This window comes from Pipistrellus kuhlii, unplaced genomic scaffold (assembly GCF_014108245.1).
Source record: "Pipistrellus kuhlii isolate mPipKuh1 unplaced genomic scaffold, mPipKuh1.p scaffold_m20_p_21, whole genome shotgun sequence".
Taxonomy (NCBI): domain Eukaryota; kingdom Metazoa; phylum Chordata; class Mammalia; order Chiroptera; family Vespertilionidae; genus Pipistrellus; species Pipistrellus kuhlii.
In genome coordinates, this window is record NW_023425520.1 from 11,646,385 (window position 1) to 11,707,332 (window position 60,948).

Consider the following 60,948-nt stretch of genomic DNA (forward strand, 5'->3'; position numbering starts at 1 on the left):
TTCCTCTTTTTCAGGCTTATCAGAATCTGAGATCTTTATCTGTAGGAAAAATGTGGCTTTTTAAATTTCAACCGCTGAGGCCTGGGAATAGGGTACTGGACCTGCTCCCTCCTCCCTTTGCCTTTTCTATAAGATTTGAGGAATGGTTATGTATTGTTGAAGGATATAGAAAGAAGGTTTGAAAGTTAATTTGAAATTATAAAGGTTTTTGTAAAGGTTGTACATGTGATGAGAAAGGAGAACAGAGAAAGAGAGAAAAAGCCAGTAGCAGATAGGAAAGAATTAGTATGCTTATTGTAGGAAGCTGGGACACTGAAAGAGAGAATGTCCTGGCAGGTTAGCTGGAGAAAAGGACTGACAGGACCGGGGCTCCTTCCCGTTAAGCCCCCAGGGAAGCCTTCCAAGTGAGAGGCAACCTGTTAGTTTCCTGGTGGACACTGGGGCAGCCTATTCAGTCTTAACAGAGCCGATGGGACCCGTACATCAGTCCAGGGAGCCACCGGACAAACTGCCTGTTTTCCTTGGACATCAAGAAGGACTGTGGACCTCGGAAGGAACAAGTACTGGGGAACACAGCTGCTGAACTGGACCAAAGTGGAACAATGGGCCTTTGAGGAGCTAAAGAAGCCTCTCAGCTCAGCACCTGCCCTAGTCTTGCCAGATGTCACGAAGCCCTTCCACCTCTAGGTGAGTGAGGTAAGAGGCATTGCCAAAGGGGTTCTCACTCAAACTCTAGGTCCCTGGAAGAGACCTGTTGCCTAAGTGACTAGACCCTGTGGCAGCAGGGTGGCCAGAGTGCCTCCGGGCAGTGGCCACCACAGCACTGCTGGTGAAGGAGGCAGATAAGCAGACTCTGGGCCAGGAGCTAGCCCTGACTACGGCCCAGACACTGGCCATCAACCCTGCCAGCCTGCTTCTAGATGATGATCCAGAGGAACCCATTCGTGACTGCACAGAGGTAACAGACCTGATACAAGGTACCGGTACAGTTCACAGATGGGAGCAGTTACATTCAGGATGGGATCTGATATGCAGGGGCAGCAGTAGTCACCCTGGACTACACTATTTGGGCACAGTTCCTGAACTTTTTACCTTAATCCAGGCCTTTTGATGGGGACACTGTGCCATCCACAGGGAAAGAGGGTTACCAACTGCAGCTGGACAAGTCTTAGTAACCCTACTGGACCCCCCTCCTACACAGAGCAAGAGGAGGAATTGGCAGAATAGAAGCAAGTCATCAAAGGACCAGATGGTTGGTTGGTCCCAGAGGCTCTAGGTCGGACATTAGTTGCCCAGTTACACCAGGTTACCCACATAGGCATCACCAAGACTTCTGAACTTCTGTGAGGCAGACACTACCAAGCTTAGATAAGGTACTAGAAGAGAGCATTGGTAGGTGGATTTCACAGAGATTAAGCCACCAGCATCATGGTACAAGTACATGCTAAGTTTTTGTAGATACCTCAGATTAGATTGAAGTATACCTCACTAGGACAGAAACTGCCCCTTTAATAGTCAAGAGATTACTCCAGGAGATTATTCGGGCTGCCAGTAGTCATAGGATCAGATAACAGCCCAGCCTTTGTAGCCAAGGTATCTCAAAGTATAGCTCAAGCCTTAGGACAGGCATGAACAGAACTAATTAAATTTGTCCTAAAAACCAGTGAAAATTGGACCAACCCCTTGCCCTTCACCCTCTTACTGGGACGGATTTCCCTCTTTGGGATCATGTATGGTAAACTTCCCTCCATCCTTCCCAGGGTCAGGGAGAAACTGAAAGCTGGAATTCATAACCATTCCCTTGCTGAAGTCCTTATAGGCTCTGCGGTATATCCAAAGATGCACTGCCAGTGCTCACCGTGGACCCTGTATACCCCTTCCAGCCTGGGACTCAGTGTGAGTAAAGAAATTCACTGCCCAAGGACTCACCCCAACCTGAAAGGGATGCTACACTATTATCCTGAGCATGCCCACGGCTGTTGAAGTAGATGGCACCCAGACCTGGCTACACCACTCCCAGCTCCTGCACCAGAAAATGGCCTGGGTCCTGGCAATCAGTGGCCTCACCTGTGAGATCCCTAGCCTGGGCTCCATGCAGGCTAGGAGGAGACTTGATGCAGGAGGGGAACGGGACTTCAGTGAGGACAGTACTGATAGGAACTGTGGTACTAAGGGTCTTGGTAACTGTAAGAACGTTTTTTAAACAAAACAGAGAATACCCTTAAAGAAAGTGGGCTGAGTCAATGACTTGACTCATGTACATAAGACAAGGGGGAAATGAAAGGGCAGGGTGGGGCTAACTCCTGATCCTCCATTTTGTAATTGGACCCTAGCCCTCACCCAACCAATCAGCCAAAGCAGTGACATCACCGCCCTTATAAAACCCCTTGATCTGTTGAAGCTCGCTCTCTTCTGCCACACCACTGTGGGTGTAAGTGGGACAGAGCCCATGCTAGCACGGAATACAGGTTTTCTGCCATTGCATCGGACTCGGCTCCCTGGTGGTCTTTGGGGATCGCGAAATCTGGGCATAACAGTTGCCTCCCGGATGCACCCCAACCCAACCTGGACCAGGGATGGAGCCTGCAACCGAGGTACATGACCTTGACCAGAATCAAACCCAGGAACCTTCAGTCCATGGACTGATGCTCTGTCTACTTTGCCAAATGGGCTAGGGCACATTAAATTATTTTTAAATAACCAATCATTCTATCAGTGCATTTTCAAATAACAGGAAACCCTGCCGAAACCGGTTTGGCTCAGTGGATACAGCATCGGAACTGCGGACTGAAGGGTTCTGGGTTCGATTCCGGTCAAGGGCACGTACCTTGGTTGCAGCACATCCCCAGTAGGGGGCGTGCAGGAGGCAGCTGTTCAATGATTCTCATCGATGTTTCTAGCTCTCTCTCTCCCTTCCTCTCTGTAAAAAATCAATAAAATATATTAAAAAATAAAATAAAATAACAGAAAACCCAACCTTAAGGTTGGATGGGATCTAATATGGCAGGATAGTAAGAAGCTAGAGAAATTCCCGGCAAGTGGGGTGGAGAAACAGACAAGAACATTAAACAAGGCCAGTTTGAACAGCTTGTGAATCACAAGACCTTATCTTCCCCAACCAGGCAGCCCCCAAAGTTACATCTGATTCTTTTGGGGTCCGCTCAGGTAGTGCCAAGTACTCCCACGTGTGGAGGCAGGAAATTGCCTCTGGAATGTTCCACCACCCCAGGCCTCCAACGGACTCCAGTCTCCTCCCATCCCCCACTCCGAAAGGGAAATCAGTTCCTTTGTTGCCACTTATTTCACATATTTATTTCTTTTATTTATAGCTTATGGTCAATGCCAATCAACTCCATAAAGTGAAATATCGTTAAAAAATTAAAGCATTATTATGCCAAAAGCATAAAAGCAAGTTCAGAGGCACACACAGCAGCAGGAGACCCAGCAGGTGCTTCAGAGAGCAGCGTGCTTGCTTTTCTCTTCACGGCCACGGCGGACACGAGAATGCCTCGTCCACCACTGTGTGTACATGTGAACCAAATTCGTCTCTAAAATGTGTTTTCGCATCTGATTCCTAAAGGTTAAAGCAGGTATCTTCAGGAAGAATTTAAAAGAATTATTACAAACCTAATCCTGCTGGTGCCCCCCCGCCTTCCTCCGGCCCGGCAGCGTCACGGCAGCTCTGCTGTGGAGGCTCTGGGCCCGGCCTTCACCTCGGCTCGCTCCTCCCGCTCCACGGGCAGCTCTGCTGGCTCCAGACGGCGTTCGGGCTGTGGCGGCACCTGCTTCCAAAGTCCTGGCCTGGAACCCCGTCCCACAGGGGCCACGGCTCAGGAACCCCCCTGTAGAGATGGGACTTGGGGGGCTCCTCCTCCAGCCAGCGGACTCCTGCATACCGGCTGCCACAATCCACATCAGGCCGAGGAACTTTCACTGTCTTTGTCTTTCCGAGCAACAGTTCGGAGATTTTGTAGATAAAGGCCCAGAAACATGTCATTGTATCTGTTACTGCCGGCCTCCCTGGAGGGTGTCCTTGGAGAAGAGCTGGTCAGCAAGAGACCTGGGAGACCCTGAGACCGGGAAACAGAGGAGCAGCAGGTGAGCTGAGCAGCATACAGGGGAGTGGTGAGAGGGGTGGGGGTGGGGGCCGAAAGAGGGAGAGGGAGAGAGTAAAGGGTTGGCTGGAGTCCTCATGGGCCTGGAGCTAGTTTCAGAAGGATGAACACACACGAGTGGGGACCCAGCTCTCGTCTGTCTTCCAACCTGGGAGCTCAAGCCTCATTGGAAGGCCAGGTACTTACCTGCTTTTTAAACTTTTTAACTTGTCACTGTCTTGCTGAACAAGGTGCTTTCAGCAGGTCTAAGAAACAAGAGAAGGAACCAATAGCATTAAAACTAAGCGAGGCCAATGCAAGGAAATGGAGTTTCAGTGGAATCCTAATTCCACTGAAATTAGGATTTTTCCCTAGGATTGGTCCCTCTGTGGGCATTTCTGGGAGGGAACCTGAGATCCAGTAAAAAAGGAGCCAATACTTCAGGCTTCTGCTCTGCGATGAAGAGGTGGAAGCATCACTCTCATCCTTAAGACAAGGAAACAACGGGGTAAACTAAAAACAATGACTCTTCTTAGAGCCATCAGAGATTTGGGGTTGCAGGGCAAACTGTTGCCTTGAAAACCAGAGACAGGCGCTGGCTGGTTTGGCTCAGTGGCTAGAGCATCAGCCTGAGAACTGAGGAGTCCAAAGTTCAATTCCAATCAATGGCACATGCTGGAGTTGCAGGCTCAATCCCCAGTAGTGGGTGTGAGGAGGCAGCCAATCAGTGATTCTCTATCATCATTGATGTTTCTAACTCCCTCTCCCTTTCTCTCTGAAATCAATAAAAATATTTTTAAAAGAAAAGAAAAAGAAAAAGAAAAAGAAAAAGAAAGAAAAAAGAAAAAGGAAAACTGGAGACAGAGGTGGATAGAGAATCAGTTTACAGGAGCAGAAGCCCAGAGGAGACACCTGCTGGTGGAGCCAGTACCTGCGGGAACACAAGCTAGAATTGACCAACTGATGGAGACAGAGTACGGACGAACTTGCAAGTTCAAAACTCCAGTGGGACCATTTAATGGATCCCCATGCTTTCTTGGGTTTTACCTACAAGATGAGGTTTTGCCGTGCAGATTGGAAGAAACCCCCTCTGCTCCCAGTGGGGGAGAGGGAAAAGCAACCCTTTGAAATACAGGCACTTTGCTCTTCCTCTGGAACAAAAGCCAGCACTCAGCGGAAGCTGCTGCATCTGACCCGGAAAGAGCAGATAGGCCACTCCAGCCCCTCAGCCTTTCTGTCATATACAGGGGGTGGGGGCACTGAGAAACACTTGTGAAGGCCAGGAAAAAAGTGCAGGGAAACAAAAGCAGAATACTCAAGAACTGCAGGACAAATACAAAAGGTATAACATCTAATGAAGAGAGAATATGCTAATTGACCCTCACACCATCGCAAAGATAGCACCGCCCACAGCCACAGATGGCGGTGTCCAGTCCCCTCAGTCCCGCACGGCAAGGCTGGGCCCACCCCACAAGCCTGCCTCTAACTCCCCCAGTTCCCTCAGTCCCCCAGCAGCCCAGGCCGGCCCAAGGTGCAGGCAAGCCTCGGATGGCAGCTGCCCAGCTGCCCAGGGCCGCCCGAGGCTCAGGTAACCAGGGCCGGATGAGGCTTGCGCTGCCGGCAGTGGCAGCCGCAGAGGTGTGATGGGGCGTCATCTTCCCCCGATCGCCAGGTTGCCTCCCGCCCCTAAGGGCTCCCAGACTGTGAGAGGGGGCAGGCTGGGCTGAGGCACCCTCCCTCCAATGCATAAATTGTCATGCACCTGGCCTCTAGTATGCATATAAGAACACCAAAAGAAGTATTATGCTAAGTTAAATAAGTCAGACAGAGAAAGACAAATACCTTTGATTTCACTTGCATGTGGATTCTAAAGAAAAAATAAATGAACAAACAAAACTGAAAAAAACCCTCATAGATGCTGAGAACATTTTGATGGTTGTCAGAGGGGAGAGGAATTGGGGGCATGGGTGAAAAAGGTGAAGGGGTTAAGATGTGCAAATAAAAATTGTCTCAGGGGTGTAAAGTACAGCATGAGAATATGGTGAATAATATAACAACTATTTATGGTCCTAGGTTGATATAGACTTATTGGGGAACCACTTCATAGTTATATAAGTGTCTAATCACAATGTTGTACACCTGAAACTAACATAATACTGTATGTCAACTGTAATTGAAAAATAAAAAAGTTATTCAAAAAAAATACCAAAAGGAGGAGAAAAAGAAAAGGGAACAAAATAAATATTTGAAGTAATAATGGCTAAAATTTTAGCCACATTAATAACAGCAAATTACAAGTCCAGGAAGCTCAGAGAACATCACATAAGATAAAAAACTAAAAATCACCCTAACCGGTTTGGCTCAGTGGATAGAGCATTGGCCTGTGGAGTGAAGGGTCCCAGGTTCAATTCCAATCAAGGGCATCTTCCTTGGTTGTATGCACATCCCCAGTGAGGGGTGTGCAGGAAGCAGCTGATTGGTGTTTCTCTCTCATTGATCTTTCTGGCTCTCTATCCTTCTCCCTTTCTCTCAGTGAGGAAAAATCAATTATTTATATATATATATATTTAAAAACCTAAAAATTGCCAAAACCGGTTTGGCTCAGTGGATAGAGCATCAGCCTGTGGACTGAAAGGTCCCAGGTTCGATTCTGGTCAAGGGCATGTACCTTGGTTGCGGGTACATCCCCGGTGGGGGGTGTGCAAGAGGCAGTTGATCAATGATTCTCTCTCATTGATGTTTCTACCTCTCTATCCCTCTCCCTTACTCTCTGTAAAAAATCAAATATATATATATATATATATATATATATATATATATATATATATATATATATAAAATATATTTTTTTAATGTATCTGCCTAACCTTTTGGCTCAGTGGATAGAGCGTAGGCCTGCAGACTGAAAAGTCCCAAGTTTAATTTCAGTCAAGGGCATGTACCTTGGCTATGGGCACATCCCCATTAGGGGCTGTGCAGGAGGCAGCTGATCAATGTTTCTTTCTCATCAATGTTTCTACCTCTCTAGCCTTCTCCCTTCCTCTCTGTAAAAAAAAATCAACAAAATGCATTAAATTTTTAAAATATATATATGTGTGTGTGTGTGTGTGTGTGCATATGTGTGTGTGTGTATATATATATATATATATATATATATATATATATATATATATATATCTCTTTTAAAAATAAAATAAAATCCACACCTGATTTTATCATATTCAAATTGCAGAAAACCAAAGATAAAAAGAAAAATCTTGAAAAATCAGAGGGAAAACATCTTACCTATAGAGGAATAAAGATAAAAATTACATCAGAGTTCCTGTCATAAATCGTGCAAGCAAGAATTGAGTGAGGTGAAATATTTACTGTAGAAAGACAAAACCACTGACCAAGAATTCTTTATCCACAACAAATAATCCTAAAATTTATGTGGAACCACAAAAGACCCAGAATATCCAAAGCAATCTTCAAAAAGAACAAATTTATAGGTGTCACACTCCTTGGTATTAAACTACATTGCAAAGCTATAGTAATTAAAGCAGTATGGCACAGGCACAAAACAGACACATAGATCAATGGAATGGAATAGAGAGCCCAGAAATAATCACTTGCATGGCCAATTAATCTATGAGAAGGAAGGCAAGAATATAAATGGAGAAATGAGAGTCTCTTCAACAAGTGGTACTAGAAAAACTGGACAGTTAAGTGAAAAGGGTGAAAGTGAACTATTCTCTTACAACATATACAAAAATAAATTTAAAACGGATTAAATACATAAATGTAAGACATGAAACCATAGTCTTAAATAAAACATAGAAAGTAAACTCTTCGACATCACTCTTAACGATACTTTTTTTATATCTCCTTGGGCAAAGGCAGCAAAAGCAAAATTAAATAAATGGAAATATATCAAACTAAAAATCCTCTTCACAGTAAACCACTAACAAAATGAAAAGACAATTTATTGAACAGAAGGAGACAATTGCAAATGATATAACCCATAAGGTACTAATATCCAACATAAGGAACTCCTACAACTCAGTAACAAAAATAAACAATTCGATAAAAAGAAGGGCAGAAGAATGAAGAGACATTTCTCTAAAGAGGACACACAGATGGCCAACACACATCTAGAAAGATGTTCAAGCCTTAGCTGGTGTTGCTCAGTGGATAGAGTATCGGTGGCAGACTGAAGAGTCCCAGGTTCAATTCTTGTCAAGGATACATGCCTAGGTTGCGGGCTCAATCCCCAGTGAGGGGAATGCAGGAGGCAGCCTATCAATGATTCTCATCATTGATGTTTCTATCTCTTTCTCTGAAATCAATAAAAATATATTTTAAAAGCACAATGAGATATCACTTCACACCTATCAGAATGGCTATTATCAAAAAGTCAACAAATAACATGACTTTACAAGAAGTGGAGAGAAGGAAACCCCCATGCACTGTTGGTGGAACTGCAACTTGGTGCAGCCATTATGGAAATCCCTGTGAAGATTCTTCAAAAAATTAAGAATAGAACAACCCGATGACCCAGCAATTCCATTTCTGGGGGACTGTGTGAAGGCAGCAGGTGTTACCCACAGGGCAACAGGAAACCATGGAAAATGAGTCAAACTCACAATTCAAATCAGGTTATCACTTTTAAGTATTTGTTCAGGATGCAGAAGTTAGAAAATCAACTATCTGGATATAGAGTGTGCAGGGAGACAGGTCATTCCTCAGGTCTCGGCAAAAGGGATGGTGTCACGGCCTTGGAGGGTGGCAAGATTAACTGTCACGAGGTACTGCCAACGTAACCTGAACACACTGAGCCATATCCCACCTCCCACTGCAGCCTGCTCCCCCATCGCAAGTCACGGCAACTCCAATTTTCCTGCCCTCGGAACACAGCCTTTGTGCCATCCCTAATTCCTCCTCCTCACATCCCAACCTAGACTGTCGGCAAATTCTGTCAGCGTTACCTTCCAAATAAGCCCAGAACTGGGCCACTTAAACTCCACGATCAGCTGCCCTCAGGCCTCCCTGCCTCAGGCCAAATCCACTGGACGAGCTTCCCACAGGACCTGGGAGCGTGCTCAGCCCGCTGCCCGCCCTGCCTGCGGCCTCCAGGGCAGAGCGGGCACCACCACTTCCTTCCAAAACCAGCCTGGCCTGCGAGCCGCTGGGTCTGAGGAAAGTGAACGTGTCGCTCAGTGTCAGTGGAGTTTGTAGTGGTCTCACCCCGGCTAATCCTTGGTTACCTTCCACCTCCCGGGGATGTCATGTGGACCCTCCGAGTGAACCCCTCGCATTCATCTCCCACTGGAACCCTCTCTCTGGGAACCCCGTTCTGCTCACTCACATGTATTTGCAGACTCAGCGCCTCTTCCAGACGCTGGCACTGGATGAGGCTCCTGGAGAGGGCACCACAGGAGGCCCGAAGCTGTCAGCCAGCGAGTCACCAAGACAACAGCCCCTCGGCACCGCCTCCACCACCTCACCCAGACGTTAGGGGGGATTTGCGCTTGGTGGGCTGCAAGGGAGCCCTAATCAGAACCCACTAAGATAAAGGCTGCTTCCAAGGAAGCAGGGACAGACTGCCAGGCTGGGGAGACAGCTGGAGCCCATCACAGCGCACAGCTGAGGGAGGACAGATGAAGCCAGGGGAGACCCCCACAGGAGGCAGCACTGGAGCCGGTCTCCACCCTGTGGAACAGGCTTCAGGACTTGTCAGAAAGGCACGCCGTGAGCCCTTCCGATGCAGGTGTCCGAAGCGGAGCCCCAGATCCGGAAGGGCCCGGGGGTGCCAGCGCAGGTGGGCCTGTTTGGCAAGCCTGGAGAATCACCCTGGCGGGTGGGGTAGGGGAGCAATCAGATGATGGTCATTACCTGGGAAGGCCTGGAGCCCCAGGACACCACCCAGCATTGGGGTGCCTGGGCGCTGGGGTGGGGGTGCGAGGAGTGTAGATGGGACAACCAGGTGAGACCAGAGGGCAGCCTGCGTGACAGAGGTCCCAAAGCGAGTGTAAAGGGGACGCTGTCCTAGATTTCTCGGGGTGAAGGGTCTGTGACCCTGACCCCTGACCCCTTCTCTAGAGCAGATTCGTTCTTCCTGCATGTCCTTCCTGGGGCCTGACTGTCAGGGGCCAGTTCTCATCAGCCCTCCCCTCCACCAGCTCTGACCTCCCAGTTCAGTCCGGCCTTAGCCTGAGTCCGCCAGCTGCCGCTCTTTGAGCCACAAGAAGGCAGAAGACCTTTGGGCGTCGGAGCTAAGGGCTTGGCTGTTTCTTTTTCTAACCTGCCCGGAGAGCTCCCGGACAAGGAACAGGATCTCTGAGGAGCACCACGGCCAGGTGAGGTCAGGAACTTGCCGGAGTCAAACTCCAGGACGGACGGACTCCCGTCCATGGGTGATTTTTCTGAGAAAAACAGTTGGGGAAGATGCTCAGCAGCTGGAAGTGAGAGAAAGGTTGAAGACCCAAGGTCAGCGTGGACAGGGATGGCGAGGAGGCCTGTGCTGCTGCAGAAAGACAGGCCGGTTCTGGGGGACAGGAGACGGGAGAGCATCCCGGGGCAGTGGCAGGAGGCAGACAGGGAGTGCAGGGAGCTGGGAGGGCTGCAGGCTGCGCACCAGAAGCTGCTTGGGGCGAGGGGGATGGCGCTAGGGAGAGGTCAGAGGACGGGAGAATTTGGTTTTGCACCTTCCTTAGCTTTTACTAAAATTAAAGGGCCATGAATGGGGCTCTTCCCTCAGGAGTTGGTACCTTTCCTTTCTCCACGTGCCCCACCCCTGCACCCCAAGGTGGCAGAAAGCTGTTGGAGGCAACTGCTGTCATCACTGGACTCACCTGCTCCGCTGTCTTCCCAGAGGCTTCTGGGAAAGTGACTTCCTGAGCCCACGCCTGATGCACTACATCAGAACCTCTGGAGGTAAACCCCCAAATATTCTCCATCAAAAAGCAACTGGGGGAGAAACCAAGATGGCGGCAAAGGTAAACAACTAATCTGCCTCCTCGCACAACAATTTCAAAACTACAATTAAAAGACAAAACTATCACCCAGAACCCAGGAAAGCTGGCTGAGAGAGAAAGGAGCACAAGTGCTGAAAAGCTGAAAAGCCTAGGTTCGGATGCGCATGAACCCGGCTGGTGGCAGGCGACTGGGCTCCCGATCACTTCGAAATCCAGTGTCTGGGTCACATGGGGGGCCCAGACGCCTACGGGGAGAAGCTGGTCTGTCAGCCATCAGGTCAGAAAGCAAGGGTGACTCTTTTGCAGCAACCATTGTATACTGCACTGGAGCGCGGGGATGCGGGGACGCGGGGACTTGGAAACCCGGAAAGGCAGAGACGGCTCACGGCAGCCATTGCTGTTTGTCATGCCCCAGCCTAGTGACCCCACCTCGCCCTGAGACCCCGCCCCGCACATTCTACAAACCCGCCCTGGCTCCACACAGCTGCTTTTGCATATAAATGGCATGTATTGTGGCAGCTTAACAAATAGACTGCAGCTCCAGCTCCAAAACTGCCAAATCCAAGCAAAGAGGAGAAAACTATAGTTCTTACGGTAGCTCCTGCAGGGTGGCCTCAGACAGTAGCTGAACTGCACCCCATTGGAGATCCAGAAACTAGTGTATCTAGTGGTCAGTGTGAGACGACACCAGATTTCAACTACTCTCATAAGGGACACGTTCAAGAGACAGACTCAGTGAGCACCAAAGCCCTACGGGAACAAATCCTCCCCCATAAACGTGTCTCCAGCACAGCAATTATTCCATTATAGACACAGCGGATCCTCACAGCCAATTGACCTGGAGGTCAATTCCTCCCAGTGACACCAACAACAGTCAAGACTTAACTACAACAAGGCTGTACACACAGTCCACAAAGGGGTGCACCAAGAGTGTCCACATCAGGTAACTGGGAGGCTGACCCGTTGAACCATATAGGACACCCAGCAAACAAAGCTACTCTACCAACTCAGGGAAACAGTGAAAAAGCCAAGACAAAGAAACAGATCTCAAATAAAAGAAATGGAGAACAAAAGACTGGATATAGAGTTCAAAACCACGGTTATAAGGCATAAAATGGGAAGATATTGATACTTCTCAGGGGAAAAGGGGTGTCTGTGTGGGGGGTACGAGAAGAGACTGGACAAAAATCATATACCTATGGATGAGGCCAGGGGGGAGGGGCGAAGGGGGGTAAGGGTAGAGGATGGAGTGGGGGCCGGGTGGAGGGGAGCTATAGGAGGGAAAAAAGGAGAAACAATTGTAATAATCTGAACAATAAAGATTTATTAAATTTTTTTAAAAAGCAACTGGGCCCTAGCCAGTTTGGCTCAGTGAATAGTGTCCGCCTGCAGACTGAAGGTTCCCAGGTTTGATTTCCAGTCAGGACACATGCCCAACTTGTGGCTCATCCCCAGTAGGGGGCGTGCAGGAGGCAGCCGATCAATGATTATCTCTCTCTCATCACTGATGGGTGGCTTATATGTGTGGTCAATCTGAAGGTACCCATGGTCATGGCCCAGATGGACGCTCTGGACCCTTCTCCAGCTTCTTTTTTTTTAATTATTGATTTTTTATTTATTTTTTTTACAGAGGAGGGGAGAGAGATAAAGCGTTAGAAACATCGATGAGAGGCAGATTTGAGGGGTGGGTAGAGGTCATCCCAAGCAATGGTTTAAAATGTTGGCTGCCTATCAGAACATGTGGTGTCTCTCTAAGAGTTGCCGTAGTCCGTAGACCAATGGAAGTGAAAGCCTTCAGCTGGGATGCTTGCAGGTGGCTAAGGCAGTCAGGAGATTTGGCATCAAAGCAGGGACCTAGCCCACTTCACCACACACTCCTCAGAATAATTGGTAAAAACACAAATACATAGAAAATAAAAAGAAAAGCCACTATATTCACATATACTAATGGAAAATTAACAGTTTTAAAATGAATGTATTTTATTAGGGGAGCCAATTTTCTATGTCAAAAATGACCTAACAACAGTAATTTCAACCAGATATTATGCTGTACTTATTGCACAGTAAATAAGATATACCAGTGGGCCTAATAAATGATATCATTTCAAATAAGTGATAAACAATATTTCAAGATGTGACAGCAGCTGCAATGCAATCTCAATGTAACGTGACAGCTAGCCTTTCTTTTGGTGACAAGTCATAGTACATAGTGATTTGTTGCCTCCATTCATAACTTCCAGGGAGCAAACCCTCAGGCCCCACCCCAGATGGGCTGTATCTCCCTCTTCGGTAAGTAGAATGTTTTTCAGTCTGTGAGAATTTGACCAGTGGAAGGTTATCTCATGTTAAAAGGCCCATAAATAGCCCTGCTGCTGTGGCAGTAGGACAGAGCAGAAAACCCAGAAATGGATCCAAGCCATTATACTCAGTTAGTATTTGACAAAGGAGGCAAGAACAAAAAATGGAGAAGAGGCAGTGTCTTCAATAAATGGTGTTGGGCTGAAATCGGTTTGGCTCAGTGGATAGAGCGTCTGTCTGCGAACTGAAGGATCCCAGGTTCGATTCCCTTGGTTGCGGGCACATCCCCAGGAGGGGGTGGGCAGGAGGCAACTGATCGATGTTTCTAACTCTCTATCCCTCTCCCTTCCTCTGTGTGTGTGTGTGTGTGTGTGTGTGTGTGTGTGTGTGTGTGTGTGTGTGTATATATCTAAAACCGGTTTGGCTCAGTGGATAGAGTGTCGGCCTGCAGACTGAAAGGACCCGGGTTCAATTCCAGACAAGGGCATGTACATTGGTTGTGGGCACATCCCTGGTGGGGGGTGTGCAGGAGGCAGCTGAACGATGTTTCTAACTCTCTATCCCTCTCTTTTCCTCTCTGTAAAAAATCAATAAAATATATTTTAAAAAATAAAATAAAAAATGGGCAGAAGACTTAGACACTTCTCTGAAGAGGACATACAAATGGCCAAAAGACATATGAAAAAATGCTCAACCTTACTAATCATAAGAGAAACGAACATTAAAGCAACAATTAGGTACTACTTCACACCTACCAGAATGGCTACCATCAATAAATCAGCAAACAAGTACTGGCAAGGATGTGGAGAAAAGAAACCCTAGTATACTACTAGTGGGAATGGATGGAAAACAGAAAGGAATTTTCTCAAAAAATTAAAAATGGTACTGCCATTTGACCCACTGATCCCACTTCTAGGACTATATCTTAGAAGCCTGAAACACCAATCAGAAAGAACATATGCACCCTATGTTCACAGCAGCCCAATTTACAATAGCTAAGATCTGGAAACAGCCCAAGTGCCCATCAGTAGATGAGTGGATAAAGAAGCTGTGGTAAGACTGTCAAAAAACAGTGGAAAGGCTGGGGAGGTGGGGGGAGGTAAGAGATCAACCAAAGGACTTGTATGCATGCATATAAGCATAACCAATGGACGCAAGATACTGAGGGGTGAAGGCATGTATGGGAGTGGGTGGGGATGGACACATGTGTAATACCTTAATCAATTTTTAAAAAGGGAAAAAAAGATGCTGTGGTACATTTATACCATGGAATACTATTCAGTAAAAAAGAAGGATCTCTTACCCTTTGATGCAGCATGGAGGGACCTAGAGACTATCCTGCTAAGTGAAATAAGCCAGTTGTAGAAGGTCAAATACCATATGCTATCACTTATATGTGGAATCTAATGAAAATAATCTGACAAAAAGAACCTGATCCAGAAGCATGAAATAGACTGACTATTCTCAGACGGAAAGGGGAGGAGTGAGAAGAGGTTAACCAAAGAATTTATATGCATATCTGCAAAACGCATGGACACAGACAACAGTGCAGTGAAGGCCTGGGGACGGGATGGGAGTGGGGAAGTGAAGTCAGTGGTGGGGAGAAGGGAGACATCTATTATATTTTTAACAACTAAGAGCCCAATCGGTGTTGCTCAGTGGTTGAGCATTGACATATGAACCAGGTCACAGTTTGATTCTGGTCAGGGCACGTGCCTGGGTTGTGGACTAGATTCCCAGTCAGGGCTGTCCAGGAGGCAGCCGATCAATGATTCTCTCTCATCATTGATGTTTCTATCTCCCTCCTTTTCCCTTTCTCTCTGAAATCAATAAAAAACATATATTTTATAAAAACAATACAGAAATAGATAAAAAAAACTACAATGTGGTATCACCTTACACCTACCACAACAGTAAATCAACAAACAAGTGCTGGCAAGAAAATGGAAAAAAGGAAACTGCTGGTGGGAATGCAGACTGGTGCAGCCACTGTGTAAAACAGTACGCGTGTCCTCAAAAAAAAAATAATAATAATAATGGGACTGGCACTTCTAGGAATATATCCGAAGAAACCCCAAATACCAATCAGAAAGAATATATGCCCCCCTATGTTCATAGCAGTGCCATTTACAATAGCTAAGGTCTGGAAACAGCCCGAGTGCCCATGAGCAGATGAGTGGATAAAAAAGCTGTAGTACATTTATACAATGGAATATTATGCAGCTGTAAAAAAGACAAATCTCTTACCCTTTGTGGCAGTATGGATGAGCCGGGAAAGTATTATGGTAAGTGAAATAAGCCAGTCAGAGAAAGTCCAGTACCATATGATCTCATTTATATGTGGGATCTAATGAACAAAGTAAACTGACAAACAAAATAGGACCAGAGATTATGGATACATGGAACAGACTGACAGCATCAGAAGGGAGGAGTATGAGGTACTGGAAAAGATTAATCAAAGAACTTATATTCATACCAGAGGCCCAATGCACTGGGGGGAGAGGGGAGAGTGGAGAGGGGTCCCTCAGCCCAGCCTGCACCCGCTCTGTCTGGGAGCCCTAGGAGGATGTCCAACTGCCATGGAAGAGAGGCTCCCATCACCACCGCTGCTGTGCTGACCAATTGTGAACCCAGCTTCTGGCCGAGTGACGCTCCTGCGTTGAGTGTCTGCCCCCTGGTGGTCAGTGCACATCATAGTGACCGAATGTCCTGCTGTTCAGTTGATTTGCATATTAGCCTTTTATTATTTAGGCTATACATAGTCCATGGACACGAACAACAGTGTGGGGTAGGCCTGGGGGGAGGCGGGTCAGAGAGGGAATATCTGTGATATTATCAACAATTAAAAAACAAAACAGCTGAAACTGGTTTGGCTCAGTGGACAGAGCGTCGGCCTGTGGACTGAAGGGTCCCAGGTTCGATTATGGTCAGGGGCATGTACCTTTGTTGCAGGCACATTTCCAGTAGGGGATGTGCAGGAGGCAACTGGTCAATATTTCTCTCTCATTGATGTTTCTAACTCTCTATCCCTCTCCCTTCCTCTCTGTAAAAAAATCAATAAAATATATATATTTTTTAATGCGGGAAATAAGCCATCCTAAATGTAATGAGAAGGGAGTGATGCAGAGTTTGATTGATGTTATCATGCTTTCATAATGAATCCAATATGTAATTAATTCACATAGACCTAAAAAAAAATACTATACAAACATCTAAACATTTGGATAATAGGAATGATCTGACAATTTATAGATAATAAAGTGCTACGGAGTCATAAAAAAAAATCCCCTCCTTTACATTCTTACTGCCAGCACCTTGTCGGAGTGTAAGTAAAGGAGGTTATGGACATAATCATAGGTACCACTATAGATTTATGTGCCAGGCACTAGAATAGGAATAAATTATCCTATTTTATCCTCATGGCCACCATAGATGGATGGATTACTCCATCGTATTACATTTCTTCATCTTCTCTCCTTTTTCTTGACATTTTCTCATTCCTCCTTTTATGTCTCCCTTCCTCTCCAGGTCCTTTTGTCAGTTTCTCCTCCTTCCTCTCCTTTCTGATCCCCACCCTCTGCCTCTATGAGAGTTACTGCTATGGTAGCCATGCCCTGAAAGCTAGGTGAGGTGGTTTATTGGAAACTGAAAGCCATTAATTAATCATGTCTTTCACCAGCTGTGATGAGAATAATAGTAAAACTGCAGAGAGGAGAGAGCCCCAGGCAGGGCATAATGGAGTGCAAGGGAAAGGCAAATAATGTATCTAACATTCCAGCCTCCCGCAGAAACCCCCTCCCCCTCAGCAATCTGGGGGTCTAACATTTCCCTCCTCAAGGATTTTTGGCACTAAATTCTTTTAGAGAAAAAGGGGCATTGGGTCTCCTCTATAGCTGCTTCCTGCTGAAAGAGGGCAGCATTTTCCTTCAGACCAAAATTTCTTGCTCTTATCTGAGGGAAGATGAGGCCTGGGCACAAAAAGAGTTAATGATGGTGTCTAGGGTCTAGGGGTGGTATTTCCTGGGTACAAGTAGGGCTTGTTATCTGGTGGAGACAAAGTGTTTTATTACTGGGACAAAAGCTACAACAATAAGAATGGCGAGGTGGGGGGGGAGAATTGGCCAAATTGAGAAATAGCTAAAACTGATTTGGCTCAGTGGATAGAGACCTGCAGATTGAAGGGTCCCGGGTTCCATTCCGGTCAGGGGCATGTACCTTGGTTGTGGGCACATCCCCAGTGGGGGGGGGGTGCAGGAGGCGGCTGATCGACGTTTCTCTCCCATTGATTCCTTTCCATTCCTCTGTAAAATATATATATATTTTAAAATCTCAATATTATTCATCTGCTTTATGCTTTACTAGAGGCCCGATGCATAAAATTCGTGTAAGAGTAGACCTTCATTCCCCCAGGTGCAGGCACCCGCTGCCCTCTGGCACTCGGGAGCAGGCTTCCCTTGCAGCCCTGGCCTCGTCTAGGACATCCGGACTAATGAGCATATTATGCTTTTATTATTATAGATATCAAAATGAGGTTTATTCCCTTTATTTGTACTTGGCTGTAATTGGCAAATGGTACTAATTGGATTTCTGCTATCTCTGTGAATAGGGTGGTTTAAGCTATTTACCCTCTGGGTAGGGAGAAAAAATTCAAATCATTTACTCTTAAGTGTCCTTGGTTTAGAAAAGATAGAATTTATTAGATGGCTGCAAACTGCTGTTTAACTATTTGTCTCAGTTTCCCCATTCCGTTTGTCCTGGCTTACTGGCCTGTATCATTTGTATCATTTCCTAGTAGTATTTTTTACAACCTTCTATAACTTCCACTGTGGAAGACAGTATTGAGTCTCTTCAAAAATTAAAAATGGAACTCCGATTTGACCCAGTCATTCCCCTTCTAGGAATATATCCCAAGAAACTAGAAACACCAATCAGAAAGGATCTATGCACCCCTATGTTCATAGCAGCACAATTTATAATAGCTAAGATCTGATAACAGCCTAAATGCCCATCAACAGAGAATGGATTTAAAAACTGTGGTAGCCGAAACCGGTTTGGCTCAGTGAACAGAGCGTCAGCCTGTGGACTAAAGGGCCCCAGGTTCAATTCCGGTCAAGGGCATGTACCTTGGTTGCGAGCACATCCCCAGCAGGGAGTGTGCAGGAGGCAGCTCATCAGTGTTTCTCTCTCATCAATGTTTCTGGCTCTCTATCCCTTGCTCTTCCTCTTTGTAAACATTCAATAAAATTTAAAAAATTGTGGTACATCTACACAATGGAATACTACACTGCTATAAAAAAAGAAGGAACTCTTACCATTTGCAACAGCATGGGTGGACCTGGAGAGCATTATGCTAAGCGAAATAAGCCAGTTGGAGAAAGATAAATAGCACATGTGTGGAATATAATGAATAAAATAAACCAAAATAGAACCAGAGGAAAAAATATTTTAGAATATAATAGAAGTAATCCTGTTATTTGTAGGTTTTTAGTATTTCCTACAACTTTTGTGATATTATGTTAGTACAGTTTTGGTAATGTTATTATATTTAAAATCATTTTTCTTGAAATATTAATGTTTAGCTCATGTAAAAATATAATAAGATAAAATAAAGGGAAAATATATGTATATATTTCCATGCCTCATGCCTTTTAGTATCAAAATAATACAATTTCTTTCCAGTTTAATTAGAATTCTTAATTCTTAGAAACCTTAATTTTTATTTAAACATACTCAGTTTCAAGAAACACACCTTTGCCCTAGCTCAATGGTCGGCAAACTTATTAGTCAACAGAGCCAAATATCAATAGGACAATGATTGAAATTTCTTTTGAGAGCCAAATTTTTTAAAATTAAACTTCTTCTAAAATCACTTCTTCAAAATAGACTCACCCAGGCCATGGTATTATGTGGAAGAGCCACACTCAAAGGGCTGCATGTGGCTCGTGAACCGCAGTTTGCCGACTACAGCCCTAGCTGGTTTGGCTCACTGGATAGAACCAGTTGGCCGGTGCACTGAAGAGTCTTGGGTTTGATTCCAGTCAAGGGCACATACCTTGGTTGCAGAGTTCTCCCTTGTGGGAACCCTTAACACGACCCGCGTGATTAGGGCCCACTCAGGGTCCTGTTTCTGGAGGAGGCCACACACTAAAATGAAGAGAGAGACTAGAAAAGAGTTAATTTGGGACAAATGGAGGGCCAGGCAGGAGTCAACCTCTAGGGGGAAGACTCTGTAGGCTCTGGCCTTGCTATCCCTTTTATTGAGGCTGCTATGGGATACACCCATTACCCTTAAGCAGCTTTGGGAAACACCCATAGCCCTTAGGCAGGTTATAAGTGGATTATCATATCAGTAAGGATTTACATGATTACAAGATGGGGAAGTTGCCTCAGTTACTATTGTCTCAATTAGATAGGGAGTGGTTGGCTCTGACCTTTCAGAGCTTCAAAGGTTGACCAGCCTCTTTCTATTAGTGAGACAATGATTGGTTTCCGGCACTCCCTGGCTCTGGGCTGACCCAGGAGGCAGGATGTGTGTTTCTCTCACATTGATGTTTCTGTCTTTCCCTTTATATCCTACTCTATCTAAAAGTCAGTGGAAAAAATATCCTCAGGTGAAGATTAAAAACAGAAAGAAAAGAAAAAAACATCTTCGAAGAAACCAAGATGGCGGCATAGGTAAACACTGAAACTGCAGCCTCGCACAACAATTTCAAAAATACAGCTAAAAGACAAAATGGACATCATCCAGAACCACAGGAAAGCTGGATAACTGGAAATTCTACAACTAGAAGGAAAGAGAAAACCACAAGGAAAATCAGAGGAGCTGTAAAAGCCTGAGGTAGGGAGGCACAGGGGCACAAATGCAGAGAGGATGGATCCAGAGAGGAGGGGGCAGCTGAGTTTATGGCTGGTGTTCTCTAGAGGGAAGAAGATAAAAGCTCCGGACTGCACTGAACCCCAGTTCTGGACGAGACCCTGGAAACCCAGGCTCATATGGAGGAAATATGAGCTGAAAGGCGGAAACTCAAGAGAGCAGCAAAAAGCAGAGCTCCAGAGGCGTGCATGTGAATGCGCACAAAGGACGGACTGTTAACTGTGCCGCTGGATTGCCCTAGCAGGAAGGAGACAAAAGCTCTGGACTGCACTGAACCCCAGTTCCAGGAGAGAATCTGTGAATCCAGATTCACTGGGGAAGAGACTACACTGATTGGCAGCAGGCAAAACTCAAGGGCACCTTTCTCTCAAAGATGTTGCAGTGATAGGGCGGGGCTGCAGGAACCCAAGGCGGTAGGCTCCACCCTGAAACTCCACCCCATGCAAGCTGAGCACAGAAGCATGCAATTTTGCAAGTCTAGTCAAATAAAGCTGTTTCCTGGCATAGACACAGCTGATCCTCACAGCCAATTGGCCTGGAGGTCAATTCCTCCCACTGATACCAACAACAATCAAGACTTAACTACAACAAGGTTGTAGACACACTCCACAAAGGGGTGCACCAAGAGTGTCCACCTCAGGTAACTGGGAGGCCAACACACTGGTCCATATAGGACACCTAACAAACAAAGCTACCCTACCAACTCAAGGAAGAAGCAAAAATGTGAAGACAAAAAAAAAAAAACAGATCACAAACGAAAGAAATGGAGGAAAACAAATGACTGGAGATAGAGTTCAAAACCACAGTTATAAGGTTTTTCAAGAATTTCCAAAAAAGGTTGATAAATTTAATGAGATCCTCGAGAATATGAGAGAAACCCTCAAGGATATGAAAAAGGACCAACTAGAAATTAAACATACACTGACTAAAATAAAAAATATTATTCAGAGACCCAACAGCAAAATAGAGGAACACAAGAATCAAGTCAAAGATTTGAAATACAAAGAAGCAAAATCACTCAACTGGAAAAGCTAAAAGAAAAAAGAATCCAAAAATTTGAAGATAGTGTAAGGAGCCTCTGGGACAACTTCAAGCATACAAATATCAGAATTATAGGGGTGCCAGAAGAAGAGAGAGAGCAAGATACTGATATTTGAAGAAATAATGACTGAAAACTTCCCCCACCTGGTGAAAGAAATAGACTTACAAGTCCAGGAAGCGCACAGAACCCCAAACAAAAGGAATCCAAAGAGGACCACACAAAGACACATCATAATGAAAATGCCACGAGCAAAAGACAAAGAGAGAATATTAAAAACAGCAAGAGAAAAACGGTTAATTACCTACAAGGGAGCACCCATACGATTATTAGCAGATTTCTCAACAGAAACTATGCAGGCCAGATGGGAGTGGCAAGAAATATTCAAAGTGATGAATAGAGGAGGCGGATTTGAGGGGGAGGAGGGGGATTTGAGGGCGAGGAGAGGAATTTGAGGGGGAGGAGGGGGATGTGAGGGGGAGGAGGGGGATTTGAGGGGGAGGAGAGGATGTGAGGAGGAGGAGGGGATGTGAGGGGGAGGAGGGAGATTTGAGGGGGAGGAGAGGGATGTGAGAGGGAGGAGAGGGATGTGAGGGAGAGGAGGGGATGTGAGGGGGAGGAGGGGGATGCGAGGGGAAGGAGGGGGATGTGAGGGGGAGGAGGGGGATTTGAAGGGGAGGAGGGGGATTTGAGGGAGAAGAGGGGATGTGAGGGGGAGATGGGGGATTTGAAGGGGAGGAGGGGATGTGAGGGGGAGAAGGGGATGTGAGGGGGAGGAAGGGATGTGAGGGGGAGGAGGGGGATTTGAGGGGGAGGAGGGGATGCGAGGGGGAGGAGGGGGAGATGGGGGATTTGAGTGGGAGAAGGGGATTTGAGGGGGAGGAGGGGATGTGAGAGGGAGGAGGGGATGTGAGATGGGGATGTGAGGGGGAGATGGGGGATTTGAGGGGGAGGAGGGGATGTGAGGGGGAGGAGGGGGATGTGAGGGGGAGGAGGGGATTTGAGGTGGGTGAGGAGGTGGATGTGAGGGGGAGGAGGGGGATTTGAAGGGGAGGAGGGGGATTTGAGGGGGAGGAGGGGATGTGAGGGGGAGGAGGGGATGTGAGGGGGAGGAGGGGATGTGAGGGGGGAGAGGGGATGTGAGGGGGAGAGGGGGGATTGAGGGGGAGAGGGGGATGGAGGGGGCGGAGGGGATGTGAGGGGAGGGGGGGATTTGAGGTGGGCGGAGTGGATTTGGGTGGGGAGGAGGGGGATGTGAGGGGGAGGAGGGGGATTTGAGGGAGAAGAGGGGATGTGAGAGGAGGAAGAGGGGATGTTGAGGGGGAGGAGCTGGGGATTGCGGGGAGGGGGAGTGAGGTGGAGGGGGATGCTGAGGGGGCGGAGCGTGGAAGAGAAAGAGGGGACTGTGCGGGGGGAATGGGGGGATTTGAAGGGAAGGAGGGGGATTTGAGGGAGAAGAGGGGATGTGAGGGGGGAGATGGGGGATTGAGGGGGAGAGGGTGAGAGGGGAATGAGGGGAGAGGGAAGATGATGGGGGGATTATTTGAGGGGGAGAAGGGGATTTGAGGGGGGGAGGGGATGTGAGAGGGAGGAGTGGATGTGAGGGGGAGGAGTGGGAAGAGGGGATGTGAGGGGGAGATGGGGGATTTGAGGGGAAGGAGGGGATTTGAGGGGGAGGAGGGGATGTGAGGGGGAGGAGGGGATGTGAGGGGGAAGAGGGGATGTGAGGGGGAGGAGGGGATGTGAGGGGGAGGAGGGGATGTGAGGGGGAGGAGTGGGAAGAGGGGATGTGAGGGGGAGATGGGGGATGTGAGGGGGAGGAGGGGATTTGAGGGGGAGGAGGGGATGTGAGGGGGAGATGGGGGATTTGAGGGGGAGGAGGGGATGTGAGAGGGAGGAGGGGATGTGAGGGGGAGGAGGGGATGTGAGGGGGAGGAGTGGGAAGAGGGGATGTGAGGGGGAGATGGGGGATTTGAGTGGGAGGAGGGGATGTGAGGGGGAGGAGGGGGATTTGAGGGGGAGAAGGGGATGTGAGGGGGGGGAGGGGATGTGAGGGGGAGGAGGGGATGTGAGGGGGAGGAGGGGATGTGAGGGGGAGGAGGTGGGTTAGGCTTAGTTGAGTTAGGTTCCTGCAGGGGACTAAGTAGGACCCAGTCAGGGTCAGGTAGCGGTGCAGTAAGAGGGGCACGGCCGGGCTCTTGGCAGGGGTCTGTCCTGAGATGCCCCCCCTTTGTGCAGAGCCCGGAGCTCCTGACCGGCTGCAGCAGGCCGAGCTCGCCCGGGCGCAGCCTTGCTGGGCAGAGGTGTTTGGTCCCGGATAGGGGGCTGCTCTGAGCGGGGCCCACAGCCCGGGGCCTCGGGAGCCACCTGCGGGGGTCCAGGGGGAGGGTGGGCGCCCCCTGCCAGAGGCCTCTGATGGAGGGGTCCTCTCTGGCCTCCAATGCACTCACTTTGGGGCCAGGGGCCAGACTGGAGACCTCTCCGCCTCCCCTGGGGGCGGTCTCCGGGAGGAGGCATCTCGGAAGCAGGTCCTCCGAAGTGTCACCGCTGCAGGTCCCGGTCTGTGAACAATCGCGCCGGCTCCTCTGAGGGAGACGGAGAACCACGCCGGTCCCTTCCCCTGAGAAAGGGGCACGCGAGCCCACACCGGGGGCCGAGGGAGGGAGCCCAGCCACGCACCACGGAAATACGGCGCACACGGGTGGTTACGTGCTCAGTGTAGAACAATCCTTTTTATGAAGTTTAAATCATGGACTTCAGAAAAATACTGTATGAACATGCAATATATGTAAGTCAAATAAAATAATATAAAGGGGGGGGGGAAACAAAAACAAAGGGATGAATAGCAAGAACCTACAACCAAGAGTACTCTACCCAGCCAAGCTGACATTCAGAACTGAAGGTCAGCTAAAGAGCTTCACAGACAAGAAAAAGCTAAAGCAATTCATCAACACCAAACTAATATTATATGAAATGCTGAAAGGTATTCTCTAATAAGAGAAAGAAGAAGAAAAAGATAAAGATATAAATTATGAACAACAAATACATATCTATCAACAAGTGAATCTAAAAATCAAGTAAATTAAAAATCTGATGAACAGAATAAACTGGTGAATATAATACAATAGAATCAGGGGCATAGAAAGGGAGTGGACTGGCAACTCTCAGGGGGAAAAGGGTGTGGGAGTACGGGAAAAGACTGGACAAAAATCTTACACCTATGGATGAGGACAATGGGGGGAGGTAAAGAAAGAGAGTGAGATGGGAACCAGGTATAGGGGAGCTATGGGGAGGGGGGAGGAACAACTGTAATAATCTGAACAATAAAAAATAATTAAATTTAGTCAAAACCGGTTTGGCTCAGTGGATAGAGCATTGGCCTATGGACTGGAGGGTCCCGGGTTCGATTCCGGTCAAGGGTATGTACCTTGGTTGCGGGCACATCCCTGGTGGGGGGTGTGCAGGAGGCAGCTGATCGATGTTTCTCTCTCATCAATGTTTCTAACTCTCTCTCTCTTCCTCTCTAAAAAAATCAATAAAATATATTTTAAAAAAATAATAATAATTAAATTTAAAAAGAAAAGAAAAACACACCTTCAACAAACCAGAGACATTATATCCACAGTTCCAAATCCGTTGTAATCCGTTTTATAGCTTTTTTGTATTCAGAGACCAAAGTAGGTAAACTCAAGATTTGTCTAATGTTCAGTGCTTTAACAGCTGATATGAGATAACTTGATAAGCTCACAAGGCTAAGGTTTTTGTTTTTATTCCCCTTTCTAAAATTTTTTTATTTTATTGATTTTTTTACAGAGAGGAAGAGAGAGGTATAGAGAGTTAGATACATTGATGAGAGAGAATCATTGATCAGCTGCCTCCTGCACACCCCCCACCAGGGATGTGGCCGCAACCAAGGTACATGCCCTTGACTGGAATCGAACCCGGGACCTTTCAGTCTGCAGGCTGACGCTCTATCCACTGAGCCAAACCGGTTTTGGCTTTATTCCCCTTTCAATATCAGAATTATAGGGGTGCCAGAAGAAGAGATTGCACTTGAAAAATAAAAATAAAAGTAATAACTTGCATTTGAAAATATATCCTAGATAAGAGTTTTTTACCAGATATTTACATTTCAAAGGTTCAAGGACTTTAGCTTCATAAAGTCAATTATCTATAAGCATTTGAGCTGAACAGGGGAAAGGTGAAAGGATTTGGTGGCTTGAATTGTTCCTGGAGCCACACCTCCGGTCTTGTAAAGACTATTTGTAAACAAGGACAGTGGTTTTTCATACCTTGAGGACTGGCAGATGTTGTCAAAGGGCTAACAAATTCATTCACCCATTTTTGAAAGATTTCTTTCCATTTGGGTGTTTGAAGTTTTCTTTCAAACTCTGTAGCAATTACAGAGAGATCTAATTTATAGGTAGCACATAGCTGAGGGTCATTTCTGAGAGTGATAATCGCTTGCATCTATGGAAAAGACACATTAACCTGAGAGTTCATTCTCCATTCACTTTCCTGGGAATGGGAAAATGGGTTTAGCTGCAGGCGGGACAGTATTAAACTAAATGGTGCCTGCCATTAACCAGCCAAATCTCTCCATTGCCCAATTTGTATTGGGGCCAGGCCATGTTGCAGAAGATGAGTCTCTTTTTCTTAAGGGATTCAGAGTCAAATTTCTCCCAGTTGGTGAGAATGCATTCCAAAAGGGTATCTAGTAAGACAGTGTAGAGGTGATGTGGCTAACAGCTATGAGACTGATCTGTGAACCCTATAATAAAGACTGAGGAGGGGACAAATTTGAGGGCAGGATAAGTGTCCCCAATTTCAATTAAAAAGGTGATTGGTTGTCCTAACTGGTTTGGCTCAGTGGATAGGGTGTCGGCCTGCAGACTGAAGGGTTCAGGGTTCAATTCCAGTTAAGGGCGCATGCCCAGCTGCAGACCCGATCCCTAGTGGGGGGCATGCAGGAGGCAGCTGATCAGTGATTCTCTCTCATCACTGATCTCTCCATCTCCCTTCCTCTCTAAAAATCAATTAACAATAAAAAATAAAATAAAGCCACAATTGTTACCTGAGGCTCTGTCATGGTGTAAGTGGGGGACCCTGCCAGGGCCTGGGCAGCTCCAGTCTTCCTTGGCCAGTTCCAAGTGGTCTGGGATCTCCAAACTGGATCCAGGGTGTGTCCTTGCTGGACTGGCTGAGGACCTGGAGGGGCCAGACTACAGTCTAATTGCCGGTTTGTAAATATTTCTCTCTTTTCCCCATCCAGCGTGACTAGAGAGAGGTCCAGCTCCTGAGTAGGAGAGGATGGGGATTGATAAAATGAAAGAAAGAGGCAGATACAGAGATAGAAGGAAAAAGCTAGGGCTGGGTGGGATCACTGTCCTCCGACATGGACAGGGACAGGAGCAGTGACTCGGAGCCCAGCAGCGTGTTTATTTTTTACAGCCAGAAAACCGGGAACTTTTACCAACAGTCAAGACAAAGGAGATTATGTGCATTCTTGGGTGGGCCCCAGTCCTATTCATTCCTGGTGCTTGGCTGGATTTAAATAACAAGACCCACCCCCTGGCACCTGGGCTGAAGGTCAAGCTGAGAACACTCCTGCCTTTTGGCAATAATTTTAAAAATGCTCATGTGGAACTGCGAAATGGGACAACAAAATAGATCACAAACGAAAGAAATGGAGGACAAAAAGCGTCTGGATATAGAGTTCAAATCTACGCTTATAAGGTTTTTCAAGAATTTCCTAGAAAAGATGGATAAGGCCTATGAGGATATGAAAAGAGATCAATTAGAATTAATAAGGAGTCATCGAGAAATGATAAGGGATCAACAAGAAATAAAGAATACATTGTCTGAAATAAAAAATATTTTACAGAGTCCTAAAAACAGAAGGGAAGATCACAAGAATCAAGTCAAAGATTTGGAACATAAAGAGCCAGAAGACACTCCTCCACAGAAGCTAGAAGGCAAGAGAATCCAGAAAATTGAAGATAATGTAAGAAACCTCTGGGACAACTTCAAGCGAACCAACATCAGAATTATGAAGGTCCCAGAAGATGAGAGAGAGCAAAATATCGAAAACATACTGAAAGAAATAGTGACAGAAAACTTCCCCCACCTGGTGAAAGAATTAGACTTACAAGTCCAGGAAGCGCACAGAACTCCAAACAAAAGGAATCCAAAGAGGACCACACCGAGACACATCATTATTAAAATTCCAAGAGCAAAAGACAAAGAGAGAATATTAAAAGAAGCAAGAGCAAAGAAGGTAGTTACCTATAAAGGAGCACCTATACGATTGTCAGCTGACTTCTCAACAGAAACCATGCAGGCCAGAAGGGAATGGCAAGAAATATTCAAGGTGATGAATAGCAAGAACCTACAGCCAAAAATAATCTACCCAGCAAAGCTATCACTCAGAATCGAAGGCCAGATAAAGAGCTTCACTAATAAAAAAAGCTAAAGGAGTTCATCACCGCCAAACCAGAATTATATGAATTGCTGAAGGGGGTTCTTTCAGAAGAGAAAGTAAACAAAGATAAAAATTATGAACAACAAATACGTAACTATCAACAAGTGAATCTAAAAACCAAGGAAATTAAAAAAATCTGATGAACAATATTAACTGTTGAATATAATAGAATCAGAGGTATGGAAGGGGAGTGAACTGACGATTCTTGGGGAAAAGGGGAGAGGGTGGCGTGGGAAGAGACTGAACATAAACTGTGCACCTATGGATGAGGACAATGGGGAGAGGGGAAAGGGCAGAGGGTGGGGTGGAAACCTGGTGGAGGAGAGCAATGGTGGGGGGGGGGGAAAAGGAACATTTGTAATAATATGAACAATAAAAACTTACAAAAAAAGAAAAGAAAAGAAAAGAAATTTCTAATTAAAAAAAAAAAATGCTCATGTGAGCCCAAAACTGTTTGGCTCAGTGGATAGAGTGTCTGCCTGGGGACTGAAGGGTCCTGGGTTCGATTCCAGCATGTTGTGGGCACATCCCCAGTGGGGGATGTGCAAGAGACAGCTGATCGATGATTCTCTCTCATTGATGTTTTTAGCTCTCTATCCCTCTCTCTTCCTCTGTAAAGAATCAATAAAACATATATATTTTTTAAAATATATTTTATTGATTTTTTACAGAGGGGAAGAGAGAGGGATAGAGAGCCAGAAACATTGATGAGAGAGAAACATCGATCAGCTGCCTCCTGCACACCCCCCACTGGGGATGTGCCTGCAACCAAGGTACATACCCTTGACCGGAATCGAACCCAGGACCTTTCAGTCCGCAGACCGACGCTCTACCACTAAGCCAAACCGGTTTTGGCTATTTTTTTTTTAATCAATCTTTATTGTTCATATTATTACAAAGGTTCCTCATTTCTTCCCCCCTCCACCAGGTTCCCACCCCATCCTTCGCCCCCTCCCCATCCCCCATTGTCCTCATCCATAGGTGCACAGTTATGTTCAGTCTCTTTCTCCCTCCCTTACCCCGATAGTAAATCCCTTTTCAGATAGTAAATCAGTTACTTAGCATTTTCTCATATCAATAATACCTCCACATGCCCAAAGATACACTTCACACAAAAGACATTTCCAAATAGGTCAACCAGCCTCATCCAGGCCCCACCCAAGGCACTCACAGATCAACACCCCAGCGCTATACTAACTCAACACATTCAGATCTAAGTCTTCATCACTTGATTCAGCAGATCCTCAAGTTCCCGCAAAAGTTTCCAGCCATGTCTGAGAGGCAGCCATGGGGCAGGGGCAGGCGAGGAGCGAGCTGTTCCGGGCCTGGCTGCTCCGGGCCTGGCCTCTGTTGCTCTGGTTCGTTCCACAACCAGCTGCTCCGGGTCTGGCCACTACAGCTCCCGACCTAGTTGCTCTGGACTTGGCTGCTGCTGCTCTGGGCCTGGCCGCACCCAACTCGGCTGCTCTGGGCCTGGCCGCTCCCAGCCTGGCAGCTGCTGCTCTGGGCCTGGCGGTTTTATTTTTTAAAAAATCAATAAAAAATATTTAAAAAAATAAAAATAAATAAATAAATAAAGCCCATGTGCCTTCCCAGGCCCTCTCTACACCAGTGGCCTTTCCTTCCACACCTTGGGCCCAGGGGGATCTGGGGATTGGGCAGGACTTGGCCCAGGGTCTTGTTGTAAGCAGTGGGAACGGCACAGGTGTCTGACCAAACCTTGGTACTTGAATTCTGGTAAGAAAATAATTCAGAGTGAAGACCCAAACTCGCTAAAGAAAGTATAGTTGAGCAAGCAAAGAGAAAAGACTTTGAAGAGAAACTGAGCTGCCTGGGGAGTGGGCTAGGACTCCTTTAAACCCTCTGAGGGGGGTAGCTGCTTTCCTCTTCACGCTGACTTTTTTTGTTCTTGCACGGAAGGTAGATGGTAGATGTCCAGCCCCCCACCCACCACCACCACAACTGTTCTCACTACGAGTGGGGGTCTCCCACGTGACTAACCACATGCCCGAGGAGAAAAGCCAGGAGAATCCAGCCTGCATGGCCAGAGGGGCCAGGCCTTGGGTATGTCCAGTATCTGCTCCACCAGTTCTTTCTCATCACTGGTGTCAGGGGTTCCAGCCTGCTGGCCTGTGCCTGGCCCATCGTCCTGCTCCGCTCAACACTCCCTTGCTGCATGTGAAGCAGAACCCCTGCCTTACCCTGGGCTGGAGGACTGGCACTTTGCTTGGGGTTCGTGGGGCCAGGAGCTGATAGGCCTCCATCTGGGCCGCAGCCTTGGCCTGACCTCTTTTGTTTTGGGATTTGGGTTTCCTTGTCTCTATTATTAAAGACCTTAAAGGCCAGGCTAATGAGGTCTTTTTGAGGGGTTTGTGGCCCTGTGTGTGTTGTTTGAAGTTTGCGGCGTGTGGGGGGCTGACAGGGGTATAAAATGGGTGTTCAGAACAAGGGTTCCTCTGGAGAGGTGGGGTCTGCTTCCTGCCAATTGTTGACAGTTTGGCTTAAATAAACACACAAAAATCTTTACAGGTTTGAATGCTCCTTATTCTCAGTGTCACCTCTGGATGTCATGAAAGATTTCTTTATTGTCAAAGCTACCTGGCCACCCGCACGCAGTCACAGCACCTGGCAGCGAACTGAGACGCTCACCCCTGAAAGTAAAGGTCACTGTTGGGCTTTCTCCACCTTCCCCCTGTGCCCATATGTCCCAGGCTCTCCCCCTCGTGATGGTCCAGGAAGCCACCTCACCCAGCTTTCAGTGGACTGCCTACACCCGGCCTCCTGCCCCCTGGTTACTTTGACCTTCACAGGAGAGAGATTGCCCCACCCCCTACTCTGGCCCATTGGCAGCATTTTGGGGCTCAGCCCATCTGGTTTCCACTTGACCTAATGAAATTATATATATTTACTGCTTTTGACCTCATGCGATCCTCCTTTGGCAACCCTCACATTTGGTGCTGAAACCTGGGAAGGTTCCACAGAGAAAGGGAGCCATCGCCCCACCTTGGATTACTGAGTCTGTTACTAGGAGAGCAGTAGGCAGCGGCAGCTCATCCTGGTTTTACTTCCCAATTCTACTCAAGTGACCTGATCACCAGCCTCAATCAGGCCTCCCTCCCTGATGGGCCCTCCTGAGCCAGACAAGGAGGATGCCGGGTGGAGAACCTCTCCCTCCCATTGCTGGCCCTGCACTCAACACTGGCTCATGTCACCTCCAGTAACAATTGGATCAGCTGTCAGGGTTTCTTTTCTTTCTTTCTTTTTTCCCCCAAAGGAATCTGAATTTTATTTATTTATTTATTTTTATTTTTTAGTTAATCCTCACTTGGGAATATTTTTCTGTTGATTTTTAGGGAGAGTGGGAGAAAGAGGAAAAGACACAGAGAAACATTGATGTGAGAGAAACATTGATTGGTTGCTTCCTGCATCAGCCCTGACCAGGGGAGGAGCCTGCAACCAAGGTACGTGCCCTTGACCGAAATCAAATCCGGGACCCTTTGATCCGCAGGCCGGCACTCTATCCACTGAGCCAAACTGGCTAGGGCAGGGTTTCTGATTTGCCGTTTTCCGTCTCAGACGCAGACCTCTCCGGTCTGGCCTCACCCTGGGACCAGGTCCCACAGTCTTCCGCATCATGGGGACACCCACCTCTCAGATCTGCCTGTCTTCCTCTCTCCTGAGCCTGGCCGATGGTGGGGGCGCCCTCTCTCTAATTCAGCTTTCTGGGTATCCCTTTGTTGTTTACCTCCTCTTCCTAAGTAACATCATAGGGAATTCTTTTTCTGCTCCCGCACCCAAAAACAAACAAACAAAAACACACACACACACACACACACAAAACACACATACTCACACACACACTCCTTTGAGATGTCTCCCCCATAATCTAAATATACTCGACCTTTCCATGGAGGTTGGACCAAAGCACCTTACTTTCTACTGTAATACTGTCTGGCCACAGTGTGATTTAGACAACGACTTACTAAACTCACTTATCAGGTCTAGCAGTTGTGCCTTCTAGAGGTAGGAAAAGGAAATTACTCTGACATTTCAGAGGTATGCTATCCTAGATGCATAAGAACAGTGGTTAGGGCTTACTTCCTTCGCTGAGGAAGCTACAGGCCAGGGACGTGATTACCCACCATGGCCTACCCAGTTAGGAATTTGTGATCAGACCATCCTGTGTGGTTGGTTGCTTTTGGTCACTAAGCTTGCCATGTAGACCCCTGAGCTCGTCAGGTTGACTGCATTAGCCCCCTTTTCATTCACACCGTTCTGTTTGCTTTATGGTTGACTTGAGTGAAAAACAAAACGTTTTGTGTAATTTCTGAAGAATTGTGATGAAGAAAACTGCTGACAACCGAATTTTGCAGGTACTACAATGACAGCATGACTCCCAGCTGACTGCTCGTTGGTGGTATTTTGTGTGTGTGTTGTGTATTTGTTTGGGTGTTTGTTTATTTTTGAGAAATGAAATAGCTGAATCATTTGCTGGTGGGCTCAGTAGCCCATGGAGGGCAGACCCCAGAGCTATTTCTGTGACAGACCACCCAGCCAAACAGCATACTCAGGAGAAAAAAAATGTTTCAAAACTAACTGTGAGGTTTCTCTCTTTCTTCTTTTTCCTGCCTTTATTCAAGAAAATCAGCCAGTTCGTTGGTCTCTGTCACACTCGTGGGCAATCTCAACAAGTGAGTCTCCTTCATACAGTCCCTCATTTGATTTATTTTTAGGATTTTCTTTTCTTTTTAAAATATATTTTATTGATTTCAGAGAGGAAGGGAGAGGGAGAGAGAGAGAAACATCAATGATGAGAGGGATACTTGGATTGGTTGCCTCCTGCATGTGCCCCATCAGGGACGGGAATGGAGCCTCTTGACCAGAATTAAACCGGGGTCCTTCAGTCCGCAGGCCAATGCTCTATCCACTGAGCACAGCCCTTTGTTTTATTTTTTTCCTTTTTTTATTTTTTATTTTTATTTTTATTTTTGTGTAGCCCTTCGTTTTAAATGGTTGCTGTAATTACTTAGACTTGCTGTCTCTGGGTAAATGTCAAAGGCTCTTTTAAAGTCATCTGGGTTTTCTTAGAAGGTGCTGTGGACAGCTACCCAAGAGTATGTTTATAGGAGTTTCTTCAGTTTAATTTTATCCTCCACCCCCACCCCCACCCCCACCCCCGTTTCACTTCCTAAAGGCTACCCTGCACCACCTCCTTGGCCTGTGGCTCTTGGCTTGAAATTCCACACTGAAGCGTTTTCCTGAGACGTTATCAACACTGAAAAGAGAACCAAATTAACCTTGGCCCAGAGGTCTAAGGAGCCCGGCTAAGGCTTCAGGCTCTTTGGGGTGTGGGCTGGAGTGCCGCCAAGCTTTTGCAGCATCTTCTATCCTAAGCAGTTTCTTTCTATGGGTCACAAAAGAGGAGTTATACGAAATTGACCTCCAGCGGGAAGCCCAGCCCTTATTCGTTAGAGCCCGGGGGAGGCGAGCGACTGCCGCGGCCGGGCTGGGTGCGGTCCGCTGCGCAGGGGCGGGTGCTCCTGACCAGGAGAGGTGGCTCCGGTCTTCAGCCGGGCAGGGGGCGGAAGCGGGAAATGCGTGGTATGATGCCGATCTCTCTGGAAGGCCGTCCATCTCTGTAACTAGGTGGATATGATGACGTGATGTCCTGGATTGTCCCTGGGGTTCCAAATATAATGCAGTACTGTTGGGAGCTGCCCTGAAAACAGGGGACTTTTTCCTCGGAGCTGCCCTGAAAGCAGGGGTCTCTTGGTGGACACAGCTCTGGTAGGACAAAGTCATAGCTCTCATAAGAACGTGCTGTTCAGCTTGTTTTGCATCTTGTTAATGTAAAAATACTACTGACCTTTGTAAAGAATAACATATACTGTTTCACCTGCTGCTTGCGTATAGATTAGGAAACAATTCTCTGCTTACGTGCAGAAACAAAGATGTGGTGCTGGGTAAACACTTAGCCTAAAGTATCTTGTACCCTGCTTTTGCTGTATAAAAACGAGCTAAGAAATAAACTCGGGACGGCTGACTTCAGTCTCAGTCCTCCCGACCCCATCTTTTCTTGTCTTTCTTTTTTCTCATCCTCACCCCCTCAATCAGGCACTGTTCATTGCAGGCAGGTGCCGGCACAGTACAAGAAATTTCAAATGGCGAGGAGAAAAACATAGCGTCAGCAACGCCTGTTTCCGCCCGGTTTCGAACCGGGGACCTTTCGCGTGTTAGGCGAACGTGATAACCACTACACTACGGAAACTTGGAGGAAGGGGGCTACAAGCTTCCCTACTGACTGTCACAAAAGCCTACTCCGGACGCGGTGTTCCTGCAATTTGACAAGGACCGGCCCACAATGGACTGAATCCCAAGCAGCAGGTCCTGCACTCACCCCCTCATGGCTACGCTAGATCCAGGCGGCTCCGCCACTCTTCCGCACGCTTTCCTTCCGGGGACCCAGCTCTCCCGCAACTCGGCGATTCCCACCGCCTGTGTGGAACCCAAACTGGCCGGATAACAAGAAATGTTGTTTTGTAAAAAGCACAAAAAAAGTGGGCTCGTCCGGGATTTGAACCCGGGACCTCTCGCACCCAAAGCGAGAATCATACCCCTAGACCAACGAGCCAGCTGCTGCTCGTGTTTGCAGTTCAGGCCTTAGTCTGATTCTCTGTGGCGTCGTTGCATGACCAGGAAACTGGTTTTCACTTCTGGTACATTAAAACCCCTCGGATTTCGGAGTGTCTCTCACTCACCCCACCCCTTTCAGCCGTCTCCGCGGCCACGGTTAACTCTCAGCGGCACCCGCTCGCGCAGTGCAAACGCCGCGTCCCGCTCGGCCCCTCTGAGATGTCCTGGAATCCGAATTGCTATAGCCACTCAGGCAGCAGAAAAGGGCATCCTTTCGCTTTGGGGGGACTGGAGCTCCCTCCCAAGGAAGCCCAAGGAAGGCGCAGGTCTGGAGGCCCAGGGGCGGGACGCAGAGGCCGAGAGCAGGAGGTCTCCTGGAGAGAACCGGGCGCCGGGCTCGGAGGGGGTGCGGGGGCCATCACAAGGGCAGTCTCTTCATGTGGGCTCCCTGGTATCGTTTTATGGGAAAAATAAATAAATAAATAAACAAACAAACAAACCAACAAACCACATAGTTAGTTGCAACGTGTTCAGGAAATATGAGGGAGTGTAAGGCAGAAAGGAGATGGCCGGGAACCTTGCTCCCCAAGGCTGGCACCAGCGCGCGCACCCGGCTGGAGCCGCCACCTTCCCCGGAGACCAGAGCTGTGCGGGGCCCTCATCCTCCTCGCGGCCCCGCTCTGCGCAGAGGACTAACTGCACTGCTTGTTCAGAGTAATAGTGACTCTGACTCCCTGCTGTAAATCTCACAAAATTAACGCCAAGCTGGCCCAGATGTTTATTTCTGCGCCACCAGCGGCCCGTTACAAAAGTGTGGGAGACGCCGGGTGGGACCGGCTCCGAGGGAAAAGGCTGATCTTTCCCGTTTGCCGCGGCGGGCGCTCCGGGCGGCGCTGCGAGGCCCGCGGCGCCGGCGCCGCCCGGGGGAGAGCCGGTGGGCTCCTCCGCTCCGGTCCTACCCTCCGCGGTGGAAGCATTGGCTTCTCTTCTCTGTGGAATTAGTTAAATTAGAGCGCAAACCAACGTCCACATCCGTCACACCGTACCCAAAGTCTATAAATTTCAGTCTTTTTTTTTCTTTTAACCATTCAGGTTTTTCCTTTTTAAAAAAATCCCTGCACAATTAATATATACTGACCTCTGACTTTGTTATATATATATATGTATGTATATTTTATTGTTGTTGTTTTTACAGAGAGGAAAAGAGGGACAGAGAGCTGGAAACAGCTGGAAACATCAACCCGCTGCCTCCTGCACACCCCCGAGCGGGGATGTCCCGAAACTAAGGCACATGCCCCTTAGGGGAACCGAGCCCGGGACCCCTAAGTCCGCAGGCCACGCTCTATCGGCTGAGCCAAAGCGGTTAACGAGCTCAAAGTACAAAGGAGCCTAAATCCCCGAGAGCCAAGAAGGGGCGCTGCTGCCCGGGGCCGCGTCAGGCCGCCGGGGTCTCCGCGCCCGCCCCCGCCTGTGCGGCCCGCCCCCGGGAGGCTGCAGAGGCCACAGCCCGCGCCCCGCCCCGCCCCGCCGCCCGAAACGGAAGCTGGGCCCAGCCCGGGGGGCCCAGCCCGGGGGGCCCAGCCCGGGGGGCCCAGCCCGGGGGGGGGCTCAGCGGGGGCGGGCGAGTGAGGCCACCGATCAGTATTTCTCTCTCACTCTGTCTCTATCTCTCTCAATCAACAAAAATACAACTAATATATGCTGACCTTCTGCACACTTGTTGATTCACTATCCTCAGGTGAGGATTTTTAAAAAGGAAGAAAGCAGATCCTGGCGGGTGCGGCAGAGGAGAGGGCTCCCGGGACGGGGGGAGAGGCCGGGGAAGGCCGTAAGGAGCAGGCGGGAGCGTGGAGGGGCGCCCCTCCCGCAGACTCCGGCCCCGGGACTGGCTGGCCCCCACGTGCCTGCCGCCCCGCGAGGCCGCGTCACTCGAGAAGCCGTGCTGCCGGGGCCAACGCGAGTTCTGCCCCAATTCTCCGTCGCCTCCCAACTAGCACAGGAGGATCCGGGCGCCGACAGGCGGTCTCCAGCGACGAAGAGGAGAGACTGAGAGCCCCGCTCCGTCCCCCGCCCCGGGACGGAAGGACTCGCTTCGAACTCGCCGGGGGGGGCGCCGGGTGTGTGTCCACGAGGCCGCCGCCCAGTGCGGCTGGGGGAGGCCGTGGCGGCACCTGGAGACGGAGCAGCCGCCCAGGAGGGCGGGATTGGCGGTGCCTGCGCTCCTTGATGCGTTTCTACCTGTCGGCTATAAAAAGGAGGAGAAATCCAGATAGGCCCCAGCGAGATTTGAACTCGCGACCCCTGGTTTACAAGACCAGTGCTCTAACCCCTGAGCTATAGGGCCCAGTGCGTAGCTGTTCTCTGCCTGCGACTGGTTGATGCCGCAGCCTCCTCCGCGCAGCCGCAGACAGTTCACACAGGCGACGGGAGGACGCCGGACGCGGAGCCGCAGACAATTCACCCGGAGAGGCCGAGCGGCGGGAGGGGCGGCCCGCGTCCCAGGGCCGAGGCCCCGCTGGGCCGCGCGGCGTCGGCGGGCGTTGGCGCCGAGGGCGGCCCGGGAGCGCCGCCGCCGCGGGGGCCCGAGGCCCCAGGCCTTCACGCTCCTGGGGGTCAGCGCCGAGGACCCGGGAGGGCAGGGTTGTGAGGCTCATTGTGAGCGAGGACCGGCGCTAGTCAGGGCGGGAGGAAGAAGTTAGGGAAGGATGTTAACAGGTCTGTCCTGGGGGGAATCGAGGTCCAGGGGGCTGGAGGGCAGCACGAGCGGGAGCAGGGGCGGGGGGCGGGGTGGGGGGAGAGCGGGAAGGAATCAGGCCGATAGTGATGGAGAAATCAGAATGTCTGAGTGTGAGGAAGTGGTGGGCCATGGACTGGGCCGGGCCCGGGGTCCCGAGCCCCTACGCACCTTTAGGCAAATTAGGAAGAGACAACCCTTAGGGCCCCCTTCGGACTCTTGGGGAGCAGGTTCTGTCAGAGCCCCCAAAGGGCACACGGAGTTGAGGGCAGGGGAGGGTGAGAGCCCAGGGGAGGGACAGAAAGTGGCGGCTGTAGGTAGATGGTTGCCTGGTTGTCCAACCTGCCCTATGGTCGGTCCCTGCAAGGCCAAATGACTTAGATCTCTGGATGGCCAGGCCAAAAGCAGCCCCTAGGTGACGTCCAGTCCGTGAGGAGCTGTATGAGTCTGATGGCAAGGAACTGGGACTAATACAGTTGGGGTCTGAAGAGCCAAAGTTAGACCAGTCACTGCTCTCAGAGGCTCAAAAATCTGAGATCTTATGAAGCCCAAAGGATGGAAGAGAAAAATGCACGTCCTCTCGCACCAGCAGACAATCTCTCTCACCCTCCACGTGCAGTTATGTTTAACTATTAACATCACTTCGGATGTATAGAGATCTATGCAGTTATCCTAACACTCTACAGACACATGAACACAAAAGCTGAGAATACGCAGACACCCACCCTTGCAGTCCCCAGACTTGGCCCTACAGGGCCTCCACCAGTCACCCTATCTTCTGTGACCTGCAACATGGGTTGCTAGATGACATAAGGGGTAAGTGTGGTTCTGTTAAAAAACCACAGGTTTTCGTTGTGGAAATCAGTGACATTCGCATACACTGGTTGGCTACAGTGTTCTAGAGCTACTGTGTGTGTGAAGAGGGCACAGGATTCACCTCAGGAATGCTGCTGGAGGCTAGATTCTTCACTGGTCCTGCCCCCGCCTGTTGGACACTGGGCTCTGAGTGCCTGTGGCTGTGCGCACTGGGCGGGCCTCAAACAGGCTGTGCTGTCCTAACAGGGACCTGTCCACAAAGTGTGCTTGAAGCATCTCCAAGGAGAGAGTACAGGAGCTCCAGGACTCCTGCAGACCAACTGCTTGGCTGTCACCGTCCCTGCATCTGTGTGAACTGGGTAGACAGAGTTAATTAATAGGTCAGCAATGGATGGAAACCTGTGGCCATCGACTAAATATGGGTGGCTAATATTTAACCAGAAGTCAACAATAGGGTCTGACCTACCTGACCTCAATTTCAACACCTAACCCCTATGCACTGTTCATATGTACCCTTGCCAAGATCCACATGCCCGTCCTGCAATCTGATATATACACACGTGCACCTTTCTCACAGCACACATGCTCACCTCACCTGGCAGAAATCCTTGCTCACACGTGTGCTCTTGCACTCAGGCAGGGTTAAGAATGAGCTAAGCCACTGTAGAAATGAACTCAGTCTGTATTTCCATCTCTGAGCACTAAGCAAGGAACACCCCACCACCACCCTCCCCGAAGTCCAGCCTTACAGAAGCTGGGGAACCATTAGCTTCTGCTGGTGGCATACACTTGGCAAGTTCCAGAAAGAATCTGTCAGGGGCATGCCTCTGCTTTGCATTTCCACGCTGGTGCGAGTTGAATCTGTAAAAATTCCAGAACCTTTGTCTCCTTACCCAGGGAGACTGTACTTTGGCACTTGAGAGGGGTTTGGGCATCTGTGAGGACACGTGGCTGTTGCTGTGATGTACGTTATCACTCGGATCATCAGTTTCTGGGTGAGGATAGCCATGCCTATATATTGTTGCCTGGGGCTTTCCCTCACATACAGGGCACAGGGCACAGGGCACAGGTCTAGGCTCTGCTTCCAGTTATGGCCCGGACTGTCCTTTGAGCTGGGAGCACAGTGCTCCTCCCTGAGTGGACGATTTGGTTAGGCCAGCTGGATTCAGGTCTCTGAAGGCAGCTGGCAGCTGACAAGAAGGCAAATCAGAAGTGATCATGAACCTGGTTGGCTGGCCCCAAATGTGCCCCTTGCAACTGACCAGGGCACAGACGCAGGGCTTGGTGTCGCTCCAGGGAGCCAGAGGTGCTGCTGAGTCTGAGCAGTGAGCCGGGGGACAGGAAGCAGCCCTGTCAACAGCTGGGCTCCTGTCCTTCCCCCGCCCCCAGCAGCTGTACCAAATCCACATGCCAGGTAGAGGACAGGCCCTGGGGTCAAGGCCTTTGTGCCTCGGCTGCTTGGTCTAAGGCAGCCGGGGGCAGGAAGGGTGAAGGGCAGACCCAAAGTGAGCAGGAAGCCTGGACAGAGCTCCCATCCCTCCCCAGGGCAGCCAAGGCCTCGCTCGGGACGGGCCCCCTCCCTCCGGGGCCGGGCACTCTCTCTCAAGGCCAGATTCGCAGGTAGGTGCCTGTGGAGCAGATGGAGAAAAGGGGGAACACACGCTCTTGGAAGTTGACACGGAAGGTGTAGAGGTGGCGCATGTCCTCCGCGGCGTAGAAGGACAGGGCGCCCACCTCCAGGTCCAGCGCCACCCTCACGCGGGACAGGTGGCCGCAGCTGAGGGGCGTCCGCTCGGGGCTGGTCACGGCCCAGTACTGCCCGCCGTTGAGCTGCAGCGCCCAGACGCCCTCCTCGGGGGTGAAGGGCGTGAGGCCCTTGCGGCGCACACTCTCCCGGGCCACCCCGAAGGCCCAGCCGTCCTGGGAGCCCACCTCCACCTCCCAGTGGTGCCGCCCGGAGGAGAAGCCGCAGGACGCCAGGACGCGGGTGTTGGTATCAAAGCGCCGCGGGTGGTTGGGCAGGTCCTGGGCCCGCTGTCCAAGGCGCACGCTCTTAAGGTCCAGGGAGAGGATGAGGCGGGGGTTGGCCGTGTCCGGGTCCAAGGTCAGCTCCACTGCAGGGGGAGTCAGGGAGAGATGGCCCTTGCAGGCCTCTTGCACAGCCCCATTTCTGCCCACCCCCACACCCTACTCCTACACCCCCAACAATACATCTGAAATCAAATTGTTAGATACCAGAAAGAATCAATTTTTCTAATTCTGATGATGGTTTTGTGGTTGTCGTTTTTTATCTCTTTAGCCCTGGCCGCTGGGACTCAGTTGGTTGAGGTCCCCAGTCAGGGCACACGCCCAGGTTGCAGGCCCCTCAGAAGGCAGCCAATGGAAATATTTCTCTCTCCTGCCCCCACACCTTCCTCTCTCTCTCAAATCAGTATAAACATATATGGATTTTTAAAAGTCTCTCTTTAGAGGCCCAATACTGAAATATTTATGGAAATTATATTATCTGTGATTTGCTTCAAAATAATCCAGTAGGAAGAAATAAGCAGGAGCGTTAGTGGTATTTGCTGAGGGTGTACGATGAGCATGTAATATTTGTTATGCTCATCTCTCTACTTTAGCATATGTTTGAAATGTTCCATAAGAAAAAGCTCGAGCCTGGCCAGCATGGCTCAGTGGCTAAGCATCGACCTATGAAACAAGCGGTCACGGTTCGATTCCCAGTCAGGGTACATGCTCAGGATCGGAAGATCGATCCCCAGTGTGAGGTGTACAGGAAGCAGCTGATCAATGATCCTCTCATCATTGATATTTGTATCTCTCACTCTCCCTTCCTCTCTGAAAAATGTGTGTGTGTGTGTGTATGTATGTATGTAAGAAAAGGCTCAAATATGCACACTTGTAAGTGTTCCAGGCCTCCTATGTGCAGGCCCTGGGAATCCCAGCCCTCCTACAGCTTCCTTTCTTCAGGGAGGGGAGGAGACAATAAATGATTTTAAAAATATAGAAGAGGGATCAGGACAGCAACCATGCTTTCAACTAGAGGGCCAAGGACAGCCTCACTGAAAAGGTACATTTAGCTCTAACTGATTTGGCTCAGTGGATAGAGCATCAGCCTGCAGGCTCAAGGGTCCCAGGTTTGATTCCTGTCAAGGGCATGTACCTTGGTTGTGGGCACATCAGAATGTGCAGGAGGCAACTGATCTCTCATCTTATTGATGTTTCTAATTCTCTATCCCTCTCCCTTCCTCTCTGTAAAAATAAATAAATTTTTTTTAAGTTCATTTACGCAAAGACATAGAGGTGAAGCAACCAGAGGCGGCTGTCCGGTGAAGCATGTCCCAGGCCCAGGGAAGTGTGTGCTGGTGCATTATGGCTCCACGGAGAACGGGTGCACGGGGAGAGCATGCAGTGCGGCCTGAGGGTCGCTGGGAGAGCTGCAGCCTTTGCTGAGTGAGAGGGGCCTGTGCAGGGCTCTGTGCACAGAATGGGCATAGTCTGACCCAGCTGGTTTAGATCCTTTCCAGGCAAATCTGGCTTGGCCCCCGCTCCCCTCCCTGTGGGGTTGGGTCCCACTCACCCAGATTTCTGCAGGAGTAAGAACCACCTCCCTTGTCCTCCATTTCTTCCTGCTTCCCCTCACCCCTGCACACAACTGCGGTCCCCAGAAGAGGTCTCAGTAAGTTTGGGAGTGAGGACAGGGGAGAGAAAGGCTTGTAAGTGATTGACAAGCCTTCCCCAACCTAAGCATCCTGAGGGGCAGGGCACCTCTGCTCTGGACCACAAGCCTACAGCCCCCCGGGGCCTGCAGGAGTCGGCACTGTGAGGCACGGACAGGGAAAGGGAGTAGAGGGCGGGCAGAGGGAACCACCCCCCGGAGCCCAGAGGGACAGTGGCCAGCAGGGAGTGATTCTCCACGCGGCAGTACAGGCACTCCCTGTCTTCACCACTACTGTACCTTTCTCCTCTTTCTCCAGCTCTCCACGCAGGTCCTCTGGGGAGAAACCAAGCAGGTGTGTGTGAATGACACCAAGATTGTCTGACAATGACAGTGACAGCACCTCCTCTGACACGGCTGGCTCACTTCCTCCCAGACAGGCCCGAGGCACTGGGCCAGCGCAGGTGCGGGGAGAGGCGGTGTTCTGGCTTTTCCTGTCCAGCTTCCCCTCGTTTTCCTGGAGCTGGTCAGAGCTGCCATCTCCTTCCCCATCCTCTCCCGCTCCCAATGCCCCTCTATCCTGTTGCCCAGGGGAAGCTCTGCGCAGAGGGGGCCTGAGTAAATTAGCCACCACTTACACCAGCTCCGCTTTCCTCACAGTTTCTGGGAAGGCACATCTTTACCCGAAACCTCCAGAACCACACCACTGCCCCTGGCACCTCATGGCCTGGCCCCACACCTGGGCCCTACCTTTGAACTTCTTGAGCAGCCCCTTTAAGACAAAGGTCTTGAGGGAAACATTCCAGACTTTATTCTTCATCTCGGAAGAGACTGTGCTTGGCTTGGGGGCCGGCACATTGCTGCACCTGCAGGGCAAGGAGGAACACTAGCCCACTCCCACAATTAGGACAGTGAGGCCCCCCGGGTGGGGAGACGTAGAAAAAGGCGAGCCTGGTCTCATGCCCATACCCACACCAGGCCTGCGGACTGAAAGGTCCCAGGTTCGATTCCGGTCAAGGGCATGTACTCCCGCCTCAGAAGGTACCAGATAAGGCAGTGGGGACATGGGAGGTGAGACGCTGGGGGTGGGGAAGAGGCTACCCATGGGAAAGAACCAGCTGAGGGGCCCCAGGAGCTGTGAGGTCCACTCACCTGCTTAGTGTGTTTTTAAATTCCTAGAAAGAAAGATGGAAGAAAACAAAATCAACATCGGGTAACCTCCGTTCACCTTTGGAAAAATAAAACTGTCCAGAGGAGGAGGCACTCAGCAGGGGCACCACGTCAACACGGTGGGTCCCTGGACACTGCCCACAGCTCTGAAATGCCGGTCATTACAGAATCGTCTCTGGAGCCAGGTGCTGGGGCCCAGCGTGGCCTCTGCTCTCACGCCCCCAAGACAAGTCAGAGCCTTTATGCAGCGACTGCTCGTTCCAACCAGTATCCTTTGCTTTTTATTTAATTTTTAATACTATATTTTATTGATTTTTTTACAGAGAGGAAGGGAGAAGGATAGAAAGTTAGAAACATCGATGGGAGAGAAACATCAATCAGCTGCGTTCTGCATACCCCCACTGGAAATGTGCCCACAACCAAGGTACATGCCCTTGACCGGAATCGAACCTGGGACCCTTTACTCCGCAGGCCAACGCTCTAACCAGTTTTGGCTTTATTGATTTTAAAAATATATATTTTATTTATTTTTTTTACAGAGAGGAAGAGAGAGGGATAGAGAGTTAGAAACATCGATGAGAGAGAATCATCGATCAGCTGCCTCTTGCACACTCCCACTGGGGATGTGCCCACAACCAAGGTACACATGCCTTTGACCGGAATCGAACCCAGGACCTTTCAGTCCGCAGGCCAATGCTCTACTCACTGAGCCAAACCGGTTTCAGCGCAACTAGTGTCCTTTAAATGACTGTTTTTGATCCATTTGTGTCTTGTGAAGTTTATTTAATATATTGTCACTATTTTTTTTTCCAGGTGGGAGCACGAACACAAATCATGCAGATCAGTTTCCTTCATGTGGGGAAACTGCAGAGGTCAGCAGATCCAGAGTGCAATGAATAACCATTGCCCTAGAAAAACCACCTTTGTGATCGAGATATCTCCCCTGCCAGGTAAGTATGAGTAGATTGTGACTATTTTATTTTTTTAATGAAATAGGATAGAAAATATTTAAGTGATTCCCATTAGTGTTATTTCCTGGGACTTGTCTCAAGTGTGTGTGGGCTGGGAGGTGACGTAAGACATATTCTTGTTCTTCCCGGTCAGGAAAGCCCTGTCCTCTCCCTGTAGACCTGACTCTAACCCCAGGAAAACCAAGGCTCCAGATGGTGTGAGCCCACTCAGCTCACAGGCCCGCTTCTGTCCTCTGGCTGCCTTCCCAATGCCTCAAAATAAGGGGCTCAAAGCCCCGGGGAGCCACTCACCTGCAGAAAGTCAAGGTTGGGCTTGCCAGCTGTCTCCTGGATCTGGCTGGTGAGCTTGGATAGCTGGGCGATCTCGCCCCCGAGCTGGGCCAGGTTCTCATTCTGCTTTTGTGTCACCTCCCGGGAAAGCTCCTCCAGGCGCCCCAGGAGCCGGCCCTCCTGCTCCACCAGGAAGGCCCGCAGGGCCTGAAACTCTGCCCCCACCTTCTCTCGCTCAGCTGCCATCTGCTTCTGTCTCCGGAGAGAAGTTGCAGAGGTGAGGGACATGAGCATCAAGACTTGGCATTTGAACAGAGGCCAGGCCCGGAGCAGCCAGGCCCAAAACAGCTCGCTCCTCACCTGCCCCTGCCCCACGGCTGCCTCTCAGACATGGCTGGAAACTTTTGCGGGAACTTGAGGGTCTGCTGAATCAAGTGATGAAGGCTTAGATCTGGATGTGTTGAGTTAGTATAGGGCTGGGGTGTTGATCTGTGAGTGCCTTGGGTGGGGCCTGGATGAGGCTGGTTGTCCTATTTGGAAATGTCTTTTGTGTGAAGTGTATCATTGGGCATGTGGAGGTATTATTGATATGAGAAAATGCTAAGTTACAGATTTGCTATCTGAAAAGGGATTTACTATCGGGGAAAGGGAGGGAGGAAGAGACTGAACATAAACTGTGCACCAATGGATGAGGAGGAGGGGGCAGAGGGTGGGGTGGGAACCTGGTGGAGGGGGGAAGAAACGAGGAACCTGTGTAATAATATGAACAATAAAGATTGATTAAAAAAAAAAAAAAAAAAAAAAAAGACTTGGCATTTGGACAGGGGCGCTGAGTCACCGTGGGAAACTGGGCCCGCCTCGCTTTTCGGGGGTCAGAGGCGCACCCGCACATGCACACCCTGCACGGCCTCTAATTTAAATATCCCAACGCTACGGGCTTCCCCATCACAGGTGTGCCTGGGCTCAGGGCACCTTCAAACTCACCTAAGAACTACTAAAGGCCGAGCTTCTTCGTTTGAAAAGCAGTGCCTCCTGGGGCCACTCTATATCAATATTAAACCGAGGTCACTCTCCTCCCCAAACACATTTATTATGTGTCACATACAAGAAAACAGGGCCAATATGGAGTCGCTGATGCTAAGCTCCACCTCACTAAACAGACTTCATTATAGTTTTGGCTATCCCAGAAATGGAATCTTAAACCAGCTAATCAAGAATTGCCTGTTCATAACCTGCCATCCCTTATTGGGAAAGTGTCGCAATAACCAAGTGGCTTTTTTGCCTGTAGAAATTCCTTGTTCTTGCCCTGGCCAGATTTGCTCAGTGGATAGAGCGTCGGCCTGGGGACTGAAAGGTCCCAGGTTCAATTCCGATCAAGGGCATGTACCTTGGTTGCGGGCACAGCCTCAGTGGGGAGTGTGCAGTGTGGACTTACGAACCAGGACACCACGGTTGTCACAGTTCTATTCCCAGCCTGGGCTGAATCCCTGGTGTGGGATGTGCAGGAGGCAGCTGACCATGGTTTGCACTCATCACTGATGTTTCTATCCCTCTTCCTCCCCCTTCCTCTCTGAAATCACTAAGATTTTTTGAAAAGGCTGGAAGAGGATTCCGTGAATGGGTTTTAAATTCAAGAGACCTGGGTTCAGGCCAGGCTCTCCTCTCCCAACCCCTCCCAACCCCACCAGTGCCTTCATGGGGCCCTTTACAGGTGTGAATTCATTCAACGCTGACAACACCCAATGATGTGGGTGCACTTTCTTCCCATTTTACAAATGAGGAGAGGGCAGAGGAGCACGCCTGTCACCAATAAGTGGGTAGCCAGGGCTCCGCCTCAGGGAGTCTGACCCAAGAATCTGCTTTCTTGCAACTATATTATACGGCCTCCCAAAGAAGTAACACAAGTGGGAGAATATTAGCCAAAACACTCTAAGCCAGGGTTTACCAGCCTCTGCGCTATTGACATTCGGACCAGATAATTCCTTGTTGTAGAGGGCTGTCCTGTGCGTTGCAGGATGTTAATCAGCACCCTGGCTCTACCGCTAAGTGCCAGTAGCACCCCTGCCCCAGGATTGACAACAAGAAATATCTCCAGTCCTGGCTGGTGTGGCTCAGTGGATAGAGTGTCGGCCTGTGGACTGAAGGGTTCCAGGTTTGATTCCAGTCAAGGGCACATGCCTAGGTTGCAAACTTGATCCCCAGTGAGGGACGTGCAGAAGGCAGCAGATCAATGATTCTCTCTCATCATGGATGTTTCTCTCTCTCCCTCTTTCTTCCTCTCTGAAATCAATAAAAATATATATTTTTTAAAAAATCTTCAGACATTGCCAAATATCCCCTGGGGGCCAAAACTGTCCCCACTGAGAAGCACTCCTAAATGGTAAGAGTGCCCTAACCAGTTTGGCTCAGTGGATAGAGCGTCAACCTGCAAACTCGAGGGTCCCAGGTTCAATTCTGCTCAGGGGCATGTACCTTGGTTGCAGGCACATCCCAGGAGGTAGCTGATTGATGTTTCTCTCATCGATGTTTCTAACTCTCTCTCCCTCTCCCTTCCTCTCTGTAAAAAAAATCAATAAACTATATTTAAAAAATAAAGGTAAATAAAATATAAATGGTAAGAGCATTTTCAGATAAAAGTATTCATTCTGTTATCATGCAGCAAGGGCTGACTGTTGTATGAAGCAGCAGTGTTTTGAATTCTAAAGGCTATGGGGCCAGAGGGGAAGGTGCTAAGCAGTGTCATGGTGGGTAAGGCCAGAGACCATGACGCTGCGGTGATGTGGGAGGCCTCTGGGCTGTAGAGGGAAGAGCCCCATGCTCACTCCGTCTCCAGAAGGAGAGTGGGGTGTGGGAATGAGGGTTGAGCCCTTCCTCGGGAGGGAAGTGAGTGGTCGGGAGGGAAGGCTGGGCAGCCATGTGCCCCCGGTACCGGTGAAGGTCAGGAAGGGTCTGAGCTCAGGTCTCCCCCACACCACCCCTCCCCACCCGGAGGACAGGAGGATCTTCACGTTCCTCTTCCTCCAACTCCGAGCTTCAGAACTGGACGGCCCTCTCCTAACGGCCTCCCTATCAAGCCTTTCACTCTTTTAACACCGATTTATCGGGCTAAGCATTGAATTTTCCAGGTAGAAAGTTACAGTCCGTGACCCACACAGCTCCCCTTACTCAAAAGGAGCCCCGTTTCACTTTCCTGCTCCACTGAAAAAAAGACAAAATATCGTTCCGACCCGCCGGGGACATGGGCACCCCGGGCTGTGCAGCTGGAGCTCCTGGAAATTGGTCCCCAGCCTTCCCACCCGCAGCGGCTCTGACCATAAGCCTAACTGCAAACCTCAGAACTCAAATGAAAAAACCGGGTTTTTTTCATAACTCTTGTGATGGTAAAAACTGCCCTGGGCTGGCATGAGGCTATTTACTGTATTTATGTTTCCATTAAGTCTGAATAAACCTGAATATTCATGTTCCTCTGCAGAAACATTATTGCATTCAATCGGGAGAGACTCCACGGCCCTAACTGGGGTGTAATATTAAAATGACTAGTATACATCCTGACTCCTGGCCCAGTTCCAGTCGAAGCCAGCTGTTCTAGGGTTATTTTAGCCCTTCCTTTCGCTTGCAGAAGCTCTGGTTACATGATAAAGTATAGGGTCACCTTTTACGATGTGCACCCTATTATCTTTCTAAACCGGCACATGCTCAGTCACCACACAGAACTGCCAGGCGTGGTGGCCCTCTGCTGGGGGGGGGGGGGGGGGCGCTCACCAGGAGCTCCTTGCTCTCCTTCTCTTCGGTGGAACGAAACACCTCATAGTCCTCCAGGTCCCTCTTCAGGACCTTCAGCCTGGACTCCAGGAGCTCCTGCGGGCGGGAGAGAAGGGAGACACTGTGGGTAGAGATTTCTGGAAACCCAGTCTTCCTGGAGCCGCCCAGGAGAAAGGGAAGGCCCTGCTCATGGGGAGGAGACCCGGCTGGATACAGCCTGACTTCAGAAAGGGGGACAGGGCGCCTTCAGGGTGACGCCAAAAGCCCAAGGTCTCACTTCCCCCAGACCATCAGTGCGCAAGTTCGGGCTGAACCACAAGCCCCTCCGACCCCAGCAGCCCAGCCACCTGGTCTTCTCGGCTCCAGGCCCCGCCATCGGAAAGCCCTCCACACACCCCTCAACTGAGGCCCCAGCAAGGAGGCAGGAAAGAGGAGCCCACAATCCACAGCTCCGACAGCCCCGACGGCTCCTCGCCCTGCTCAGCCCGGACCCCCCGGGCGGGTCGCCCCGGGGGCGGGCGAGGCGGCGGCGGTGTGGACGCGCCCACGTCGCCGCTGGAGGTCGGCGAAGGGAAGAAAGAAACTCGCCGAGTCCGGGGACATCGCCAGGCTCCGGTGTTCGGGGCGGCGGGGCCGCGGCCTCACCTTGGCCTCCAGCACCGCCTCGGCCAGCGGGAGCACGGCGTGCGCGCGGTGCTCGCGGGCGCGGTCGCACACCACGCAGATGGCGCGCCCGTCGTCCTGGCAGAAGAGCTTGAGCGGCTCGCCGTGCAGCGCGCACCGCGCCGCCTCCGCGGGCCCCGGCTCCGGGGCGGGCAGGCCGCGGCGCCGCAGCAGCGCGGCCACGGCGGCCAGCGGCCGGTTGGGGCGCAGCTGGCCGGGCCGCGCGGGCTCGCGGCACTGCGGGCAGGGCAGCGGGCAGGGCGGCGCGGAGCCCGCGGCCGGGCGCTCCCAGCAGCGCGCGATGCAGGCGCGGCAGAAGCTGTGGCCGCACTCCACGGACACGGGCTCCCGGAAGAGCTCCAGGCAGATGGAGCAGGTCGCCTCGCCCTGCAGCTCGGCCGCCAGGGCCAGGGCCTCGGCCCCGGAGCAGAGACCCGCGCGCGGCCCCGCCGCCGCCATGCACGCCCTCCGCGCCCGAGTCGGGCGGCGCCGGCGAGGCCGGGGAGCCAATGGCGGCGCCGCCGGTCGGGCGGCCGGGGCGGGCCTCCGGGAGGAAGGGCGGGGCGGACCCCGGCGCCGGAGGTGGCACCGGGCGCTCCGGCTGGAAACCCGCCCGGAAGGGGCGCTGCGCAGCGAGGGGCTCCCACGGAGGGCAGCGCCCCGCGCCTGGGCCCCTCCGTCCCACCCCTGCTGGCTCCTTCGCCCCGCCGCCCGCCGCAGGCCGCCACCCTCCCCCAGCCCCCCCCGCCCCACCCCACCCCACCCCCGGCCCAGGCCGCCTCCCCCCACCCGGGCCGTGCCCCTCCACCCCCGGCCCGGGCTGCCCCCCCCACCCCACCCCCGGCCCAGGCCTCCCCCCCTCACCCCCGGCCCAGGCCTCCCCCCCGCACCCCCGGCCCAGGCCTCACCCCCGGCCCAGGCCGACCCCCCACCCCATCCCCGGCCCAGGCCGCCCCCCCCACCCCATCCCCGGCCCAGGCCGCCCCCCCACCCCGTCCCAGGCCGCCTCCCCACCCCCACCCCCGGCCCAGGCCGCCCCCCCTCACTCCCGGCCCAGGCCGCCCCCCCTCACCCCCGGCCCAGGCCGCCACCCCCACCCCCACCCCCGGCCCAGGCCGCCCCCCCACCCCCACCCCCGGCCCAGGCCGCCGGGAAACGCGCCGGGACAGCTGGGCGCTGGCCGGGAGGCCGGCGCCGCCGCGGGTCGGGTTTCCCGGGAGCAGCGGGCCCGGCGCCCCGGAGCTAAATTTGGAGTCGAGTCTGGCGCTCAGTCCCGACCCCCAAGCGTGGCCCCGTATCCACCTCTGTAGCTAGCTACCTTTCCTGCCACGTCCCCTCCCCCGTTGTTTATGCGTTATGTAATTGTTTTTATAAACCACACACTTACAATAAGATTCCCCAGTTTACTCGATGGCATGCCCCCTTTATCTCCTCAGCCCCCTCCAGAGCTGCTGGCGGTGTTTGCAGCCTCTCCTGGTCCAGCTCCCCCTCACCCTCCTCAGAGCCGCTCTGGGTGAAGTCCCAGTGACCTCGGCGGTCCTGACCCAAAGGCAAAGACCCTTTCTGGGGCCTCACCTCACTGCCCTCGCATCGCATGCTTCCTCCTTCCTGACACTCTTTCCCGGCGCCTTCCAGACGCTTCCCCAGCTCTAGGGCCTGCTACCTCCATCCTTCTCCCTGCCCTGCTCAGTCCTCGGTTCCCTGTCTGTACTCAGTCCCTTCTGATTTCTTACACTTTACGGCCCGACGACCCTATCCCTGAGGACACACAGCACAGGCGGAGGCCGGCCTCCACGTTCAGCTCCAGCACAGCTCCACCGGAGGGGCGCCCGCACCGTGTCCACCCTGGACTGACCTGCACCCCACTGCTCCTCCCTCACCTTCCCCGCTCACCCCTCACCCCGCACAGGAACTCCCGCCTCCAGGGACAAAACCAGGGAGCCCTCTGTGACTCCAGGAGGAAAAAGTGCACACCTCACCCCGTGTCCTGTCTCTCCCTCCATTGCACATCTCCACCGAGCCACAAATCTCTGCCCTGTCCCACTCTGCCGCCCATCTTCACCAGCTGTGAGAACACTCCTGTTAAAATGTTACTTTTAAACAAATCATGGCCTTTCTCTGCTCAAACCCTCCGGAGACTCCCCTGCCAGCCCGCCCGCAGTCTCCCTCCCGCTCGCACTGGGCCTCCTCTGCGCTCGGCTCTGACCACTCTCCCGCGGACTCCCCCCCGGCCGCGCGCCTCCCTGCGGCTCCCGCAACGCGACCAAGACCCCACCTCGCGGACTTTGAACCGGCTGGTGACTTGGACCTCTCTTCTCCCAGACACGTGCATGGCTCACTTCCATGCTGCTACCCTGTTTCAAAAAGTTACCTTTCTCAATGAAGCCTGTTTACAATTTTCTCTCGCTCAGCGCTGGCTCCATTTTCAATCCAGCACTTACTTCCTCGGGAATGCGAGCTGTTAGAGCGGATGGACTATGTGAGTTTCGGACCAATGGAACACCAGTTGTCTAGAGCAATTCTTGGTACCTAGTAGGCGCTCCGTAAACTTTTCTTGGGTTGAATTAATTTGGACGTGATTAAAAAACAGAGCGGTTTCTACTGAAAAGTCTGTCTATCGCCTAGACCCCAGTCCCCTCCCCATCCCAAGCAATTCTGAATGATTTTATACAAGTATTATTTTTTCTACACTCCTCCCTGTTTTCTTTTGTGTGTGTGTGTTTTTTTTTTAATAAGCACAGCGTCCTGCACAGTCTTCTTTTTCATTTTCGCTTCACAGTTTATTTGGGGAATCGCATCAAATGACTTCTCCTTTTTTCCACCGCTGCCCCCAGGTGTTTATCCCAGCCCTGACCTCCCCGGGCGTCCTTCCGTCTAGGTCTGCGCCCCGTAGTCATTTAGTAGCGAGCCCTGGAAATCCTCGCGACGCTGCCCGCTGGGGTTTGCGATATCTGGGGTATCGCGCCCTCCGGAGACTATGCATGTACACATGCCCTGCACAATGAAACCGCTAAGGGAGGAAGCAAGGAGAGCTCTGGCGAGAGGGGGATGTAGCTCAGCGGTAGAGCGCATGCTTTGCATGTATGAGGCCCCGGGTTCGATCCCCGGCATCTCCAGCGTGGGCTCGCGCGGTTTTTTTTTCTTTTCACTTTGGATCTCCCAAATTAAAAAAATGCGACCTCAGTTACTGGTGTTTTCTATTCTTTTAATTTAATTTATTGGGGTGAAACTGGTTAATAAAATTATATAGGTTTTAGGTATACAATTCTATATATTTGGACGTGATTGTCACCTATATATTTCATGGTGTGTTCACCGCCTCCCCCCCCCCCCATCGTTTTACCCACGTTGGAGGTGTCGGCTGCGGTCTTCACCACTGCCATTCCCTGACGCTGCCTTTTAACTCCAGATTTAAAAAATCAAAGGGTGGTTGGGCCAGTGGCATCGTCCTGCGCACGTATTCCCTTCGCACCTTGAGCTTCACGGGGATGGAAAAGGGCAGGTTCCCGGCAAAGGACAAGCAGAAAACTGACGGAAGTAGGAGAGACTCCAAGTTTGAGTTTCCAAGCTGCCCAGAGCTTTTTAATAGCCGGATCATACTCCAACGGAACACAACTTCAAACCTCCAGCTAGATGCAGACCTAATCACACGATGAGGTAATAATTGTTAACTGGAGATATTGACAGCTTTCGCTATCTCGCCCGGCTAGCTCAGTCGGTAGAGCATGAGACTCTTAATCTCAGGGTCGTGGGTTCGAGCCCCACGTTGGGCGAACAAGTTTACTTTTGTTTTCAAACCTTCATACTTTTGACACCTCGGGAAACCAAAGAAATCCTGTAATGAACATTTCCTGTGTGAAATATTTATTTAGGCTTTTTATGGCTACACTCTTGATCATTAATCTAGCCTGTTTATGTGAACAAAATTCGTTCTTAAAAATTATGTAAAATATGCATATTAAATTTGCCATTTTAACCATTTTTAAGTGTACAATTCTGCAGCTTTAAGCACATTCACGTTTTTGTGTAACCATCACAATAATCCATCTCCAGAACTTTTACATCTTCCCTAACTGAATCTCTGGACCCAGTAAACAATTGCATCCCACTCTCTCCTTCCCCCCAGCTCCTGGTATTCTACTTTTTGTTGGCTACTCTAGAGATCTCATATAAGAAAAATCATACAATATTTGTCCATTTGTGACTGGATTATTTCACTTAGCATAATGTCTTCAAGTTTCATTCATTTTGTAGCATGTGTCAAAATTTCCTTACTTTTAAGCCTGAAAAATAATCTATTGTATGTATATAATACATTTTGTTTACACACTCATCTTTCAATAGACATGTGAGCTGGTTCCATCTTTTGGCTTGTGAATAATGCTGCTATGAACTCAGGTGTACAAATATTCATTTGAATCCCTGCTTTCACTTATTTTGGGTATATACCAGAAGTGGACATATGAGACCACCCCCTATTCACATAAGTATATCTGTTCTAAGATTTTAAAATAATATGATTCCTTTTCAGATTAATTCAGGTGCTCTATCTATCAGGTTATAGTCCCTCCCTATCAGCTATAGTGTCTGCTTTTCTGCAATGTAATCTCTTCCCACCATCGAGAGGAAAGTCTATTTCCCCTCCCCTTGAACCTGGACTGGCTATGTGACTTGCTTAGCCAACTGAATGTGGCAGCTGGGACGTTCTGGGACTCTGAAGGCTAAGTCTACCTTGGAACTCATGGCCATGCTGTGAGAAGCCCAAGCCTCATGAAGTGGATTATTCAGGGTGGTTTTTTGTTTGTTTTATATTTTAGTTGTAGTGCCAGTTTGGTCCTCGGAGCATGCCGGTGTAGCTTCCACTTACACCGCTGCCATTTTCTCTTAAATTGTCCTTTTGTTTTGGTTTCCTTTTAATTAAGGTGACCGGACGTCCCGCTTTTAGCGGGACAGTCCCGATTCTCAACAATTTGTCCCGCGTCCCCTGGCGTTTTAAAAAAGTCCAAAAGATTTAAAAGATTCTTTCCAAAAACCGGGACTTTTTTTTTAATTGATTTTTGTACAGAGAGGAAGGGAGAGAGATAGAGAGTTAGAAACATCAATGAGAAAGAGTCATCGATCAGCTGCCTCTTGCACACCCCCTACCGGGGATATGCCCGCAACCAAGGCACATGCCCTTGACCGGAATCGGACCCGGGGCCCTTCAGTCCCCAAGCCGACACTCTATCCACTGAGCCAAACCGGTACCGGCGAAAAAAATCGGGACTTTTTTAAAACGCCGCGAGACGCGGGACAAATTGTTGGAAATCGGGACTGTCCCGCCAAAAGCGAGACGTCCGGTCACCTTGCTTTAAGTTTCCTTTTGTTTCGGTTCTGAGGTCCAATTATATTGATTCTGCAGGTGAGCATGCTCAAAGGCCTTTAAGTCACCTAGTTAATTAGGGGCTTAAATCCAGTTCTAATTTTTTCCGAAATTAGATCTCCAAAATCCCACCCTGCCTCTCATCTATTATATCCCAGTGTGTCCAAGCCCTTTCCCTCACAGTTTAAAGCAATGCCCAGATCTCAGCACACAGAAGTGAAGATGGCATTGTCACTAAATCACGAGGATCAAGCCACATTCCTGAGGTCTGGGATGAACACTGAGAAACTGTCCTTAATTCTGAGACAAGTGAAAATATTGAGGAGCTAGGAGTGGCTAGGCAGTTCGGGATGGGAAAAAATGAACTATTTATAAGTATATTCAGTGACAAGTGTCTAACTTTTACCCTTCTTCGCTAGGTAACTATGTACATATTCTTCCACAGTTTTTGGATGAAAAAATATTTTATTTCCCTTTACTTACCCAAAAATATAATTACAGCTTTGTTATAGCTTGAAGATCTTCCTATCTCAAGACATAAAATGTCCTCAATCTCTTTTTGCAGCCTCATACTATTCTGTTGTAGATGAATAATAGTTTAACACATCACCTGCTGATGGACATTTATGTTGTTTCCAATCTCTTGTTATTACAATGAATGCTGCAGTTAGTGAGCATATACCATTGTTATTTTTCACTTTTGCATTCATATCTGCAGGGCAAATTCCCAGAAGTGAGATTACTGGATCAATGTATATATGCTATTATAATTTATAAAAATAGGCAAATCACCCAGTTGTGGATCCTGCCAGCTGATAGTCCCTCCCATCAGCCATGCATGAGATTGCCTATTTCTCCACTGCTGTGGGAGCAGTGAGCTGCTTTAGCAAAAAATACATACATACATACATACATACATACATACATACATAAAAGAAAAAGTAAAAAGGAAGGAAAAGAAAAGAAAAAAATCTAAATATCTGACTCCCTCCTCCCCCACACCCTTAAAATTGCCAGGGCTCCTCACTGTCCATCTGGCAAGATGATACCCATGGCAGGGCCTGCAGGGCACCGCCTGGCAGGGAAAATAATTCTCCTTTTGCCTCTCACAGGGGCATACTCAGACAAAATATTCTGACGATCACAGCATCACTCTGGTTTATAGTTCATAATCTAAAGTTATAGGGCAGTAGTTTTTCTTCTCTTCTCAGGCCTGTTTCTTCAGAGACATGTTTTCTTCTCCTGCAAAGCCACAACCTCACTGGAAAGGGCTACTTCGTTATTTTTTACTCTGCACGTTCCTTCCTTGGGCAGGAAGAATTCAACCAGATGTAAGATTTTAAGTTTGTAAATGACTTTTTACTGGTTGGTGTCCCGACATGTAGTTTGTGGAGTGGTCTTACAATAATGAGTATATACAATTTATATATACATTATTAGTCAACCATCCACTTGAATATTTTCATTTTAAAATATCATCTCCAATTTCTAATGAGTCTAAAAATATGCCAGTATCAGGTCTTTCTTCACCAGTCCCTGGTTCCCCTTTACCGGACTTCGGGAGAAATGGCGCAGCCCACATCAAACGCTCACCCCGTTATTTTACTGCCATTTATCAATATATCACAGCACACGGGTTTAAAGGGTACAAGTCCCCCAGATAAAAGACAGGTCTCAATCACGTTGGTGTCCTGGGGAATGTGACTTTCGGGTAAGGAGGAAGACAAAATGTCAACCAGAGCAATCTACTGCTGGAAGGCTGCTGCACAAACAGGAAGCGTGGCCAAAAAGATGACCCCAGATGACCTGCTCCTCCATTCTGGTTCAGGACCAACTGGCTTAAAATAACTGGATATTTTGGGAAACTCTTTGTGTTGTGATTTGAGATGTTTAGTGAGTGTCTAAGGGCAAGGAGAGAGATTTTTGAATATGGAAAAGAATGCACACTTGTTTTGTGATGAATATTCAGTGCATTGCAGTTGTAAATGTTCAAGTCTAGTTATTCTTAACGGTTTTAAACCAACTTACAAATATTATTGTTTTCCTTATAAACTAGCGATATTTTAAAGAATCCTTTCATTAAGTGTCATCTTGAACATCTGAGCCACTGGTGGTATTCTCATAGACATTTCAAAGGACAGTTACAGATTTATGTATTAGAACCTCATTCAGTGGGCGAGGAGGAGGCACTGGTTAGGTTGCTCAGTTGGGATCTGAACCTTGATTGTTGCTGCAGACTCCCTTCTCTAACTCCCAACCAACAGCCAAAACTGGTTTGGCTCAGTGGATAGGACGTTGGCCTGTGGACTGAAAGGTCCCAGGTTTGATTCTGGTCAAGGGCATGTACCTTGGTTGTGGGGCACATCCCCAGGGGATGTGCAAGAGGCAGCTGATTGATTTCTCTCCCATTGATGTTTCTAACTCTCTATCCTTCTCCCTTCCTTTCTATAAAATAAATAAATAAATAAATAAATAAATAAATAAATAAATATGTATATCCAGTGTTCTCCACTCATTTTTCTTTAATTTCTATTGGTTTCATAGAGGAAGGGAAAGGGAGAGAGAGATAGAAACATCAATGATGAGAATCATTGATTGGCTGCCTCTTGCATCGCCCCCTACTGAGGATTGAGCTCGAAACCCAGGCATGTGCGCCCTTGACTGGAATAGAATCCAGGAGCCTTTGGTCTGCAGGCTGATGCTCCAACCACTGAGCAAAAACAGTGAGGGCCTCCACTCATTTTTCAATCCACTTGCTAAGAAAAACAGCAAATGGTACAGATGGAGTAATCAGAATGAAGAGCCAAGGAGTGTAACTGTGACTCCTTATCCTCCAAACCCTTGGTCTTTCCTGTCCTTGAACCCACCGAGCTCCCTCCTACTCAATTCTCTAATACTTTGGAAGGCTGGCTCTTTAGCTTCATGCATCAGCTCTTGTCACCTTTCCTGGCCTATCTCTCTAATGTTGTTGTCTGCTCGCTTGCCACTTTATTAGATCAACGTCTTTAATTTTCTCACAGTCATAATAGCGCTCTTGTTATTTACCTGTTTCCTTGCTTGTTATCTTACTTGCCTATCAGGAGGGTAGAGACCTGGCCCCTTTCTTATTGCGATGTAACAAATAAATAGATGAAGTTTCCTTTTAATAGTTTATTGCAAGTGCCTAGTCCATACCACAGCCCAGTTCATGGGATCTGTAGCTTTGAGTATTATTTCCTAAACTTTGAAGGTCTACAGAGTACCGGAACCTGCAGCGGGAAGGGGAGACGGTCAACAGAATGACCACAGAAGGGTCATCTGTGGAATCTGAGGACTATAAAGAAAAGAGCAAGGTGTGGGAGGTGGTGGAGGTAGAGGTATTAATAAAACGGAATGGTGGAAAGAGAAAATTGTTGAAGCTGGGAGATGGGTCGTTGAGGTTTCACAATAACATTCTGTCTACTTTAAATTTCCTAATAAAAAAGGTTTAAAAAGAAAACAAAGAGTATTGCATGCTGAAATCAGTTTGGCTCAGTGGACAGAGTGTTGGCCTGGGAACTGAGGGGTCCCAGCTTCAGTTCCGGTCAAGGGCATGTACCTTGGTTGCAGGCACATCCCCAGTGGGGGGGGAATGGGGGGTGGTGTCCTAGGTTACAGGCACATCCCTGGGGGGGGGGGGGGTAGGAGGCAGCTGATCGATGTTTCTAACTCTCTATCCCTCTCCCTTCCTCTCTGTAAAAAAAGAAAAAAATCAATAATATATCTATATTTATTTCAAAACAAAACAAAACAAAACAAAGGATGTTACAATTACTTTTTAGTGAGATGTTAAACATTTCGGTAAAAAATTCTGTAATGATGCTGTAAAATAATATTTATTTGGGGGAAAAAAGTAAAAATGTAGCAAAGCTACAATTAAATAGAATCCTCAGTGGGAATTCAGGGTAATAGGAAGTGGGGAGCCCTTATTGGTGTGGGTCAGTGGATAGAGCGTTCCTCTGCGGACTGAAGGGTCCCGAGTTCGATTCCGGTCAAGGGCATGTACCTTAGTTGTGGGCACATCCCCAGTGGGGGGTGTGCAGGAGGCAGCTGATGGATGTTTCTCTCCCATCGATGTTTCTAACTATCCCTCTCCCTTTACCTGTTTCCTTGCTTGTTATTTTACTTGCCTATCAGAAGGTAACAGGAGGGTAGAGACTTGGCCCCTTTCTGTAAAAAAATCAATAATATATATTAAACAAAATATTAAAAAAATAAAATAAAAGGAAGTGGGGAGACGAACTTTTTGGCCCTGCTTACTGTACTGGCGCCCAGGTTTGGCTCTTGTCTTCTACTCTCCACTGAAAAACAAACACATAAACAAACACGAATTCCTGAAATCCCCCTGTATCCCAGGGCAGGAAAATTCAGCAAGGCCCAGGATGTGATTGCCACCAGAAAACAAGGATGCTTTTGAATTATTGGGGCGATGCTGAAAGGACAAAGGGGTTGGTGGAAAAGATCTTCTATTGGCAAGCAACTACAGTTTCAGCCTCAAAAAAGAGAATGATGGTGTTATTGAAACAAGATCAGCCTAGGAATAATGACAAGTTAGCATTAAGCATGACCCAAAAGAAATACGGTTCACACAAGCTTTTTGCCCAGCGAGTACTTTTGAGGTTAGTTGTGTTGTTTTGGATTTGTTTACGAGGAAGATGATGAGAAGGCACATTAGCTGAGCACAGATCAAAACCCACCTGGAGAAGAGTGACAAGCCTGAGTGACAGTCTGGCCTCCCAGAGTCCTGGGGCCACCAAGGAAGTCAGCTTGAAGGGGGGAAGGGAAGCCGGTGGCAGTTTAGAAGACACTCTGGCAGTCCAAAGCCTGAGGTGGGGTTTGTACTGACTCATCTCAAACCAGTCGGTAAAAATTGAGGGGGTGCTGAAACTGGTTTGGCTCAGTGGATAGAGCGTCGGGTCTGTGGAGTACAGGGTCCCAGTTGCGGGCACATCCCAACTTTGTGCAGGAGGCGGCTGGTCGATGATTGATTCTCTCTCATCGATGTTTCTAGCTCTCTATCCCTCTCCCTTCCTCTTTGTAATAACATCAATAAAATATATTTTTTTAAAAATTGAGGGTGGTGGTGGTGGAAAGAAATGGGGTTTTAGCAAGGGAACTTGGAGAATTCTTCTGAATGGGGTTGAGAATTCTTCACTCTTCACACCTTTTAGTCTTTAAGATCCATGGCTGGGCCCTGGCCCTCCTCCTTGGGTGAGTACAGCTATACGTTCTGAGAAGGTATACAAATAAGTATGAAAGAGCAAATAAGGAAATGGGCATGACATTGATTTTTGTGGACAAGTTATTAGAATTGTTAACCAAAGGTAAAAAGGCTTTTCGCAAAATGAGAGGCAACAAACATTTATTTGTGATCAATAAAAATAGCCATTTGTGAGCACTGCTTCGCGCAGAAGCCCGAAGAGTGTTGGGATTAGGAGACGAAGGCAAGGGGTTTTGTGAGAAGGGGAAGGGGAACAATTACATCAACAGAAGGAAGGCATTTCTATTGGTGCAGAGACATCACATAGAGATGTTGACGCTAAACAATGTTTTTAATTTTCTGTCAGGTAGTCATCAGTCCTGTAGCCACAATGATTGCTTTCTTGTTATCTTTGTTAACACATCTTTTACAAGCGGAGGTTGCCTAGGCCCAGTCCGAAGGCTTTTTTGCCGGGTTTTAACTCCCGAAGGGTCCGGGCCTCAGGCTGCACGGCAGTTGCTCTGAAATAGCAGCTCCAGCTCCATTTTAAAGTTGTTCCGTTTAATCACTGTTTACAGAATGCAGGCGGTCTCGGGTTTTACCACTACTGGCTATACTTTGAGTCATGAATGCTTTGTCTACATTTAAGACATATAAAACGTTAAAGAGAATTTGATTTATCACTTTGATGTTTTCTTTATTTGGCTTCCACGTTTGGCAGAACAGCAGGGAAATTAGTTGCTTGTCACAGGTGTAAGGGTGCCCCGCCAGGTGTACAAGAGCGTGCACCCCCTCTTCCGGGCGGACTGTTTGGGGGGACCCCACGGTGGTCTCTGCTGAGTCTCTGCCGCCAGGAGCTCGGACGGCGTCCCGCGCGCCGGCCGCTCCTCTGAGGCTCTGGCCGCCTTTCCCCCAAGACCCTCGGGCCCTGCTGCCGGGCACCGCGGGCCGCAGCCCAGCGGCGGCGGCAGAGTGAGGGCCGGCCGGGCGGTGCCCGGGCACGGACGGGCCCCGCCCGCTGCGCACGCCCCGGGGCGCCCGGGGGGAGACACACCCATGGCTGCCCCGGCGGCCCGGGGCACAGGTGACCCGGAGGCCCGGCGGGGCAGGTGCCGGCCGGGGCGAACCTTCCCGGCGGAGAGGCCTCGCCGCGCTCACTGGGCGTCGTGTTCCGGACGCCGCGATGGCCCTCGGCGCGGGCGACGGCGGCGGGATCCCCGGAGGGCGTCGCGGGCGGGACCGCTGTGCCGGGCGGCTTTCCCGGGCCGTTGCTTCCCCGGACCCGGTCCTTCGGCTCCATCCACCCCTCCCCCCGAGCCGGCGGGAGCCTCCGCGCTCGCGCTGCACCGGGCTGTTGGGGTCCCCAGGTGCGCCGCGCCAGGTGCGGCCGTGGGGTGCGCGCTATTGCGACCGCCCCTCTAACCTTGGAAAAACATTCCCCGAGCTCCTTCCTGCACTTCCCAGTATTTCATTTGCCGCTGCGTGGCATTCCCGCCTCGTGTAGCCTTTTTATAGGACGGGGTTGTAAGCCCTTTGAAGAGTTCGAATAAAACGTGTGCACTGTAGATGTGCCACATACACAGACAGTTGAAGTGGACAAATTTACTATTTGGGAGAAACTCTTCGAGATGGGAGAAAAGACAAAACCCCAAGACTGTTTCCGCCCGGTTTCGAACCGGGGACCTTTCGCGTGTTAGGCGAACGTGATAACCACTACACTACGGAAACCGGCGGCAGGAGGGCCTTCCGCTGAGTCCTATAAGATGTAGGTCATGGTCACGCCCAGCTCTGCCAGTCCCACCTGCCCAGTCCGAGTCCCGGAATACAAATACTTCCGTGTCCCTGGGTAATGACTTTTGTCAAACTGTATAGCGTGACCCATTAACGGATCGGGAAATTAGTCACGCCCAGTAATTAAAAGAAAAAAATTGTGAACAAAAGCAGCGGGC

The 60,948-nt window shown here is 49.7% G+C and overlaps 1 protein-coding gene, 6 non-coding genes and 1 pseudogene across 13 annotated transcripts; 2 read left to right on the plus strand and 6 right to left on the minus strand.

Moving 5' to 3' along the window:
• Positions 1-33,937: 33,937 nt before the first annotated feature.
• Positions 33,938-34,010, minus strand: TRNAV-AAC. Its single transcript has one exon. It is a non-coding gene; the product is annotated as a tRNA-Val (tRNA).
• Positions 34,011-34,301: 291 nt separating this feature from the next.
• Positions 34,302-34,373, minus strand: TRNAP-UGG. Its single transcript has one exon. It is a non-coding gene; the product is annotated as a tRNA-Pro (tRNA).
• Positions 34,374-36,646: 2,273 nt separating this feature from the next.
• TRNAT-UGU lies at positions 36,647-36,719 on the minus strand. Its single transcript has one exon. It is a non-coding gene; the product is annotated as a tRNA-Thr (tRNA).
• A 2,454-nt stretch (positions 36,720-39,173) lies between these two features.
• On the minus strand, positions 39,174-48,947 carry TRIM7 (tripartite motif containing 7). 7 transcript variants are annotated; one of them, XM_036450461.2, is made up of 8 exons: positions 48,402-48,941; positions 47,757-47,852; positions 44,016-44,246; positions 42,736-42,758; positions 42,334-42,449; positions 41,884-41,919; positions 41,506-41,580; positions 39,174-40,039 (listed from the first exon to the last, which is right to left on the minus strand). In XM_036450461.2, the coding sequence occupies exons 1-8, from the start codon at positions 48,876-48,878 to the stop codon at positions 39,528-39,530; spliced, it is 1,566 nt and encodes a 521-aa protein (XP_036306354.1). In that variant the 5' UTR covers positions 48,879-48,941; the 3' UTR covers positions 39,174-39,527. The 7 variants fall into 7 exon arrangements, 5 of the variants coding, with proteins under 5 accessions (XP_036306354.1, XP_045441955.1, XP_036306355.1 ...); XM_045586000.1 differs by lacking the exon at positions 39,174-40,039 and adding an exon at positions 40,699-40,889 and having other exon boundaries at positions 48,402-48,945; XM_045585999.1 differs by lacking the exon at positions 44,016-44,246 and having other exon boundaries at positions 48,402-48,946.
• LOC118726185 lies at positions 43,570-43,711 on the minus strand (annotated as a pseudogene).
• Positions 48,948-51,463: 2,516 nt separating the features above from the next.
• TRNAA-UGC lies at positions 51,464-51,535 on the plus strand. The gene has a single exon. It is a non-coding gene; the product is annotated as a tRNA-Ala (tRNA).
• Positions 51,536-52,119: 584 nt separating this feature from the next.
• Positions 52,120-52,192, plus strand: TRNAK-CUU. Its single transcript has one exon. It is a non-coding gene; the product is annotated as a tRNA-Lys (tRNA).
• Positions 52,193-60,654: 8,462 nt separating this feature from the next.
• On the minus strand, positions 60,655-60,727 carry TRNAV-AAC. Its single transcript has one exon. It is a non-coding gene; the product is annotated as a tRNA-Val (tRNA).
• Between the last annotated feature and the right edge of the window lie 221 nt (positions 60,728-60,948).

What these genes read in the sequence shown, in the direction of transcription:
- TRIM7 (XM_036450461.2), bottom strand. Translation starts at nt 48,878, where the DNA reads ATGGCGGCGGCGGGGCCGCGCGCGGGTCTCTGCTCCGGGGCCGAGGCC. An exon ending in AGGCGGTGCTGGAGGCCAAG is followed by an intron (nt 47,853 to 48,401) that starts GTGAGGCCGCGG and finishes TCCCGCCCGCAG; the next exon opens with GAGCTCCTGGAGTCCAGGCT. An exon ending in CCAACCTTGACTTTCTGCAG is followed by an intron (nt 42,759 to 44,015) that starts GTGAGTGGCTCC and finishes CTTTCTTTCTAG; the next exon opens with GAATTTAAAAACACACTAAG.